The sequence below is a fragment of the Molothrus aeneus genome, chromosome 3, assembly GCF_037042795.1.
Source record: "Molothrus aeneus isolate 106 chromosome 3, BPBGC_Maene_1.0, whole genome shotgun sequence".
Taxonomy (NCBI): Eukaryota; Metazoa; Chordata; class Aves; order Passeriformes; family Icteridae; genus Molothrus; species Molothrus aeneus.
Window position 1 is genome coordinate 10,506,419 of NC_089648.1, and position 70,012 is coordinate 10,576,430.

General features: G+C 43.5%; 3 protein-coding genes across 4 annotated transcripts; all 3 read left to right on the forward strand.

The window, feature by feature from the left end:
- Positions 1 to 3,925: 3,925 nt before the first annotated feature.
- On the forward strand, positions 3,926 to 19,195 carry SEC23B (SEC23 homolog B, COPII coat complex component). 2 transcript variants are annotated; one of them, XM_066546260.1, is made up of 20 exons: positions 3,926 to 4,044; positions 6,085 to 6,320; positions 7,354 to 7,411; positions 7,995 to 8,081; positions 8,262 to 8,498; positions 8,871 to 8,956; positions 9,406 to 9,550; positions 10,157 to 10,315; positions 10,990 to 11,105; positions 12,053 to 12,176; positions 12,593 to 12,673; positions 12,990 to 13,079; positions 13,322 to 13,428; positions 13,564 to 13,717; positions 15,095 to 15,172; positions 15,470 to 15,631; positions 15,868 to 15,954; positions 17,396 to 17,551; positions 18,368 to 18,433; positions 18,941 to 19,195. In XM_066546260.1, the coding sequence occupies exons 2-20, from the start codon at positions 6,100 to 6,102 to the stop codon at positions 19,028 to 19,030; spliced, it is 2,304 nt and encodes a 767-aa protein (XP_066402357.1). In that variant the 5' UTR covers positions 3,926 to 4,044; positions 6,085 to 6,099; the 3' UTR covers positions 19,031 to 19,195. The 2 variants fall into 2 exon arrangements, with proteins under 2 accessions (XP_066402357.1, XP_066402356.1); XM_066546259.1 differs by lacking the exon at positions 3,926 to 4,044 and adding an exon at positions 4,161 to 4,246.
- A 298-nt stretch (positions 19,196 to 19,493) lies between these two features.
- SMIM26 (small integral membrane protein 26) lies at positions 19,494 to 20,937 on the forward strand. Its single transcript, XM_066547795.1, has 2 exons — positions 19,494 to 19,644; positions 20,453 to 20,937. The coding sequence occupies exons 1-2, from the start codon at positions 19,527 to 19,529 to the stop codon at positions 20,632 to 20,634; spliced, it is 300 nt and encodes a 99-aa protein (XP_066403892.1). The 5' UTR covers positions 19,494 to 19,526; the 3' UTR covers positions 20,635 to 20,937.
- Positions 20,938 to 21,923: 986 nt separating this feature from the next.
- On the forward strand, positions 21,924 to 35,810 carry DTD1 (D-aminoacyl-tRNA deacylase 1). The gene is made up of 6 exons (XM_066547796.1): positions 21,924 to 22,030; positions 23,937 to 24,027; positions 25,955 to 26,190; positions 31,218 to 31,315; positions 33,702 to 33,878; positions 35,198 to 35,810. Exons 1-5 carry the CDS (start codon positions 21,988 to 21,990, stop codon positions 33,855 to 33,857), a joined length of 624 nt encoding a protein of 207 aa, XP_066403893.1. The 5' UTR covers positions 21,924 to 21,987; the 3' UTR covers positions 33,858 to 33,878; positions 35,198 to 35,810.
- The last annotated feature ends 34,202 nt before the right edge of the window (positions 35,811 to 70,012 follow it).

Genomic DNA, 70,012 nt, shown 5'->3' on the forward strand with positions numbered 1-70,012 from the left:
TATTCCACCCAAGGTAATTTCATTGAGATGTGGGGCTGGGGTTGTCTTTGTCTTCCTGTCTTCAAAGGGGACCTGACACAATGGGGTCCTGAGCCTGCTGCTGCAGAGATAACACAATGTTTGTGCTCCACTGCAGCTAGAAGATAACTTCCAGGGAAACAACAGGGCTTTATCATGCAGGTATGTCACTTTATGCTCTATAATCACATTCATTGGCAATAAGAAAAAGGAGAGAAAGCTTCTCCTCAGTGAACAGCTTTAGGAAGTAGATAGATGGTTTATTAAGCTCTTTATTTTTGTCATTGGGTTTATCTGGCTTAGATGACCTTTGTGGTATCTGAAAGTTCTTAGAGTTGAAGTTGTAACAAGACTTCTCAGATTTGGGGAAAAGTGCCTATAAGGGAAAAGTAATTTCAATTTAGTTTCTTACAGATAGCAATCTGTCTGATCTATTTCTATATGAATCAGAGGAATGATCTTTCTGTCACTCTGGTTCTTCATGAACCTGGGTGGTCTATCAGCCTGACATTCTTATCTGAAAAGACAGTAAATGCTAAAAGGTAGCATTAATAGTGTCCTGAGTTTTGTTAGTCTTCTCCTTGGCAAAGCTGTCCCTATTCCAAACTGGTATGAAATGTAATGTTTTGAGGAAGCTACTACAGTAGCTCCAGTACTCAATATGAAAACACTTATGTGTAGAAAGCTGAATTATCCCTTAAAACATGGATGACAAATAGGAGGCATGATCTGCTCATTTATTTTCACAAGCCTCATGCACGAGGTCAGAGTTCAGCTGCTGCAGGACCATGAGATCCCTCCTGAGCTGGAGGGAGCTCATCCTTGTTTTCATGAGCCCTGATCCTGCTGTCAGCCCTTGAGCCTCTTTTGAGTGGTTGCCTCACTAGTAGTTGCCAGATGTCCAAAGGCAAGTTGGAGGGTGGGCACACCCAAATGCCACACGGGATCGAATGCAAAATTGTGTTTTAATGCCAAGACAAACACTGACTACGGTAGCTGGCTGCATTGAGAACTGACAGTGGGCAGCTGGCAGCTATTGCCTGGCATGTGTAGCCTTAAACTCCAAAGTTTAAAACATGAGGATGAATGGCAAACTTGAAACTTTGGTCGTGAAAACATTTTCCCCGTGGTTGAGTGGCTGTTCAGTTTTTTCCTGGGTTTGGCTGTTTGGCCGCGGGTTTTGTATTTTTACTTTGATGGTAACTGAGCCGCTGGAGGTGTGATGGGTAATTGCTGTTCCTCTGGTGCTGTTAGAGCACCATCTCCTGTCTCTTCCTGGGATGGCTCCCCCAGGGCTCCAACAGGGAAAAGGCTCGGTCTTAAGCCATACTGATTTCTTTTTTGTCTCCACACGCAGAGCAGATTTTGGGAAGAAACTGTAGTGAGTGGAGACAACTGGGTCTCCTATTGCTGCTAAACACTTGATGCTTTGAAACAGGGTACAGACACCTCAAACAGAGCTGTCCTCTGCGACACACAGACCAGCTTTCTCTCCTCTTGCTCTGCTTGGCTGGGACTTTCTGTCATTTCACCTGTGAGAAATGCATGGCTGGACCCTCCTCAGCCACACTGAGCCCAGCTTAGCTTGCAGCCTGGAGGAGACTAAAAGGTATTATGACAAGCTCCACAGGTGGTGTCCAAGTTCTCGTTGGAAATATTCACTTCCACCATGAGAAAGTTGGTCATTGCACTTTGCTCACGCTTCAGGAGGAATGGGGAGGACAGGAACCAGAGCTCAAAGCTCTCTTTCAGCTGTTAAACACAAACCAAGTTGGGGCTTGTATAGGCAGCCTGTGGTGTTTTCCTTTCTCCCACTTTTTGAGCAAGCTTGTGCTTCTTTCAGGAAATGCTTTTGGGAAAGCTTTTATTTGGGTTATTTGTTCCACAGACATAGAGCTTTAAGATTGTGCTCTTCTTCCAAACTGCTTTGGTTCAACCCAGCAGACGGATAAACAGCACACAGGTGTTCCCTTACTTCCTCCCCAGTGGGATGGGAGAGATGATTGTAAAAAAAAAAAAAAAAAGGAAAGCTTGTAGATTCAGATGAAGACAGTTTAACAGGGCAGAAAAGGAAGGGAAAATAATGGTGAGAGATTATAGAAATCATGTGATGAACAATACAGTTGTTCCCCCTCTGCTGACCATTGCCCAAGGAGTGCCAGAGCAGTGGGCTGGAAACCAGCAGCCAACTCCCCCCAATTTTATCATTCAGCATGACACCATATGCTATAAGGAATAAGGAATATCCCTTGAGCCACTGGGGATCAGCTGTCCTGCCTTTGCCCCCTTCCAAATTATTGTGCAGCCCCAGCTTCCTGGCAGGCAGGAAGAACCTGAAAAGTCCTTGACTTAGCATAAGAATTGCTCAGCAAGCACTGAATTATCAGTGTGTTATCAACATCTTCCTAATCCTGAATTAAAAAATGCAGCACTAAACCAGCTCCGAGGGAGGAAAATTAACTCTGAAAGTTGAAAGCAGGACACAAACTCAAAATAGTTGCTCAATATTTTACTTAATCTAATGTTTGCAGGGGGGTGCCCTTTGCACCTCAAATATGTGTGAAAGTCTGTGGGATTCAGGAATGGATTTGCATCCATGTGTTCAGATAGGACAAGTACCACTTGCAAGGCATCACACAAAGCTGTGGGGGAGGATTCCTGTCTTGGGCTCACTGACCTAAGGAAGGCCTTACCTCCTTCCCTTTGGAAAGAGTCTGGGAAGCAACACAAGATGGAAGCAATGAAAGAAGGACACATATTTGCCTAATTTCAAGGCAGAGACAAATTCCTGGGGTGAGTCAGATGTGCCAAACCTCTACCTCATATCCACAGGCTCCCTGAAAATTGTGTCCAACCCTGGATGTCTCCTCTCAGAGGGTTTGGGCACTGCAGGGGTCTCCCCAGTAGGCTGGGGTACAGATTTCCTGGCAGAATGGTGAACCACTGTGGCCTCGAGCAGATGTGGGGGTAAAGCTTGGCCAGGGAACAGAGGTGGAGGAAAATCCGATGGATTGTCCCTGCCTTGCTGCTGGAATGGAATGGACTCATGACTTTGCCCAGTGTGCCCAGGGACAGAACCCTCGGTCCAAGAGAGGAACTGGGAACTGAGACAAAGGTGAGACTGTGTGGGGCTCGCAGTTTATGTCTTTAAAAAGTGTCTGGGTGTTATTGGTGCAGCACTACCCATAACCCCTTCCCAGTGTGAAAAACGCCAATCACTTGTTATTAAAATTTTAAAAGTCTAATAGGAATAAAATGGTTATAAAAATAGAAATATAATTAGAGTAATAATAATGAGGACAAATATGAGACAACAGAAACAAAGAGTTACGGACGTCTGGGTACCTCTTTCTGGGCAAAATAAGCCCAAGAAAGGACACACGTTAACAAAGGATTAACCCTTAAAAGCAGCAGCCTGTTGCATATTCATACACCTCATACAGGATGCATAAATTCCATTCAAACACAGGATTCTGTCTGGTCAGTGTCAGCTTCTTCCTCTGAATCCTGACAGCGTCTTCATGGCTGAGCAAGGCAGGAAGAAGTTCATTTCTTCTGATAAGGGAGCAATAAATTCTCTTTCTCTGAAAGATTTTGGTGTCCTGTGGCTGCTATCTCAGTGCAAGTCCTCTCTTTGAAAAAAGTATCTTACACAGCATAGTTTCTATTTTAATATTATGTTATAACCTAAAACTGTATTTAGCACACTACTTAAGAAAAATAATACAGCATAACTTTTTAACTTAACAGATAAAATACTCATTTTAATATTTGCCAAAAGCCAATCACAAACACGCATTTTTCACACCAGGAAGTTCTATGCTCCCTGCTGAACACGACAGCGCTCTCCCAAGCAGCCGAGCCCCGTGAGGGCAGAGCTGCTTCACTCATGCCGTGCCAGGGGACGAACGCGGCACCGCATCCCACACTTGGCAGGGACACCCTGTCCGTCGCCATTCCAAGGCGGAACCGGCTGCCGTTAGCCAAGACGAGCTCCCTGCCGTCGCCGCCGCCCCGCTAAGTTTGGTAGGGGCACGTCTCTCCTCTATTTCTGAAGGGCGGTGTGGCGTGCCCTCAGCCAAGATGGCGGCGGCGGAGCCTCAGCGGGCGCGGGGTCGGGCGTGCCGCCGCCGCCGCCATGTTGGCGGTGGGCAGCGCGTACCGCTGAGCTGGCCTTGCCGGGCGCGCGGGGCGTGCCGGGAGGGAGCGGCGCGAGCGGCGCGGGCAGGTGGGAGCGGCGGGGCTCCGAGGGGATGGGAATGGGAATGGGAATGGGGGGGGGATCTGCGTCCCATGAGCGACACAGGCGGTGTCAGGCGGTCAGTGACGGCCCCTGTGAGGGGGAAGGGGTCGTCCCTTGAGAGGGGAGCCAGTGGTGTCCCCTGCGGGCGAGTGTGGAGGGGGCGGTCAGCGGTGTCCCGTGAAGGGGTGTGGAGCGTGGTCAGCGGTGTCCCCTGGCTCGGTACTTTCATGGGGTCAGCAGTGTCCCACAGAGCAGCACGGGCTTGGCGCTGCTCGCTTCGGCCGGGCTGGGCATCAGCAGCGACCCCCAGGGCAGGGCTGGGGTCAGGCGTGTCCCCTGTGGAGGGTCCCCTATGGTCGTGCCGGGGATCAGTGGTCTGGGGGGCGGAGGTGGCACCTATGGCTGCACTGGGGTCTGTCATGTCCCCTATGCCATGCCAAGCACACCAGCTGGGCCATTACACCTCTCCTGACCCCAAAGTAGGGCCACAGCTCATGTCAAACCCAGCATGGCAGTCAGGGCTCTGCCTGGGGCAGGGAAGTGATGCTGGGCTGCAGCTGGAGAAACATGGAATAAATTTGCCCTGTGGCTGTACTGCGTGCCTGAGATGTCAAATGTTTGTATTGCTGTTCTGATGTGCGGGATCTTTTACAGGCAGACTTGGCTCTGAGTTTCACTTTGACAGACCTGTTTCTGATGGGGATGTGCTGTGAACCTGTCTGTTTGTCCATCCAGTGACAGGGGTGGAAACATGGGGCAATTCTGCCTAAGCTTGATTTACATCCTTAATAGCATAGAGGAAAATGTCAGTGAATTTGGAGTTCTGTAGGAAAATGTCACACCAAAACTTCCCCTCCTCTGAGGGGAGGTGTTGCTTCTGATTTCTCATGTGTGTGGCCCTCCTGAATATTCCACCTGCAGTGAGGACCAGGAGTAAGGTAGTCCTGGAGCATCTGCAGCTGTAGGTGAACCTCTGAGTTTCTTTGTCTGAAGCAGGTTGTGGAGCTGCTGCTTTTGGCTCTGTGAGTTGCTGCTAGTGCTGTGTGGTGTTTTTGTGGTCTGGATTTGACAAGTAAGTTTTTTGGTAAGCTTGTCCTTGCCTTTCTCAGAGAAATCAAAAGTAGTGATGGCCTGGAAGCTCTTGTTTATGCCTTATTTTGAAGAGTTAAGTAAGACAACACAGAGAATGACTCCTCTGTTGTGTTGGAGATATTCCTCCTTGATGTTTTCTGAAGTCTTCTGGACTCTCAGTTCCTTCCTTACAGTGGGCCAATGATGCCATGCAGAGTGGGTGTTTTTTGATATTTTGTCATGTACTTGCTTCCCTTTGTAAGCAGGTCAGGCTGGCAGCTTGGTGACACTTGTGACTGGTTTGGTGTCAGACTTGGCCTCCTTTTCTCCCTGCAACGTTTCAGCTGAAGGCTTCAGGACGTGTTGCAAATCTGGCCTGTTTTCCTTTACTGACCCAGTCAGGAAGGATTGCCTTGAGGCCAGCATGAGGCTGATTGGATTTTGAGATGTTAAAAGTGAATCATAAGAAAAAAACCCAAACAACCTCTTGCATTTTGCCTTTGAGTGTCGGCTTTCCTTGTTTCTTTGTTGGATTTGACAGTGTTTTAATTGGCTGTAATGTTGATGAGAGCACTGGACAGAAGAGATTAATGGAGTCACGTGGTTTATTTGATAATGGGATTAATGCATTGTGCTGTGTTGGCTTTGTCCTGCAGCGCCTTGTGCCCCCACCTGTAGTTGATCTGCTGAGCTCCTTTGCAGGCCCTGTTGCCCACAGCAGTGGCCTGAAGGTGCCTTTTTCTGTCCTTCAGGAGCTTCTGGGGGCCATGGCGACGTACCTGGAGTTCATCCAGCAGAATGAGGAGCGCGACGGAGTGCGCTTCAGCTGGAACGTGTGGCCCTCCAGCCGGCTGGAGGCCACCAGGATGGTTGTGCCCCTGGCCTGTCTCCTGACCCCGCTGAAGGAGCGCCTGGACCTGCCCCCCGTGCAGTATGAACCAGTGCTTTGCAGCAGGCCCACCTGCAAAGCTGTGCTCAACCCTCTCTGGTAGGAGTTGCTCGGATGGGGATGTTGGAAGGGGCTGGATAGGACCTAATTTGCATCTGAGATTCACTGCTTCCTTATTCCCCTTTTTCTCTGCCCTGTGCCTGGCAGCCTCTTTCATTTAGATGTGGTGGGCTTGTTAAAATCCATACATCAACATGCCTGTTACTAGAGCTGACAGGAGCAGAGGGCACAGGAGGATCTCTGGGGAGGCTGTTAAGGCAGAGAGTCCTCTCAGCATCCCAGAGAATTTAATGGTGAATGAGGAAACTCATAATAGACAAAAATGCCCATTATACTGGTATACTCAAATCTGTTGATTTGAGTGGTCTGGACTGTGATGTTAACTTGTTTTCCTCTGGACTCTGCTGCTCACTTGCTTTCCAGCTTCCTACACATTCTGCTGCTTGTAGGTCAGCTCCAGTATGAGCATAATGAAGTAATTTTAGAGAAATATCTTCGTCCCAAGATCATGTGATGATCATGCATACTCAGAGCGTGGTGTTGGGCTGAGAAAAAGCAGGGAATGCCAATAAGAGGAAGTGAAATGAGATCAAAGCCAGGGAATGAGAACGTGGCATCCTGCACTAGCAGGATGTTGTGCTGGGCTGAGGAGAGTAAACTGTGGGACAGGGAACAGCCTGTTTGTTCTGTGTTTGCACAAGATCTGGGTGGATGGCTCCTGCTGCTCTGAGACTGGAGCATTTGTGTGCTACAGCTGCACAAACAATAAGACATGAGACGAGCCTAAGTGTAGTGAAAGAATTATTAGACCCAAGTCTGTGTCTGCCAAGGGCTGAGCTTCAGAGAGCTGTCAGTGGTCCCTCATGCTGACAAGCCTGAAAGTGGCAGGGCTGGATTAGCTAATGAACTTCCTGGGTATAGAATCAGAGTCTGAGTCCCTGAAACACTTGCTGTTCAAGCTGGAGTGTCTGTTTCTTAGTGCTGTGAACCAGCATGGATTCATGAATTAATTGTGAAGCTTTGCTGTGAAACTGTTCCTAAGTCACACCAATGCCTCATCTTTCCCTTGCAGCCAAGTTGACTATCGGGCCAAGCTTTGGGCTTGTAACTTCTGTTTTCAGAGAAACCAGGTAGGTTGGAAAAAGCACTTCCACCTTTTCAATGAACACTTTATTGATGGCCTTCCCTGGACATTAAACATAAATTGTGCTTCTCTAGATCCCTTCCCTTGGCCTTCTTTTCTTGCTGAACCCAGGCTAGAGTACAGTCTGCTTTATCTGACATACTGTCAGTGATTTTACTGGCATGCAGAGCATAGCAAGGAGATAAAAATGCTATTTTGTTCCGTGTGTCCCAGTGTGTTTTTTGCATCTGATATTTACTATTCCTGAAGATTATGGAATTCATTAGATTTGAGTAGACTTTTGCCATCAGAAAAGAATGGCTAAAAGAATTTCAGCTACTGCATCATTGATGTTGTAGCCTTACCTTTTATTTACACTGGATTGAGTCCATCCTGCTGGCCACTTGTTGTCTGTGCTTAGGAAAAGCACTGTGGGTTTCTTGCAATGAATTAATCAGGTTGGTGCAGTGGCAGTAAATAAAAAGTTGAATAACCACATCCATCAGCAGGGCAGGCTCTGTGCTGAAGAAGAGAGCCCTACATTTTTGCCCTGCAGCTTCTTTGTCCTAATTTTTTGTTCTCTTTTTCAGTTCCCCCCAGCATATGCTGGCATTTCTGAAGTCAATCAGCCAGCAGAGCTTATGCCTCAGTTTTCAACAATTGAATACATAGTGCAGGTAAATGAACCACAGGCGAGTTTGGAGCTCCCAGAATTGTCTTGTTTGTGACAAATGATATATGTGTAAAATATTCTTAGGATAATGCAAATAAACACCATGTCTGCAAGGTGCTTAAAAAGTGGTTAATTTTATTCCTTGGCTGGAGGCTTTATAAAATGTCATTTCTTCCCACGTCAGCGAGGTCCGCAGACGCCGTTGATCTTCCTGTATGTTGTGGACACGTGCTTGGAGGAGGAGGATTTGCAGGCCCTGAAGGAGTCCCTGCAGATGTCCCTGAGCCTGCTGCCCCCCGATGCCCTGGTGGGGCTCATCACTTTTGGCCGGATGGTCCAGGTTCACGAGCTGAGCTGTGAAGGGATTTCCAAGAGCTACGTGTTCCGAGGCACCAAGGACCTGACAGCCAAGCAAATCCAGGTGTGCTCTGCTATCCCTCAGGCCAGGGGCTTGTACTCTCAGCTCTGTTGGGCTTTCAAGCACAGGGCTCTCTGGGAGAAAGGAGGGCTTGGTGCTCTCAGCTGTGAGCCTGTTGCCCTCCCAGTATCTGTCCTGTCTTTTTGCCTTTGTAAATGTCTTGGAAGCTTGTTCAGGGTTGAGTTTGTGTATCTGACATAATGGACCCATGATCCATTCCTAATGGCAGTGCAAAGATGAATAATTTTACAGATTTAAGTATATTTAATGCTGCAGTATTGCAGGCCTCAGGGTATATTCAATAATAATACAAGTAATATGTAATATGTTTAGTGTTTGAATAGTACATCTCTGCCTCCTCTTTACTGTTCTTAGGATATGCTTGGACTTTCAAGGCCAGCTGTCCCCATGCAACAGGGAAGACCTCTTCAAACTCCAGAGCAGCCTGTAATTTCCAGCAGGTAAGCTTCACCAGCAGGGCAGATGTTTTATGCCCCTTTATACCTGTAGGTCATGCTTCTAACCCTGGGTTTCCCAGGAGAGGAAAGAGGATTTAAATGGTATTGTCTTGTCACAGTAATTTACCTTCATTGAACACAGTTTTCTCTTTCTCAGCTTCTCTTTTTCAGTGGTAGCTCTCATGCCTTTCAGCAAACTCACCTTTGAACTTCTTTCCTGTTCTTTATGTGATTTGCCTTCTTGCCAGTTCCTGATGTCTTGCTTTGATCAAATTTTTTATTTTGCACAGGCTTGTTATCTTGGAAAGTTTGCATGTAAGAAGACAACCTGCTGCATGTCTCTTTACTTCTGATTATTGTCTCAGTGCAATTTATGTGTGCCAGGAACAAAGAGGCAGTTTTTTCTTCTCCAGACTTAGAAGCAGGAAAACACTCTATTTATATTTTTGCAGGTTCCTACAGCCTGTGCATAAGATTGACATGAATTTAACAGATCTGCTTGGAGAGCTGCAGAGGGACCCATGGCCAGTGACCCAAGGAAAGAGACCCTTGCGTTCTACTGGAGTGGCTCTTTCCATTGCAGTTGGCTTATTGGAGGTACTTCTAGTGCTGTTGTTTGATATGAGCAGGCCAAAGTAAGCACATGAGATGAGATGAGGTGAGATGAGATGAGGTGAGATGAGATGAGATGAGATGAGATGAGATGAGATGAGATGAGATGAGATGAATGCAGCTGGGTTACAGTGGGGTGCAGAGCTGCAATTTGTCTCTACTGAGACATTTGAGCTGTCCTAGCACCAGCTGATGTAGGTGGGCTGGAAGGTTCCATCTAAATGGTAAAATTTGCAGATGTTGAAAGGTCTCTGATTCTTGTGTGTGTTGCTACACAAGAGGTGATACTAAGCACTGGATTTATCTAAGTATTATCTAAGATATAAGTAAAGAGAACAGAAACTGCCTGCTTCCTGTTTTGGAGACATGAAACTTGATATGGTTTGAGTTTAAACTTTATCTGAGGGCTGTGACTGTCAGGAAGTGCATCACTATTTATCGAGGTGGCCTCCAGCAGGGACAGATCCCCACTGACATTGCAGGAGCATGTGCAGACCCTTCTCTAAAGAAAGCATTGTTGCTATTTAATCAATTTCCCTTTTTTTTTTCCCTCCTCCCCCTCTCTGATATAAGTCTTTGTTTTTATTTTAGGGCACATTTCCAAACACAGGGGCCAGAATAATGCTGTTCACAGGCGGGCCACCAACACAAGGGCCAGGCATGGTGGTGGGAGATGAACTGAAAACACCCATCCGTTCCTGGCATGACATAGAGAAGGACAATGCAAGGTTCATGAAGAAGGCCACCAAAGTAGGTACTAGGGCTTGATGGGTGTGTTTAAAAGCTGAAACTGAGTGTTGTGTCAGAACACTACATGGGTTGCATGGTTGTCCTTGAAGTAATGAGTCTTTGTGTATGCTAAATTATGAGGATGGTTAAGGGAAGTGTAAAGAAGCTTCCTCCTAGTTAGTTCTCCATCATGGTCTCGTGCCTTCTCAGAGAAGAAAGTATTTCAGTGTTGTTTCTTAGCTGGTGGTGGGTGGAGAGTTTGTTCATCGGCATCATTGTATCTCCTCCTGGAGAGGAACAAATCTCCCAAGAACTGGTTATTTCCAGAAAGCCTCCTTTGTCTTCTTGATATATAAAACAACCATTAAAATAGAAAAAAATGTCAGATATGAAATGTGCCTGTCAGCTTAGAGAAAGTTAAGAGAACAGGTGTCATCCTGCTATCTTTGGGTTCCCAGCAAGTCATCACAGACTAGATGATTCCTTGTCATTTATGCACTGTTTATATTTGAGACAATAAACTCAGGCTCATCCAAATGCATCCCTCATCCTAGAAGGGAGCAGTGTGCTGCGGCCAACATCTCCTTAGCTACCATAGCAGTGGTGATTGTCCCATTGTACCTTGTGTTGGCCTGAGGTGGGGAGCAGCACAAGTTGCACTTTGCAGCCTCCTAACCCCCTGTGTGTGTTGCCAGCACTACGAGACTCTGGCCAACCGCTCTGCGGCCAACGGGCACTGCATCGACATCTACGCCTGTGCCCTGGACCAGACAGGGCTGCTGGAGATGAAGTGCTGTGCAAACCTCACCGGGTATGTTCACTGCAGGGCACCACACAGCTGGCACCTGCTTTTTGGGGTTGGTTTTTTGTTTTTGGAGGGGGAGAATAGTTCAGGAAGCAATTAGGTGTGCTGGCAGGGCAGAAGGGTTTTTAAAGTTCTGTTCTAAACTGTGGTTTGAATTTGCCAGGAATTATATGGCAAGCCTCACCTGATCCCAGTCCACATTTCTGGAGTCTCAAAGCAGCATGTGAATTAGCACTGCTGTTAGAAAACTCAATGGTGGGTAGAAGCTTTCCTTGTGTGGGCCAGATTTTCTTTGCTTAACAGCTCGCTTGTGCTTTCTCCAGGGATTCTTGACTTCCCTGGGCCCAGTTTTAAGTGACATGTCTTAAAGGATAAATGTCTCTGTCCCATATCGCTAGAAATGATCTCTGTGAGGAAGGCTGTGTGCTAACCCAGGCCTTTTGGGGACTTGGCATGTTTTACTGCAAGTGCAAGGTGTTTGTAAATAACCCTTCAGTGCAAGGAGAAGAGAGACTGTTTGACCCTGTGTATGTGTTACTGAGCTGCATCTGGTCAGGCCTGAGCTTGCCAGGGCACTTAGGGGAGGCCCAGCACGTTCTCTGTGCTGCAGTGGTGCAGCCACCCCTGGTGTGGTGTGGGTGGTTCCAGCTCTGCTCAGGGAAAGCAGGCTGAGCAAAGAGCTTTCCAGGGTTGAAACACAAACATTTTGAAGGCAGCTGAAGCAATGGCAAGGAACAGGGTTGAGAAAGGAAACTGACAAAGGTGGAGCACTAACCTGTGTGGCTTTGTAGGAGGCACCCATGAATCTGCACTCCCTGGTATGAATCCTGCCTATGCAAAGGCATGCTCTAAAGCAGTAACTGCATGTGTTTGCATGTGTCAGAGGTTCAGGGATGTAACCTTTGTACTTCTAGTTCCCAACTGCTTCAGTTCCTTTGTTTTTTCTTTCCCAGAGGACACATGGTGATGGGAGACTCCTTCAACACTTCTCTCTTCAAGCAGACCTTCCAGAGGGTATTTAGCAAAGGCTACAATGGGGAATTTCGGATGGCTTTTGGTGCAAATCTGGATGTGAAGGTGAGAGATGAGTTTGATTGCAGTTTCTGGCATGTTTGGGGTGTAGGAATGTCTACATGTTTGAGGTCAGATGTAGTGCTTCTTTGGGAGAAGAAGCACTGTACTGGAGGGATATTTATTTGGAAGCTTAGTAATTTTGTTGTTGTGTGGGTTTTTTGTTTAGTTTGTTTATGTTTTATTTAAAGCAGCCTCTCCTCACTCAACAAGGAACATTCATACAGTTTCATCCCTATAAACATGTCTTCATTATTAAAATGTGGTTCTGCAAATTTTCTTACCTCCACTAATTGTAGCAGTGGATGGTCTGGGAAAATACCATCTCATTAAAGCTGAGCAACACATTTAGACTGTGTGGATTCTATTTGACTGACTTAATGAAAAAAACAAACTTTTTTTTTTTTTTTACCTTGTTCAAGACCTCCAGGGAGCTGAAAATTGCAGGAGCCATTGGACCATGCATATCCCTGAATGCTAAAGGGCCATGTGTGTCTGAAAATGTAAGTTTCTGACATGGAAAAATCTTTAATAAAGAAGTAAATATACAATGGAAAGTTTCTATCTAGACCTACAGTTGAACCAGAATGTCACAGTTTTCCAGGAAGCATCCCTAGGAAATTACAACCTTTCTTAGACTAAATTCTTGCTTCCTAAGGCTTTCTTTTAACTGTATGGCCTTCAGTAACTTCATTCACACCCAAAAGATAAGCAGTCTAGAAGGCCTGCCATTACTTGTACTTCTGATCAGAATTTAACAAAAGCTTACCTCTCCTGCTGCTAGAGGAAAATTGCTGATTTCTTTCTGATTCTGTGCAGGAACTTGGAATTGGAGGGACATCTCAGTGGAAAATCTGTAGTCTGGATCCCAGTACAACTCTGGCCATTTACTTTGAAGTGGTAAATCAGGTAAGCCCTGGCTTTTTTTTTTTTTAATCATCTTTTTTACTTCTTACAGGTCTAGATAATGCCATGGCACCCCCTGTGTAGCAGGTGGATGGTTGCAAAGCAGCCAAGTGTTCTGCGATGACAAAATAGTTTGGGAAATTTTTTGCATGTGTCTATTTCTTTTATGTGCTGTGGGGGCTTGTTACAGCTGGGAAGAGTTCTGGAAATCATGTTTTGAAGTGTGCCTTTGTTTTCGTTTTCAGCACAATGCACCTATTCCTCAGGGAGGCAGAGGGGCAGTGCAGTTTGTCACCCACTATCAACACTCCAGCACCCAGAAGCGCATTCGTGTCACCACCATAGCCAGAAAGTGAGTACCCCGTGCCAGTGCTCTGCCAGAGTAGCAGCAACTTCAGCTCCAGTCTGTGCTGGGATTCCTGGCTTTTTGCTGCATGCACTGGCACACGTGGATGCACGTGGCATTTACCCTTTGCTCACCTTGCAGCTGGGCAGATGCACAGACTCAGCTCCAGCACATCGAGGCCGCGTTTGACCAGGAGGCGGCTGCCGTGCTCATGGCACGGCTGGGAGTGTACAGGGCTGAGTCTGAGGAGGGACCTGATGTTCTGCGTTGGCTGGACAGGCAGCTCATCAGGCTGGTAAGACCAACACACTGAGCTTGGGGGCATTCTTGATTGCAGTAAAAATGGAAGAGACAACAGCAATCTTTTTTCAGATTGCCTTGCTTTGTTTGTGCTCAGATCATGGTGACGTAGCTGTAACATGGAATAACTCAGAACCCAGTGTGATCAGCAAATTTGGGATGGGATAGGTGAACATCCCATTATGCTGAAAGGGATTGAATAAGGGATAGTGAAACATGGAATAATGCAGGTGGGATTGTCACTGGTTCAACCCTCCTGCTTAAAGTAGGACCAGCTCTGAAGTTAGAGCAGCTTGCTCCAAGTCTTGTTCAGTGGCATTTTGAAGATCTCCAAAGGTGGGATTTCTTACACTTCTCTTGACAGCCTGTTCCAGTGTCTGGTCACAGTCACAGTTTGGGGTTTTTTTCCCTCTTCCCTGCCTCTGTCTCTCAGTCAGAGCTTCCATTTCCCCAGTTACCAGTCAGGTAGACAGCAAGTTGACTCCCTAATCTCACTTTTCACCAGGCTGAACAAACCCAGCTTTTTCAGCTTCATTTTCTTCATAAGATGCTCCAACCCCTGACTAACTTGGTAGCCTCTGCTAGACCAGTTTGTTTGTATATGCTAGAGCATATCCATGTTTGTCTTGCACTGGAGAGCCCACAGCAGACACAGCATTCAGATGTGGGCAAGTTTAGGATAGTAATCTGAATTAATTCTGCAACCTCCTACTGTCTCTTGCTTTGAATTTCACAAGCTCAAATTGTCAAAATCAGTGCTGGTCTTGTCCAAACACCCATGTGGGGTTGCTACTAACAAAATATGGCACATCAGACCCCAAAAAAACAGGGCCAGTCAAATAGAGATTGGAGCACAAGCACAAACAGGGGCAAACTGTTTGCTGCAATGACTGTGGGATCATTTAGAGTTTAATTTCTAAAACCACTGATACTTATTTTCAGTGAAATGGTGAAATACTTATCTGCTGTTCTGCAAGAAGTGTTTCATAGGGTACAGAACAGTTTAGGTGTAATAGCCCTGAATTAATGGGAAAAAAAGGGTAGTACTGTAGAGGCACCATTTCTTTAATTCTTGGATAATTTCAAATCTAGACTTTATGAATATATGTATATTTATATAAGTAGATTAAATCTTCATTCTCATTCTAGTAAGACAGAAAAAAACACTGACTTAAAGAAAAAGAGCCTGTAACTGCTGTAGTACTTGTTTGGTTCGTGCCTTGATTGTTTAAAAATTAGCAGAAGAACACCCTCTAGAAAAAGAGATCTAAATTCTATTTAAAAAAAGAAAAAAAAAAGAAAAAAAAGAAAAAAAAAGAAAAAAAAAAAAAGAAGAGAGAGATAACCAAAGTACCCATTTTGCTTCCAACAGTGTCAGAAATTTGGACAATACAACAAAGATGATCCCAACTCCTTTAGGCTGTCAGAATCATTTTCTTTGTATCCTCAGGTAAGAATGTCACTTCCCACAGCTGTGGGAAAAGTGTGCAGGGGTGAGTGGGAATGATGATAAAACATCTTGCACTATTTATCAGATTCAGGAGGGGAGGAACAGGTGCTTTTTTAATGTAATGGACTGGTCCTGTAGTTCAGCACTGCAAGAGACTGATAAGGGAAGAAGTCTGAGGAGTTACTAAGGGGCAGACTTTTCCCCAAAGAATTTGCTGTTCAAAAATACTGGAATTGGGTTGAGATGTTTTGGTAACTTTGGCTGACATTTCTTGTCTCACTCCTCTTTCTGGTGCAGTTCATCTTCCACCTGCGGCGCTCCCCATTCCTGCAGGTCTTCAATAACAGCCCGGATGAATCTTCCTACTACCGGCACCACTTTGCCAGGCAGGACCTGACCCAGTCCCTCATTATGATCCAGCCCATCCTTTATGCTTATTCTTTCCATGGGCCTCCTGAGGTGAGTCTGTGTTTTCCAGGAAGAGGTCAATCAACTCAAAATAATGAGTGTTCAGTTGAAGTAACACTATTTCAGCCAAAAGGCCCTTGTAGATTTAAAAAAAAAATTATTACAGGACACGATACTTTTAGTCAAGATCATATCAAATTACACTTGGATGGACATAGAAATTGCTCTCTGGCATCCTGAGATCTGAGAGCTTAGGGGTGCCTGACTTTGTTCTTTATTTTCCCCAGCCAGTGCTTTTGGACAGCAGCAGTATTCTTCCTGACAGAATCCTACTGATGGATACTTTCTTCCAGATAGTTATCTACCTTGGTGAGGTATGGTGAAGCACATTCTCTTTCACTTTTTGTGCTCCTTCCCTCCTGCCATGCATGCAGCCAGCTTTGCTGCTAGTATGAAATATTAACAAACTAACTTCTTGCAAAGCTCACACAGCATAGTGACCATGTCGTGTACATGCTGCTTGTTGGAATGCAATTCCCACCACTGTCAGAATAAAAATAATACTGGAACCACTAAGGATATGTTCTGCACCGAGTAGCAGTATAGGAACGTGCTCTCTGTGGATGGAGTGACAAAACTATCTTTTGTCTCCTTAAAAAGGAAAAAAACCTAGAAGTTTCTTTCCTCAATCAGGTAAAAAGACACCTCATAGGACTTGGGGGACTTCACCTCAAACTTAAGGATAGCCAATTGGACAGAAGCCAAAAAGTCCCACCTAAGCTATTTACTAGAAGAAGTCGACAACAAAGGAACCAATCACTTTTGTGAGGTGTTTTACCAGGAGCAGGAACCTCTTGCACCTGGCTCAATTTGTCTCTGTGAAGAGTTTTGTTATTTTGCCTTTTATAAATCTTTTCTCTTTCCAACACTACCACAGAAGCCATCCTGATTTTCTGCCTTCTAAGGTCGCTGAGCTATCTTGGTGTGATATAAATCTCCAAGAGCTTATGAGACCTAGCTCGAAGAGACCAGATATCATAGCAGCTGTTGTGTTAGCTTGGCCACGAAGGTGGTCCCTTACCATGCCTGGAAAAGGCCAGAGAAACTGGAAATGAAGCAAGGCAGAGTTACAAGATGATACATACTTTAACAGAGTTGCAAGTATTTTCAGAGGAGTGACAGACTTTGTTTGCAGGGTTTTCATACATACTTAAGTACTGTAGCTCTTCAAGAAATCAGGCAGTTTTCCAGTTTTTGCTTTTAAATACTGGATGTTTTTGAAAGCTGCTGCTATATTCCTTCTCTCATGACTGAGGGAAATGCTTAGATACTGTCCCTTTCTAAAAATCTTCTGCAGTTACCTTAAGGAGTTCCTGTCTTCTGTTGCAGAGCAAGACACTCAGCAGGTGGGTAAAATTCAGACAAGGGAAGAGCTGAGTGTCTGACCTGTGTACAGAGGAATTGCTGCAGACATACAGTGCATGCAATGGATGCCTTGAAAATACTGTAAGGCCAAGTCAGATTCAAAAAGTCAGTGGTTTATAAATGTTTCATTTCTGTGTTGGCACAGGCTGAAGCATATTGAAGATTTTCAACAAACAGCTCTGGCACTGCACAAATTGCTGCCAGGTTTTGTGTTGGGTGCCTTAAATTCAGGGACAGAAAGTAATGTTGTAGGCACAGTAGTGAATGTGTGTGTTTGCCCCTAAGCAGAAGCACATGTAGCATTCTGCTGCCTTAAGACATGCAGGGTGAAAAGGGGAGGCTTGTAGACATCTCTGCTCCATTTTCATTTCCTCCCTATGCCATCAATAGACTATTGCCCAGTGGCAGAAAGCTGGATACCAGGACATGCCCGAATATGAAAACTTTAAGCACCTCCTGCAAGCCCCACTGGATGATGCCCAGGAAATCCTGCAGACCAGATTCCCAATGCCACGTTACATCCACACTGAGCACGGGGGCAGTCAGGTAAGGAAGTTTCTGGAGGAACTCTTTCTGTTGTTGCCTAGAGAAAATGGCTCATTCTGCTTTTCTGAAAGGATGGTTCTGGTAGTCAAACACAGTTTAGCTCTTCAAAGTACAGAGCTTGCATATTTTCTTATCAGCTTTTACTACAACTCTGTCTTTTAATAGGCTGATCACTTGCTGGATATGGTTATGAAATATGAGGGTGGAAAAAAAAGGGAAAAGCCAACTTAAATATGTGTTTATTCCCAAGTAAAAAGGTGAGAAATAAATTATTTGGCTCTGTGTCTATAGTTAGCTTGCTAGGACAGTAATGCTGAATGGTTGACCATCTGTATCTTCACTCTCAGACACTGAATGAGGATATAAAACTGTTCTTATTTTCACTCTTCCTGGAATTGCAGTATACTGTAACTTGTGTACAGTGTACTGTACCTGTAGCAGTGAAGGGGCAGGAACTGATGCTCCGAACCAAAGATTTGGTGTTGATTTTTGATGTGACCCTTTTACACTGGTCTTGCACTGAGCCCTTTTTGGAAGAGCAGATGTGGCAGGGGAAGAAGAGCAGTGCTGGTGTTTCCTGTGCCATGGAATCAGAGCTGCCAGCTGGGCACAGCCTGCTGGAGCAGGGCACTCAGTGCCCCTGAGAGACAAGCTCTCTGTGGAGCAGGGATTTCTGGACTTGAAACCTGCTTAAATTAACCTAGAACCTTGCAAAAGCAGAGGAACATTGCTGGTCATGCATCTAGAGTGAGATGAAGCCTGAGGGAGCAGACAGGGCTCTCATTTTACCAAACTCCCCCTCTTCTGTCTTTATAGGCCCGGTTCCTCCTGTCTAAAGTGAATCCTTCTCAGACCCACAATAACCTCTATGCCTGGGGCCAGGTAAGCAATGGAGGAGCTGCTCATGTTTGGGAATGCTGTAAAATACACATGGACACATTTGTGTGTGCAGTGGCCATCCTGTCTCACCAAGTGGCCACAAATAGCATTACACTTGTCTTTGGTTCCTTATCATGGTAGCACTGGATGATCAGAATGGAGTTTTCAAGCCTGGATGTCATGCTTTTTCAGTATTCTGGAAAAAGCAACTAGCATATGGATACATGTAGATCTAATTTAGTTGAGAATATTAGACTTTTTTATCCTGTTTGTGTAGAGCTTTGGGCAGCAAAATTCCCAGTGCTTTAGGAAGAAACTTCCCTGCAGCAGTTCAGATTGTAGGAGAGGATAACGTCAGTGATGTTGCCAAAGAGTGGCATCTGGCTTTTGCAGGAGAAAATGGTTTTAGCCGGCAATGAATTCAGAGTGCTGACATTTGATTCACTTTTAGTTTGTCCCCTGTGTTAGCAACAGTATTTTAGGCTTGTTATTTCTTTGTTTTTTCTGCAGGAATCAGGAGCTCCAATCCTGACAGATGATGTGAGTCTCCAGGTATTCATGGACCACCTGAAAAAGCTGGCAGTCTCTAGTGCATCGTGACTGATCAGACTGAGCAGCAGCGGCAGACGATTTACATGGATCGTGTTGATGACAGAAGTGGACCAATTCATTTACATTTCCTTTCCTCTCTTTTAAACTAGGGATTTTAACTGTTACACGAAATAAACATTCAGGGAGAGTTTTTTACTTCTCCCTTCTAATTTATTTGTATTGCTGTTTGTCTATATTCTGTTCACTCTGCGTTTTCCACGCATCCTAATTAGAGTTGAAAAGTGTTTTAGCCAACAGAGATTTTGACAGCCTTTAGCTTAACTTTTAAGAATTCTCTTTTAATGCTCTTAAGAGGTCTCCCAGCCAGCAGGGGCCTGTATTAATGAAAAACACAAAGGGGTAGGAGCACTGCTCCTTAGTGTTGTCCCCGAATCCCGCTGTCGGTGCCATGGGCGGCTCTTGGCTCCTTTTGCCCCGCCCCCTGCGCATGCCCCGCCCTCCGGCGCGTGCCCCTCTTGGGGGCGGGGCTTGCGCGCGGGCAGCCATGAAGTCGGTGCGCGCCGCCGTGTGGAACGCCAGGGCCGCGCTGATCTACTCGCTGGGCGCCTGGACCACGCTGGGCGCCCTTATCTACTACGGCCGCCTGGAGAAAGGCAGCACCGGTACCGGCAGCGGGGCCTGCGGTCACCTTCGGGGGCTCGGGAGGTTTCGCTGAGGGAGAGCCCGCTCGGCGCGCGTCGTGTCCGGGGCGGGGCTTGCTCAGGGGGCGGGGCTTGCGTGAGGGAGAGCTCGGCCGCGGGCGGCTCCTGGGCTCTCCTGGCTGCCCAGGGTAGGGCCGGGATCCCCCCAGTCCCGCTCCCACCGCTTCCCGACCCGGGAAGGTAACGCTGGGTGCTGCCCGCCCGCCCCTCGGGGCACTTCGGGCTGTGCGGCTGCCGCTGAGTGAGCCGGGTGTCCGCCCGGCCCGCCCTCGGCTGTCCCTCCTGAAGAGAGTTAATCCCGTGTTGATGGGAGAAGGTCGTGCTTTATCTCAAGGCACGGGAACAGGCACTGTACTCTTCCCAACCTGTTGCTTTTATTTGCGCTCTGGGAATGGTTCGAAGCTGTGCTGCGGGAGGGTTAGGCTGGACATTAGGAAGCGTTTCTTTACTGAGAGGGTGGTCAGTGGAATTAATGGAGGTTGCGCTGGGCTGCTTGGGCTAGCTTTGATGTGGATAGCTGGGGAAACCTGTTGTTACTGCTACTGTAGTACTGGTAATTGTCCAGTACCAGTGTAGGTGTCTGATCTACCCCATTAAATCCGTTTTTCTGGCTATGGTTAACAGATCTTTGCTATCTGAGCCTCAGAATGGAAGGAAAAGCAAAAAGAATACTGAATACCCACATGGCTGCCATGATAGAGGGATAAAACGTTTTTATTGTTGTGCTCTTTTTTGTCTTCCCTCCCTTACCATCCTTTCTATTCCTTAGAGAATGAAAATGATCCCGAGGCAAACCAACCCCGCAAGGAAGTACACACTAAGGAATATCCTTTTGGATTGACAGTGAGAACAGAAATAACATACAAAGAGGTTCAGCCTCCTCTTACCCGGCTGCTCAGGCGTGTGGTATCATTCTTTGTTCCTGATGACGGCCCTCCTTCTGAGAAGTGAGCTGTTCAGGAGCTCAGAACGTTGTGCTGGACCTCTGAGAACATTATCCCAGTGCCTGGCACCAGAGCACTGCTGGAAAACTGTCCCTTGCATCGCTGGAACAGCAGCTCTGCCCCGCTGGTGTGAAAGTGCTTTCTCAGTGGGACAAACCCAGGTGATCCAGGCTGTAGCTGGGGTGGCTCCTCAGCTGGGCAGCTCTGAAATGGATACTTAGGAATGATGAGTAAATGGGAAGGAATGTATTTTAATGTCTTGGTTACCGGAGTTCTTAATGGTCCTTCAAATAAAAGCTCAGAGAGATGAGTTACAAGTGTGGAAATGTTTTTGTAAGCTAAAAACTTACTGAATGTTCTGCTCCAGGCTCTTGTTCTTTAGGGGTTTTCCTGATCCTTGCACATGCTGTCCCCTTGTGGGGACAGCTCTGTGGCCAGAACTAATGTTTGCTCTGTAGGATTTTCCCTAGTCCTTATGGACATCACCTGCCCTGTTTCTCTGTACAGCCCTTTTAGGACACACCTTGCCCTGCCCCACGAGGGGATCTGAGGTTTCCCATCTTGCTGTTTGGAAAGCTGTCTCCATCTCCTCTGCTCACACACCTCAGCTTCCAGATCCTTCCCATTGCTGAAGGGGGCCCCGCATGGATGCTGCAGGGAGGGGGAGTCTTCGTCAGGAGCTGTGGTGATACAACAAGGCAGAGTTGGTACAAATAAAAAGAGGGGAAATTTAGGTTTGATATTAGGATGAAATTCTTGACTGTGAGAGTGGTGAGGCACTGGAACAGGCTGCCTGGAGAGGGTGTGGATTCCCCAGCTGTGGAAGTGCTCCAGGCCAGGTTTTGGATAACCTTGAGCAACCTGGCCTGGTGCAAAGTGTCCCTGCCCTTCCAGCCCACACCTTGATTCTATAGGAGCTTTTACAACCCAAGCTCCACCCAGCCCATGCACCTACGGACCCACCTTTCCACATGGGCTCCTTAGGTCCTTACAGCCACCACCTCCTTTTCCCAGCCACTCATTTTTACGGGCACCCCGCTGTCTCTCTGTAGCTGTTCCTATAGTGGATGCCAGTCTGCTTACGTGCATGTTCCTTTTTTGGAAGGCACCCCCAAATTCCTACAGGGAGGGGAATTAGGAGGAATAAGAGGAAGAGGGGATTAAGGGAATAAGAGGAAGGCCAAGCACCTGGACACGCCCCTGTCCCTGTCCCATGGAATCCCCCAGCGCGGCGCTGCCGGGGTTGCGGCAGCACCTCCCGTACGCCGGGGGGCGCTGTGCGCGGGGAGCGGCCGCCGCTGCTGCTGCTGCCGGGCGCCGCCGCTGTCCCCGCTCGGCGCCGGCCGCGCTGCGCTGCGCCATGAAGGCGATCGTGCAGCGGGTGGCCCAGGCCAGCGTCACAGGTCAGTGTGTCCCGAGCGCGGAGCTGCGGGGGCCGGGGCGGCCGGGCGGCTGTCTGTGTACGGGGCTGGCTGTGGGGGTGTGCGGGCGCTCCCCTCGCCTTGTCCCCCCGCGTGGGTTTGGCGTGGGTCCGCTCGCTCGCGGCTCTCCCAGGGGCCCGGCCCCGCGGGTGCGTGTGTGTTCGGGGTGTGTGCGTGGAGCTCTGTGTGCAGCCTTGCCTGGCGGGCGTGGGCTGGCACACACGCTGCCATCGCCTCCTCCAGCGCCTTTGTGTCGGCAGCACAGTCGCAGTCGTCTTGCTTCGCTTGTGTTCACGGAATCGCACAGTATTCCGAGTTGGAAGGGACCCACAGGGATCGTGGAGTCCAACTCTTAGCCCTGCACAGGACATCCCCGAGAATCATAGCACTGTCCAAACTCTTCCTGGGCTCCGGCAGGCTCGGTGCCGTGACACGGCCTGGGTGCCGTGACACGGCCTGGGTGCCGTGACGCCGCCTGGGTGCCGTGACACGGCCTGGGTGCCGTGACACGGCCTGGGTGCTCTGTTAGCGGGGCTGCCCTGGCACGGCCGTGCATTGCTGTGCGTGTGGTGGCAGTGTCACCCCGGTGTCCCTGTCCCTGGCACTGCAGTCACAGTCACCTCGGTGCACGGCAGGCATGTTGGCAGTGCAGCCCGGGTCATCTTTTTGCTCTGCCTGTGTGTGTGTGTCAGTGGTGCTGTCCCAGCTGCCCCGCCGGGCGCTGCTCGCCTGGGTTCCTTCAGGAATGGTGTGTCCTGATGGAATGTCCCTGCTATTGCACTGGTTTGCACCTTCTGTGCTCAGGGTGCTTCAAATCTCCAAGAAGTTTACCCGTGAGGCAATGAGTGCCTGCTGTGGGAGTCTCTGGTGTGCAGCAGGGTGGCTTTGGAGTCATTGAGGGGCTTCTGGCTGTGTGTCACTGTGTGTCAGCACGGGCACAGCGTGGCTGCGAGGGCACAGCTCTTGGGCACACCTGTCAGCACGGGGGTTCTTGCTGCCTTGGGTCCACTTTTCTGGGGAGAATTTCAGCTGTTGTTTCTGGCTGTTGAAGAGTTTGGTGGACACTGCTGTACTTAGCAGGATAAATTTCTGGACTGGAGAATTCATACCCTGATCCAGCCACTGGTGCACAGACACTTTCAGCTTTCACTGGAGGCCTGATCTCCTTTCATTTTGTGGGATGTTTGGAGCTTTTTGTCCCAGTCATGAGCCTGGATGCAGTTTTAGTAGTTGGGTAACTAGTGCTTATCTCAGTTTTAAGACCACATTTATTCTTACCACAATCATCTCAGGATGAACCACGTTAAGATAATTTAATTAAATTAAGATATTGAAGGCATTTCTTAGGAAAACACTACAGATCTATGATAATTTGTGTTTTATTGTAAATGTCATTAAAGGGGTTAATTTCCCAATTAGAAGGATCTAATTTGCAAGTTGTTGGGAGTCATGTTTCAAAAAACCCATGAGGACTCAGGTAGAAATAACCTGCTCAAAATAATGGCAAAGTATGAAGGGAATAGTGGAGTAAAGAAATTGAGTGCACTTAGTGGCATCAACCAGGTGGATAATTTTTCAGGGATTGGGGAGAGTTTTGCCACCTTTCTGTTTAGGACAACTGATGCAATTGCAGTATAAAAATCTTCATACAGTGTTTTTAAATGCTGGAGTAAGTAACCCAATCTGATAAGGAAGTGCTGGCATTGGAAAACTTTTGAAAGAATGCTTCTGTGTGATCTTTCAAATCTACAAACTTAAGACAGAGGAAACAGGGTTTAGAATGCTGTTTTCTTTAGTGGTTGGAGTGCTGAAACCAGTCCTAACTTGTGCCATAGAACAAGACAGTGCATTTAGCCTTATTTTTCTTTTCCCTCTCTGCTTTCTCCAGTGGGTGGTGAACAAATCAGTTCAATAGGACGAGGCCTCTGTGTGCTGCTGGGCATTTCTTTGGAAGATACACAAAGAGAGCTGGAGCACATGTAAGTCACTCCCTTCCTTTTGCCTTGTACTCTTCTGTTTGTGCATTGCTGATACCTGTGCAGTAGCCAAACAAATCAGTTCTTCCTATTGGGAAATTCAGGTTTGCCTGTTCCTCTTCAGATTTTACCTTGAATACAAGTTTTCTCTTCATGTTCCATTGAGAAAAATCTGGTCCCATTTTCTGCTATGTGTTTTTTATCAAGAGCAGACTCTTAAATCCTTTTTGAGTCCAAAAGAAATCCATCCTTAATGATGGGATTTATGAGCATCCTCAAACTCTCCTTTTAGCTTGCACATGAGTTTTGTTCTTCCTAAAGGCAGGATAGTCTTGTCAGCTGCTTGTCTGCAAACAGGAATCAGTTTTGGCAGCCTGGAGGACTGGCTCTGGCCATCTGCTCCATGGCCACAGAATATTGGGATTCAGCCAGCAAACACATGCAAGGGAGAGCTCTCCAGGGGCTTCTTCTGTCTCTTTTGGACTGGTTATTGCTCTAGGGCTGACCTCAGTCCTTGCAAAGGCAGAAAAGAAACAGGTAATGGAGCTGACTGATGTCAAGAAGAAGGGGTTTTTATTCTCACATGCTCCATTGTTTGCCCTCCTGTTTGCCTCCCTCAGTGTGTAACATCTGCTCTGCCATCACTTCCCATTCCTGCCTTGGTGGATGTAGAAGCTGCTCCTGAATTTTGCAGGCAGGAGATCTGTGGCTGCCATGCTCTCAGCACCAGGTTGTGGGGATGGCTGACACAGGAAGGGCAGGAAGCCAGCATCTGGGCAAAGGGAGTGAGAGAAAGCAGCTTAACCAGGCTTCTCAGGTCCTATTAAAGGAAACTTTAGTAATCCTGTAAATGAAACAACAAACATCTCTGTGAAGAAAACAGAGCAGTGGTGATGATTTAAGTCTCCTGCTGGGGCCTTCCAGTGGATGCTTTCAACAATCCACTTCATTCAGGAGTTAATTCTGTTTGCTGTTGACACACACAGATTGGCAAGGATGTTCTTGTGCTGTGCCTTAGTGATGGCAAAACCCTGAAGCTAGACCACCACAAAGTCTCAGCTCTGTCTTGCACTGACTGCTTCACCTCTGGTGCAGTGCAAAATGCCTGGCTGATGGCTGCAGCTGAAACCCATTGTACTGGATAGGCTCCCTTGGTATGCTGCAGGTGTGGAGAAGCCAGAAGAAGAAACCAAAGACAGGAGAGTGGCTTGGATGCAGTCCTGACATGGACTGGGTTGCCTTCTGCTTTTCAGGATCCACTTGTGAAAGTCCCCTTGTTGTGTTGAGCCAGTCAGTTCTGTCCCCTATCTCTAGAAAATCAGCCCAAAATTCAAACTGCTTTGCTGCCAGCTGCAGTTCTGCCCTGTTCCTTGGATTCCTCCTCTCATCCTGATGAGAAAGTGTTGTCATCATCTGGCTTATGGGGCCTGGTCTGGAAATAGTGCTAGGAAGTGACAAAGCAGGAGGAATACATCATGAATCATGATTGGAATCATGATTGGAAACAAAAACCCACAGTTTTAAACACAGTTTAGGATGATGTCATTTCCTACTGAGTGTGATTTCCTGGTGTGGTGGGAGGATTCAAATTCCCAAAGCTGTTCACACGTTCAGTAATGTTGTGACACATAAAAGCAGATAGTAAAGAGTGAGCTTTCTTTCTTCCTGTGCCATCTTTGTGTTGCTGTGGAACATGCAGTTATTCTGTCCTGGTGCCACACTGTGAAATGATTGTGTGGATTAATGACCTGACACTGTTGTGTAAGGGCTCTCTTGGTTAATGTGATGAGATTCCCATGGCTGGGATTCAAGGGGCAGAGGGATATCTTATTATCTGGAGGCAGACTGAATATGCATCTGTTATTGTGTATGGTACCTGTTGATCCTACAGGGGACAACTTAGGAATTAATTATCTTCTCCTCGTCCCAGGGTTCGAAAGATCTTGAACTTGCGAGTCTTTGAAGATGAAAGTGGGAAGCACTGGTCCAAAAGTGTGATGGATAAACAGTATGAAGTGTTGTGTGTGAGCCAGTTCACTCTCCAGTGCATCCTGAAGGGAAACAAGCCTGACTATCACATGGCAATGCCCACGGAGCAGGCAGAGTCTTTTTATAACAACTTCCTAGAGCAGCTAAGAAAAGCCTACAAACCAGAGCTTATTAAAGGTAAGGACAGAAGGTTGGTAAGGTCCTTGCTGTGACCAGTGGACACTCCTTGTGTGTGTCCTTTCCTGATTGTTGCTTTCTTTATTCTGTGATTTTCTGTAGCTGAAGGGATGTTAACAATATTTTCACTAGAGCCTGTCAGGGTGATTGCTCCAGTCTTCCTCTATCCAAGCCTTTCTCTGGGTGGCATGTAGATGTTGTATTCCATGGCATGTAGATGTTGTATTCCATGGCATGTAGGTGTTGTATTCCATGGCATGTAGGTGTTGTATTCCATGGCATGTAGATGTTGTATTCCATGGCATGCACATGTTGTATTCCATGGCATGTAGATGTTGTATTCCATGGCATGTAGATGTTGTATTCCATGACATGTAGCTGTTGTATTCCATGGCATGTAGCTGTTGTATTCCATGGCATGTAGGTGTTGTATTCCATGGCATGTAGCTGTTGTATTCCATGGCATGTAGATGTTGTATTCCATGACATGTAGGTGTTGTATTCCATGGCATGTAGATGTTGTATTCCATGGCATGTAGATGTTGTATTCCATGGCATGTAGGTGTTGTATTCCATGGCATGTAGATGTACTCCATGGCATGTAGGTGTTGTATTCCATGGCATGTAGATGTTGTATTCCATGACATGTAGGTGTTGTATTCCATGGCATGTAGATGTTGTATTCCATGGCATGTAGGTGTTGTATTCCATGACATGTAGCTGTTGTATTCCATGGCATGTAGCTGTTGTATTCCATGGCATGTAGGTGTTGTATTCCATGGCATGTAGCTGTTGTATTCCATGGCATGTAGATGTTGTATTCCATGACATGTAGGTGTTGTATTCCATGGCATGTAGATGTTGTATTCCATGGCATGTAGATGTTGTATTCCATGGCATGTAGGTGTTGTATTCCATGGCATGTAGATGTACTCCATGGCATGTAGGTGTTGTATTCCATGGCATGTAGATGTTGTATTCCATGACATGTAGGTGTTGTATTCCATGGCATGTAGATGTTGTATTCCATGGCATGTAGGTGTTGTATTCCATGACATGTAGGTGTTGTATTCCATGGCATGTAGATGTTGTATTCCATGGCATGTAGATGTTGTATTCCATGGCATGCACATGTTGTATTCCATGGCGTGTAGGTGTTGTATTCCATGGCATGTAGGTGTTGTATTCCATGGCATGTAGGTGTTGTATTCCATGGCATGTAGATGTTGTATTCCATGACATGTAGATGTTGTATTCCATGGCATGTAGGTGTTGTATTCCTTTTGGCTGCACAACATGAGCAGCCCAGAGAGGCTGCAGCCATGAGAACAAGCTGTGTGGTCAGGCTCCCTCAAAGGCTGGATGTTTTGTGCTGTATAAATAGATTAACCCAAGAGAAGCATTTTTTCTGAGAACTGTGTTTAGTGGGGCTCTAAGGTGTCACCAGTGTGTGATGGACAGCACAGTTCCATCTGTCACTTCCACATCCTGTTAAATGGAATTGTGACAGTGGGAGGTGTAATGTGCTACTTGAGAACAGGTTTTGATTTAGACTCTCTTTCCTCAACTCTGTGTCATGTGTGGAACAGTTTTCTCTTTATCAGAAAATACCTGGCTTTCCTGTTCATTTGTGCTCTGTCCACACTCAATCTTTTCTGTTTGGTTTTCTGAGTACTTTCTGTCCATTTTCATATTCAGAATTGACTTTTTGCTACACTTGACAGAAGACAAGTTTCTAGAAAAGACTATTTTTTAAATGGTGTCTGCTAATAGGTAGTGGTTGGCCTTACTTTCCTGATGAGGAAAAAAAGTAAAAAAAGCTGAGGAAAGATTTAGAGGCTAATTTTCACATTGACTATAGTATTCCAGTTCTTTCCAAGGAGGCACAGTGAAATGCACACATGTCCACATGTCCAAAAATGTCAAATTTTCAAGCTTTTTTAGCTTGATATGTTCTTCCAACATATGTTCCTGATAAGGAATGCATTTCTGATACCCCTTCAATCACTTTATATTTTGAAAGCAGCTTTTTGAATTCATTCTCTCAGTGAATAGCAGTTGTGTATCTGAAATGAATATTAAGTGCCCTTATTTTGGCACTTCTTTTGCCAGTGCTTTCTGCAAAATGAGCTTTCACTTCTGCATTTTTCTTTCAGTGTTAAAAGCATAGATTTGGAAACCCAAGAGTGCTATTGTGTCAGATAACACATGAATTTAAAACTGCTGGCAGCACTGGAGCTACCTGTCAGTTTATGATTTTGCTTTCTTATTAAGCTGTGCCAGTTATAGTGTGTTGCACCCAAGTCTGTTAAGATTCTCTTAGGTTGAAGTTTCTGCTGTGCCAATTGCTTTGCCAGTGTTTTTTTTTTTTTTTTTTTTTTTTGCTTCCTTGCTGTCTGGAAAATCTGTACTCACATTGCCCCTACATACACACAGGCACACACACAACAGTTGTGGTCATTGGGAGATTAGAGTTTGATTCCCTGGATTGCTGTAGGTGCCCTTCCCTTTTGATCCTACAAGATGCTTAATGCATTTTTAGAGGAGTAATTTAATCACTGAAAGTGGAATTTGTGTAGCAGACAGATCAATAAAGGTCTTGTCCTATCTCCTGAGAGCCTTGTGTTTTCTGGTTCCTGCTTCCAGGAGAGAATTGGGCTGTTGGGAGTTGTTGGTGCTGGGCAGGCAGCTCCTCTCTGCTCTCTGGTGTGCCTGGAGCTTGCCAGCCAGGAGCTCAGAGTGGGAAGTGTTCCCAAAGAGAGGCACAAACCATTCTTCCACACCAAGACCAGTGGGACACTTGGCAAATGAAATCTTGGAGAAGCTTCAGAGCCATGGTTCCTAGGTCAGCTCATGGGCACCCACATCTAGGAAATAAAAGGCTGCATCAGAAGTCCTTGCCTGTTGTGCTTCAGTGATTTCTTGTGTTCTTAAACATCCCACTCCCCTCTAGGGAGCAGAGCTGGTGTCTGCAGGCCTGAGCACTCTTGTGCAAGCTAATATCCAAATATCAGACCTCCCAAGGCTCCTCCTTCTGTTTCAGGGCCTTTGCTCCCTGTCTTGAATGTGGATTTATTCTTCTGAGGTAGTAAAGATTAACATGGCAAGGAGTGTGAAATGTCTTACTCCCTTAGTAGTAATATCTAAGTAAATATGAGAGGATTGTTCCACAAGGAAGAGTTTAACTCAGATTTAAGGTTTGGTACAAGTTGAAAGCACAATTATTCTCCCTGATTAATTTCCTTTGTGAGTGTTGTCATTTCAGAATAAGTGCTCTTATCTGGAGCAACAGTATTCACATGAGGTTAATTAAGAATAACTTTCCAAGTAGACAAGCTTAGAAGTATAAAACCAATGTGAAATTTCTAGGTCATAAGGCTTGAAATATGTACAAAAATATTCTGGAAGTAAATGATGCCTCTTTTTCAAGTCTTTATGGCTCAGATGTGGCTTCTCTGACTCATGTCAGGTGCAGATATTCCATCTGAGGAAGGCATGCATGCTGGGCTTTTAGAGGCAAGGCAAGGAATTTGGAGAGCTGGGTGTCCAGCAGAATGAACTTGTCACTTCAATAATACTTCTAGGATCCTGTTTTATTGCAGAAGATGTTGCAAGATGAATTGATCAGTCCAGAAGTCTTACAGTGGGGAAAGATGAAGAGCAGTAACTAGAAATTTAAATGTGTGAGGAGAATGGGAGGGAACTGTTACAGAAAGATGTTCCTTGACAGTAGTGCCAAAACAAGACAGAAAATGCTTATGACATGGGAGTACTTTGAGTGTTCTGGTAAAGTTGGGGGTTTATTTGACCACTTTATCAGCCTCTGGAAAAAAAGGGCTTGTGGAGTTTACCTTTTTTTTAGGTCTATACACATGAATGGGAAATGGAAAAGACCAACCCTTTTTGTAAGTGAAGTACAGCAGAGGGATGGGATGAATAGGATGATTGTAGAGAGCGATTTGCAAAGTTGTGCTCCCACTAATAAAGTTTAAAATAATATTCTTTGTTTATTATTTTTTTAAAGAAAGATGCATTAGTTGTGACCTGGTTTTGTGGCCACAGGGTGTAGTTTACCTCTGTGTAACTCTCAAAGACCAGCCTAGGTTATCAGCAGGAATGTGGAAATGGCTGTGGCAGATTGGGACTTAATTGTATTTGTGGGGTGCCCCAGTGAAGGAAGGAATGATGAATCTGACTCCATCTGTTCTCAGAAGGCTAATTTATTATTTTATGATACTATATTAAAGAATACTAAACTAAACTATACTAAAGAATACAGAAAGGATACTTACAGAATGCTAAAAGGATAATAATGAAAACTCGTGACTCTCTCCAGAGTCCTGACACAGCTTGGCCCTGATTGACCAATGAGTGAAAACAACTCACACCAGAATCCAATGGAACAATCACCTGTGGGTAAACAATCTCCAAACACATTCCACATGAGCAAAACAGAGGAGAAGCAAATGAGATAAGATTTGTTTTCCTTTTTCTCTGAGGCTTCTCAGCTTCCCAGGAGAAAAATCCTGGGCAAAGGGTTTTTTCCAGAGAATGTGAATGCCACAGGAACTGAGCTGCACCCTGGTGTCCCCTGCTCTATAGTATTCAATTATCAAATGCTTCAGACTAGGCTCCAGGTTTTCTTACTTTTTGCCTAAATATAAAATTTCTTCAAAGCATCAAGTGGTCAGTTGGACTGGATCCCTAGGCTGAGCTGTTACAGCCTTTGAAATGTTGTCTCCTGGCAGTGAGAACCATTCTGCCTATGCTGAACTGTGGACACCCTGATTACCTGTAGACTTGGTTTGTTTTGTGCATGTTTCTCTACTTAGCTGTGTATTTATCCTCTCTGAATGTCAAGCTACATACCTGGGTGCACATACACTGTTTTTTTTCTTAGGAACTTTCTGCAGTTGGCTGCCCTTTTATGTATTTTTTATTTCTTTTTGTTATCCCTTTTGCTAAAAACTTTGGTGTGTGTTATCCTCTCAAGGGCTCTGAGCACTTGTTGTCTTTTCCCTTTTCAGATGGCAAGTTTGGTGCCTACATGCAGGTCCACATCCAGAATGATGGTCCTGTAACAATAGAACTGGAGTCCCCAGCAGCCACTGTTGATCCTAAACAAGTAAGTGACTTGCAAGGTGTGTCTGGAAAGGATGATGTGTATCCTCTGCAAATTTGTAGCATTCCTGTTATGAAGCAGTACAGCTTCCATCAGGTACAAGGACCTTGTCCTTCCTGTGCAGCCTCTGAACAGAAAAATAATTGCATTGTTTTGTTCAGTTCCCTGGCCTCTTGAAACGCTGTGTGTGTGTAATGCAGAACAGCTTTTCACATTTATTCTTCCTCCTCATTAAAGCTGTTTTTTCATCATGACTCATTAACAATGTTTTTAATAAGTCTGGATCACCCCCCGTGCCTTTAGTGAAGTTTTTTGCTATGTGGGTGACTGGGTGGAGGTGAAGAGCAGCCTCTCTGTCAGAAACAAGGGAATAGGGAATTTCAATCCCAAATTTAAGTCTGGAGTGGACAGGAGAGTGAGCTAGCTCTGCTGAGGAACAGCACAAGCTGTGCTGAAAACCAAATGCAGTGCTGAGGCTTCCTCATCCTCTAAACACAACAGTGGCCAGATTTTCCAGGCTGAGAGAAAAGGGGGAAGGATTCTTGTGCCTCAGCAAGGCCACACCAAGTTTATTTGTAAAATGTTTCACTTAACCTTGGTGAAATTGTTACTGCAGTTTATAAAAAGAGCATGAGGGAAGAATGAGGAAACTACAGGCCTGTTAATCTAACCTCAGTGCCTGGAAAAATTGTGGAGAAGATCATGCTGGGTGCTCCTGAAAGGCATTTAAAGGACAGTGCACAGTCAGCATGGATTCAAAAGAGAAAGTCCTGTCTAACTGATGTAATGCTCTTCCAAAATAAGGAAGGGAAGGTGGTGGATTTAGTTTTTCTAGATTTTAGTAAAGCTTTTGACACTGTCCCTCACATTCTCAACAAGTCCTCCAACTATGAATGAGCAGATACAAGTGCCCTGTGTTGCCTTAAGAAGCTTGGTTTGAAGTTGGTTTCATTTTTACCTTCAAATTTTGATTCTGGATTCTTGTGACATGTTTTAGCCCCTGAAAAAATCTGCTTCTGTCTCTAGTCTTTCTGTAATCTCACAGTTTTAGAGTTCTCAGGCCAAACCATGCATAATTAGCAGCAGCTCTTGTTTTTGGAGTGAGAACTGCTGCCCAGTGTGTAGGTGTAAAATAACCAAGGAATTACCAAGGTGTGCAGGATTCTGCAAGGATCCATTTCTTTCTTGGGGAATATTGACTTGTTTAAGGGTTTTGCCTTCCCAGTTCAAGGCTGCCTGCTTTACCCATCTGACATCTTCCTGGTGGCCACAGCTTGGGCTGAAGACAGGGATGGATGCTGGTTTTTAAACTTTCTCTGGCAGTGTAAGGGCCAAAACTCCCTTGACAAGCCTCTGAAAAGGGCTTAGGGTTTTTTCATGTTCCCTGAGTTAGACACAAGGGAGAAATTCCAACAGGATATTATCAAGTAGTCAAAACAACAAAACCTTCACTGGCAATCAGACAGCTTTGGCAAAAATTTGGAGCAACATCCAGTTAACAGAAAACATTTCACAAAGCATTGGCTTAACCCATTCAGCTTCACAAACTGCAAAGCTGTCCAATTTTCAGTTGCTCAGAACTCAGAGGAGAGGGAATTAGAAGAAGAAAGAGACAGAAAAGATACAGAAAAGAATGAATATAGCTCCCACTCCTGGTCCCAGCAGTGTTCAGCTGATAGAAATTCCAAGAGGAGGTGGGGTCAAGACATCCATCCTGCAAAGTGCGATGAGGGAGAGCCAATTTAAATTGTTGTTCTCTTTCCTCCTCCCTGCCCCATGCATTCTTTTTTTTGTTGACAAAAATCTGTTGATTTGTTTGTAGCATGGGAAGTAAGGCTTAGGGATGGTGTGGTTTTTATATTTGAGCTTTCAGCTTTAGCAAGAAGAGATAACTGAGCCATCCTGCAGTGTTTAATGTGATGTTAGCAGGAAGAGATTAGACAAATAAATGCTGATGAATAGCTCTTTTATGTCATTGGATGACAGTGAAATATCTCATTTTATCTGAGCAATTGTCTGTGTTTGTAATTGGTAATCAGAACTTTGTAAGTCATTTGCAATGTAATTAGTAAAAATACATTTGGATTAGTCAATCCAAATGTATTTTTTGTATTACTTGTGCTGAGGGATATAAATAAATCATTTCTCTTTTATACTTGGGGTGATCATGTTATCTTATGTTGATAATTCACTGTCTTTTCTAAATTTCTGAAGATCTCAACCTTCAGGTTTTTTTTTCCTTTCTTTTTTGTTTTGTTGATACATGTATTGGTGTTGTGAATCTTAAGTTGCAAGTTTTATACAAATGCTCACATTTACAATGTTTTAGAAATGGACTTCTGAAATGGTTTTATTACATGATGTATTTTTTCCCTTACTTTGTGAATAGCTGACAAAACTTGAAAAACAGCAACAAAGAAAAGAGAAGACCAGAACCAAGGTGCCCTCTGAGTCAAGTAGAGAAAGAAATGTCCCCAGAAACAAGGATGACCCCAGTGCCAGCAGCGGAGCAGAAGGAGATGTGTCCTCGGAAAGAGAGCCTTAGCTCATCCAAGGCAGGCCTCAGGTTTGGCTTCTCCTCTCCTCTGGAATGCTTGGCCCCCTTGCCCCCCATGCAGAGAGTGGCATTAGAAGTGCTGGAAGGTGAAATTTTATAATCTTGCTGGTTTTATAAATTTTACAACCTCTGCTCCCATCTGCAGTCGCACACCAGAGCGTTGGGGTGGGTGAAAAGCTCTTCCCAGCTTGGCTGGAGTTGTGGGTCTGGCCCAGTTGTGATTGTTTCCATGTTGACTCAGGAAATCTGAATGTTTGATCTGATAATACAGCAGTGACTTAACTCAGAATCCTGCCTTGTGTTCTTCAGATTCTACACAGGGTTGTATTTCTGTCTGTCCTCACCCAGCAGGGAGCTCGCTCTGGAACAGCATAGTCCCCAGCAAGGGAGGTGGAAAACAGCTCAGAACCTGGAGACAGGGCAGAACTGCAGCTTCCTTTCATGGTTCTTACCTGCCCCTGCTCAGTTTTGTACTTTCCCAGGATGAATTAGTCACAGGCTGTTTCATAGACCTCCACCATCTAATAAGGACATTAGGGCAGGCATTGAGAGCCAAACTTGCCTCAGCAGCAGGAGATCTTCTCTCCCTTCAGGCACTCGACCTGCAGGACATGCCCAGACATCAGTGAATAGAATTAGGCTGAATACAGACCTGAATCCTTTGTCATGGATTATCTGCCTATGTAGATAAGTGTTTATCATACTCTTCCAGTCAGCTTTAAGCCTTCCGGACACAGCTTTCATTACCTTCCCTCCCCCAAAAAGTTACATTGCTGATTTTGACTTTTCAAACCAAGCTCTCAAGAAAGTGTTATTATCCTCATCTGCACACTGAAGCCTGAGCTGGCTGTGCAGTTTAATTATTAACAGCTTTGCAAAGTTAAGGTTTAACCTTTCTCTCATTTTCCTATCCCCAGAGTGTAGTCTGGCTGTGATTTATACAATTCAGCATCGTTCTTTGCTCAAAAAGTTCCTTACCTTTTTTTTTTCTTTTTTAAATCCATGAATTTCTCAGGTGGTCAGACATTGGGTGATGATTTCTGTTCTATACAGGGTTTCCCCCCCACTGTTTCTGGGTTGTGTGTTGAAACAAGGACATTTTAGAGGGTTTGCAATGTTATTGGAATGATTGGGTCAGTCCAATCTTTCCAATAACATTTGGATTTCTAAGGAGCTGAACATCTCTAAAATGTGGTACACAGTTAACCTAGCATTAGTTTTCATGCTGTGACAATAAGTACAGATTCTTTTCTCTTTGGGATTTGAAGGAATCCTGCAGTAGTTTTGCTTTGCCTACAGTAATGTTCCTGTTTGTTTGCCTTCCACAGTTTCTTACACAAAAGCTACACCGAATTCTAGAAGAAAGACCCAACATTGGCCTCAGCAACACTCTTCAACCACTTTGGAGAAGGATGGAAAATGGGAAAGCAGAGCTGAGACATTAGAAACCTTTCATTCTGTATTGAACCAACCAAAGCAATGCTATCAGATTCAGTTGTTAATGTGTAGTGTCAGTAGTGAAAAGGACTTGTGACATTTCTGTGTTTGCGTTCTCACACGACTGCTGAGCAAAGGGTGACTGTAGGCAGGTTGTAGCAGAGCATTTCACTCTCAGTACATAAGCTCCATTTAAAGAATAAATCAGGGTTTTTCCTTAAACTTACACTTGAATTCTGAAAATTCTCTGAGCAGGCTTGTGTATTGATTCTCACTCCGTGGTGTCATGTGCTACCTGTTTCCATTGCAGTGTGCAGATCTGTGCATATTTTGGTAAATTGTTAGCTGCTGCCTAGCATCAGGTTAGGCAGTCCAGTCTTTCTGCATGGATTAAGTTATTACAAGAGAAGATCAGCCTCTAGTTGTTTATCATGTGGAACACATCTGTCTTGTAAACTTTTTTAAAACCAGAAAAAACTTTATTAAACAAATGATGCCAGCTGAGTGCCTGTTGGTGTTTGTGTATTGCACTCCCTGAGTCACTCCTGGGTGTAACAAAGTTGGGGACACAGAGATAAAGTTGTAGGCCAAGAAACACCTATTGCTTCAACTCACCCACCTTTCCCATGGAAGGTTGGAAATCAGGCTGCTGACCTGAAATCTTTGCTGTTTCTAACACATCTAAGTCATTTATTTTGTGGTGGCTATCAAAATGCCACACAGCTGCTCCACCTACTGCATCCAGGGCTGCTGACAGACACTTCTGTCACATCCAGGGGAGCATTTGGAAGCTGCCAGCGAACAACAAGATCTGAGAAGATGCTGCAAAACTGCCAAGGAAGCTTCAGGGGAAATGGAAGACTGCAGGTTGTTACACTTTGACTTCTTTCACAGGTGATGGCACCTTTTATATTTGCTGTTCCTCAGGCCTTGCCCTTCCAGTCTGCCCTGGGCACCTGCTGTGACTGCCATCAGAGCCAGGGTGCAGAGCTCTCTCCCTGATTGTAGAAATAACTCACTGGTGAGAGCTTTTAATCCAAATGCACATCACAGTTACAATGCTGCACATCATGTAACCACTGTGGTTTTTATTATTTAACTTGTAGGCTGCTTGTATTGTAAAATATCAGTCAACCAAGACAGAAGATTTAGAGCTGCACCCTGACATGGTTTTTTAAAAACCATGAAGCTCAAGTAAAGATTTGGCAAGCTACACAGCTGGCATTTGAACAGGAATGGTGAGTGGGCAGGAAAGGTGGAAGTGTTACACTTAGCCTTGTCTTTAAGAATGACATAATTTTCCATCTGACCATTTATCGAATCCAGGGTGCCCCCAACACAGGAAATGATTGGCATCTGATTCCATTGATCCAGAATGCTGAATAATTGCTTTATTAGGACTCTATTCTATTACATTATACCATATTAAAGAGTTACTATACTATACTAAAAGGATACTAGAGGAAAAACCTGTGAGTGTCTCCAGACAGCCGGGACACAGCTCTGAGCCAATTGCCCAAAGAAACAAAACAATCCTCAGCAGAGTCCAACTGACAAATCACTTCAGGTAAACAATCTTCCTAACACGTTCCACATGCAAAAACAGCATAAGCAGCAAGTAAAGAATTGTTTTCTCTTCTCCCTGTGCTTCTCCAGGAAAATCCTGTGAGAGAGAATTATGTCTCTCTCTGTTCACAGAATGTGAATGCCACATCCATTATATGTGATATAAGGAAAAGCTGTGTGTTTGGGACACATGCTTCCTGTTGTCCTGTGCCCAGAGTATTTTTAAGCATCACAATAAGTTTCAAAAAACCCACCAACCAGCCAAGCCCATTTCATTTAAAAGTACTGTTTACTTTAACAAAAGTTATTATCTTACTCTGCTGGCAGCCAAACTTGGGCAAGGCCACTTTTCCAAGTGCAGTCACATGGCTTTGAAATTGGATATTTTTCCATGGATTTTTCTGCTTGTAGAGAGCTGCAAGCAAAAATCAGGACACATGAATTCCTGTGCCTTGTTCTTCTGCTTGATATTAGGAAAAAATGTTTTCTCAACAGAAGACACCTCCAATGGAAATGTGCTGCTAATTGTCACGGACTGCTAAAAACCAGAAAATACAATTATTATAACACTAAAAAACTTCTGCAGGTGTTTTTCCAACATCTCCATTCAGATACTGGCCCTAGGGGCTATGATAGTTTGAAAAATAGGATTTTAAGAATGGAACAGTCAGAATAAGTGATATTTCTACAAAGCTGGAAAAATGATCAGAGTATTTTATCTTGGGATGTAAATGCAGTAATCAAAGTCCAAATAGCATGACTGTTGATGTAAGTACCCAGTGGCCAAGCTCACAGTTTAGAAACTAGAGATGCTCACTCATGGAGCACCCCCACTCTAGTGGAGTTTCTTCCTTTCAGTACCTGCCCAGCAAAGGACACACAGACCTCCCCAGGCAGCTTTTGAGCTGGTGTGAAGTGTCTGCTCTCCTCTGGCTGCCAGTCCATCCTGAGCAGTGCCACAGTGTTCTCTGTGAGAAATGCCTTTCTGAGAGCTCCTCTGATTTAATAAACAGTTTAGTATTTGCAGCCAGCAGTATCTGAATATGTTTTTGTTCTTTGTGAGTTTAACCTAATACCCACCATATTTTAGAGCTGCTCCTTGTATTTCCAGGCCCAAAAATCATTATTGATTTAATAAATATGTTGCCAACACATAGGTGTGTGGGGAATGTGCCTCAGTTGTGACCTAAGGAGAGGAGATTTACACTTTGTGTAAGACAGTACCTTGCTGTTCGTGGAAAAGTGTTTCTTCCTCTTGTGTTTAGCTTATCTGGGTGATGTTGACCAGTGCCAGATGAGGTATGATGGTGAATTTTTTTCCTCTTAAGAACTGGGACTCATTTTATGAGGGTGGTTGAAAAGCCTCTGGCTGTATAGAGCATATGTATGTCTTTTTAATAACCCTTCTGCACTAACACAACTGTATGCAAAAGCTTGGAGCACTTGGGGGTGGACAGTTCATTGGGCAGATGTTATTAACCTGTAAAAGCCTTCCAAGGCATCTCTTACAGAACTTTGAGTGTTTTGGTTTTGTAGTAATAGAAATGGCAAATCTTGACTCAGAGAGGGTGAGATGAGATCAGCAGCAGGACCAGAGATATTTATTGCTTTGAGACTATTTCCCTTTGTGCCACCTGGTGTCAGCAGAACCTAAGAAACTGAAAACCATTACTCAGTGGATTAAGGTGGTTTTCATTAAAGCTTCCTTCCCTAAAGAAAAATTACCATTCCAGTGATAATTGACACCGCTGTTTGTTCAGAGTGTATTTGATATAAGTATGAATGAATCTGTCTTTCATTCTGGCATGAGTTTGTTTCTTTGAGGTGCTCTTGCTCCTCAGAATCCACACACTGTTTGTTTTACCATGGATTTTTATTTCTATCTCGTGATAGCTCCAAAGAAGTTCTCTCTAATAGCTTTCCTTTGTTTGTTTGGTGTGGTGGTGTTCACAGGGGTCCCAGGACAAGGGAAGAGATGAGAATCTTGGCTCCATGTTTCAGAAGGCTGATTTATTATTTTATGATATATATTATATTAAAAGAAAATGATATATTAAAACTATATACTAAAAGAATAGCAGAAAGGATTTCATCAGAAGGCTAGCAAGGAAAGAAGTGGAATCATAACAAAAGCTCGTGACTCTCAGAGAGTCTGAGACAGCTGGACTGCGATTGGCCATTAATTAAAATTAACCAACATGTACCAATCAAAGATGCACCTGTTGCATTCCACAGCAGCAGGTAATTATTGTTTTTCTTTTCCTCTGAGGCCTCTCAGCTTCTCAGGAGAAAAAATCCTAAGGAAAGGATTTTTCATAAAAGATGTCTGTGACAGTTTGGAGTTAGGGGGACACAAGACAGGAATGTAAAGAGCAAACACAGTGGTTGTCAATCCTGGAATATTCACATTGGAAAAGCTACAGTTTCAGGGGGAAGTTTCAGTTTCAAAAGGGCAGCCAGCTGGAATATTTCTCCCTCTGGAGAGTTGGTGGTTGTGTCAGGGTCTCACAGTGCTGAGTTTGCTGTCCCTGAAGCAGGCACAAGTAGCAATCAGCCAGGCAGCATTCACTGGTGTGCTTTAGGAAGAGGAACAGCGTGGGCAACGAGTTTGTGGTGCCCAGCCAAGGAACTCCTGGCCAGCATGGAAATTCCAAGAGGCTGATAAACATCCTTAGAAAAGAAACCTGAACAAACCCCCTGTACCTGCTAGAATAGTTTATGACATGCTAATACATAGTGAGGACTTGATGAAATGGGAGGGAGGGTGGAGTAATGCAGATGTTTCTTATGGATTAAAAGGAATACCAATGAAAACTTTTAAGTTTTTGGAAATTTATTGGAATATAGCCATTGGGCTTCATAAGTTGAAATATCCACTACAACCATGAAGTTGTTGTGTGCCTGCTGCAAAACTGTCTCTGTGTTTCAGTGGAGAAGAGGGAGGTGAAAAACACTTTTATTCCAATTAGTTTAACATCCATATATTTTTAACACATCTAACAAAACATTTTATGAATAAATTTCCATTTCCCCACCTGTGTTTTGGGGAAATCCGTGTTGTTCTTCTATAAAACTGAGTAGAAATATTTCTGATGGTAGGACAAATTCTATTTTTTCCATTATGCTCCAGTGGTGAAAGTATACTGAGCTAGTCAGAATGTTCCTGCAAATAATTACAATGAAATATAATGTATTATGGATTAAAATCCATAAAGAAAGTTGAGCAGAGTATTTAGATTCAGGCTAATATCTCTTTCTAATAGGAGGTATTGTTGAGAACTCCATGGAGTCATATGCAGCCACATGCTGATAAGAAAACCATCTTGAAGAGCAGCATAATGCATTCTTGCAAGGATAAAAGTGCTGACATGAAAACTGAAACTGTGTCATTTGTATTCAACGTGTTTTAGGAAAAATTCAACATGTTTTAGGAAAAAGGATTTCAAAATAGCCCAGAAATTCCGGCTACAACCCCCTAACTTCAAATCTTGTTTGGTGTTGGAACTGTTCTCTGTGTTGATGTGTTTTCACTTGTATTTTACCTGTGCCAGCTCCAGGAATCTCTCAGGGTGAGCAGGATCTCAGGCTGGGAGAAGCTGTGCTGCTCCTGATGTGGGTACTGGTGTTGATGATCCTCCAATCTGCACCAGACAAGGCAGAAATGTTTTTTGCATATCAATGCCAGGTCACTCACCATTTTTTCCCCTGTTATTTCCTACCTGAAATACATGTGTTTGTAGAGATAAACTGCTTTTGAGCACATTTTCCCCATCATGAAGCTGATCAGCTCCTGCTCCTCTGTCCATTGTAACCCCATGTTGAAAAATGGACTCATCCCCCTGGGGTTCCTCCGTAAGTCCAATTTCCAGCACAGCTGGCAAAGTGGGCTTTGTTTTGGTTTTGGAAATGTTTAGAAGGATGTAAAAATAAAATAAAAGATGCTGAGAAGGAAAAAAACTTGTTTGCCTCTGCAGGCATAAATCCCTTTGAGATCCCAGTGGGGAAATGGGGAGTAAGGGAGAAGAGGAACAGCTGGAAGCTTGAGTGGTATCTGTGAGGTTTTTTCCTTGGAGTAAACCAAGTAAAAGATGTTTCAGGTATGAACTGGATGTTTCTGCACTGATGGCAGCATGCCCAGCATTACCAAGTGCAAATGCCATGGGAGATTAATGAAATGCACCAGAATGGTGTTGCCACGCTGTTGTAAATAAAATATAAAATACATTGGCCTGTAATCTGTGGAGCTCTGAAGTGGAGCCCATAGGCTGGTTCTCTGTTCATCTCTAAGTTTACAGATGATATCTGTGATATCATCAGTGATATTATTGGTGATATTTTTGCCCAGTGTCCGGGAGAAATGACAAGGAGGACTCCATCTTATCAGAAGGCTAATTAATTACTTTGTTATACTCTATTATTCTATATTATATTACACTTCATTACATTATATCTAAACTGAATCTGCCAAGCACTCAACTGCACTCCTTGCACAGCATCTCGTGACTGTCAGCCAACAGTCCCAACACACACACCTGGATTCCATTGGTCAGTGAATCAAAACACTCACATCAGAATCCAATCACCAATTCCCTTCAGGTAAACAATCTTCCACATTGCATTCCACTTGTGAACAACACAGAAGAGTAAATGAGATAAGAATTGTTTTTTCTTTCTCTGAGGTTCAGAGAATGTGAAACCCAGAAATATTCTTGGGAAGTTGTGCCTTGCTTTTCTCTCTGAAGAGAAATGCAGGAATTTGGGCCATCACTTGTTTGCATCTTTCTGGCCTGCTCCATTGGTGCAGGACAATATTTCCCAGCCATCTCCAGGATCTGTACATCTCTGAAGTGTGATGTGTGAGCTCTGAGGTCCATCCACTGTCCCCTCTCTGCTGCTCCTGCTAACTCTGTTTTACACCAAACCACAGTTCTGCTACAGGATGCTTCCTACAGAGGCCAAAAATCAGGGGGCTGCTGGCTCCTGGAAACAGGAGCGATGAGGAAGAGCCCAAACATCCTGACCTTGGTGCCACACAGTCCCAGACAGATTCTGCTCCTGGTCCCCCATCCAGAATGTGCAGAAGATCCTGAGGAAGACCTTTTGGGCCATGGCATTATTTGTATGATGATGGTTTTCACCTCTAGCTTGCCAGTGTGGTCATCAGATTCACTTTTCTTACATCAACAGCAGCTGGGTGAAGTGAGGTTTAGTTCATGATGATTCATTTAAATAAGTTGAAAATTATGTTTCTGATGGGGAAATCCAGAGATACTGGAGAAACTGCAGCAGCTCTTTGCATTCAGGAATTTTGTCAAACCAGCTTGGATTACTGAATGTAGGTATTTTGTGTCCTCAAAGCAACAGGGTTTCATAGAGCATTTGTCCTTCTGATTGGTTTGAGATTTGCCAGCTTTTCTCCTTCAAGCCAGATCTTGCTAGAAAATGCATATATACATATATAAATATACAAATAAATATATATATATAATATACATATGTATGTATGCATGTATATAAACTAAATAAAATTTGTCAAGTGGCACTATAAAAGTGCCACTTTAAAATTTATATATATGCATATGTCATCTATATAAATATATGTAATATATAACATATATAACATATAAATATAAATATGAATGAATGAATGAATGAATGAATGAATAAATAAATAAATAAATAAATAAATAAATAAATAAATATACATGCATCTGTGTCCTGCAGGGTCTTGAGGAGACAGTAACAATTTTGGACACAAAGAACTATAGAACACAGTAACATTTTGGGTTACCCTCAACAGTCTGTCATGTCCAACCAGGGATATTTAATATTTTCTTATTAAGATCAACCTTGAAGTTACCTTAAACTTTAGGCATGAGCAGGCCCAGCAGGTTTCGCTTCACAGGGTGTGCTAAATTCTGTGTGCTTCTGTTTTTCCAGACTGATTTGATTGTCAAAATCCTCACTCAGAGACAATTTACTTCTGCCCTTGCTGGAGTCTCCTGTGATGTGATGCTTAGCATGGGTATTTTCCTGAAGTGATAATGCTCATTTCTTGGGACCACTGGCTTCAGTTCACCTCATCTTATCCAGTTCTCAAAAAGAATAAAAATTTTTACTGTATAATAAAACACAGTGTAATAATACCTCATGAGATTTTTGTCTAGACCTGTGTTCTCAGCCATAAAAATCCTGTTTGCAGAAATCTTGCACAGCCTTTTCAGTAACAAAGTGGAATGTACAGAATATATTTAGGCCCTTTAGGTGTTGCTCTACAAGCTTCTCAGTAAGTGAAGAGAGAGAGCCTGCAGGGGCAGTTTTACTTCTTCCTTCACCCCAAATTTCTCTCCTTGAGGGCTGCAGGGCACATTGAGGTTTGCAGCATCTCATTTCATGATGTTGCCATGTGATAACTCTTTATTGGTCTCTCTGGGAAAGCCTGCAGTGGGTCACCATGATATTTTCTGAAAAATCCTCTTTGCCCCGGATTTTCTCCTGGGAAGCTGAGAAGCCTCAGAGAGGAATGAAAACAATAATTGTTGTTTTCATATTTAATAAATATTGTTTTCAAGGATTGCTGCTCCTCTCTTTGCTGCTTTGGAATGTGGCTTGGACATTGCTTACCAACAGGTGAATGTTTGATTGGTTCCATGTGAATTGTTTTTTCTTAGTGGCCAATCATTTGTGTTGGACTCTGAGGAGTCAGTCATGAGATTTTATTATCATTCTTGCTAGGCTTTCTCATGTATCCTTTCTCTTTCTTTAGTATAGTTCTAGTATAGTATTCTTTAATATAATATAATATAAAATAATAAATCAGCCTTCTGAGAACATGGAGTCAAATTCTCATCTCTCACCTCGTCCTGGGGACCTCACAAGCAGTGTCTAGAAGTCTTATCAGATGAGAATAACCCCTTGCCTCAGCTGCAAGATTTTGCCTTTTTAATTTCTCCTAGTAGGTCCATGAGAGCTTAAATGGATGTGGGAAGAGGGGAATCTTCAACCATCCTCAGCTGATAATGCTCCTTGTGTTATACAAGGCACATGTTTGGACAAAAAATGGGAAAGATTACATGGGTTATTATTATTTTCATTTTTTCTCCCCCTTTTATTTGCTCCTTGAATTTAGAAATGTTTGACAAGAGCCTGTGATGCCAGAACCCCTGCAGCAACTCCAGCTGGCAGCAGGAGATGCTCCTGGAAGCAAAAACTGAAGGAGGAGAAATGCTGCACCAGGAGAACTTCACTTCAGCTGATTTCTGGACAGTTCTGCATACACTTGTATTTTCTTTTAATTCTTCATTGATCTTGCAGTGAAACCTAAGCCTTCTTGGGTACCTTAGAGACTCCTTGGAGTTACAAGACTTCTTCCAACAGATGCTTCTTAACTTCCCTCCCAGACTATTTCTGGTGAACTCCTTGCTTTGGCTGCCAGTACTTTGAATTTTACTTTTAAACACTTCTAGCAGTAGCTTGGTTTTTTTGTTTGTTTGTTTATTTGTTTTTTCCCCCCAGACATGTGCTTATATAAACTCCAGAAATGCAGCCCACCAAACCAAAACTGTAGTTAGATTTCTGCTATTTTAGCAGGATTTTGAGACACTGGAGCATGTCCAGAGAAGGACAACAAAGCTGGTGAAGCATCTAGAGAGTAAATCCTATGAGGAGAGGCTGAGGGAGCTGGGGGTGTTCAGCCTGGACAAAAGGAGGCTCAAATCCCTGGAAGGAGGGTGCAGCCAGGTGTTGTTGGCTGTCCTCTTCTTCCAGACAACCAGGACAAGGGGACACAGCCTCAAGATACACCAGGGGAGGTTCAGGTTAAACATCAGGGAATATTTCCTCATGGAAAGGGCTGTCAGGGAGGTTCTGGAGTCACCATTCCTGGAAGTGTTCAATAAATGGCTGGATGTGACATTCAGTGCTGTGGTTTAATTGCCAGGGTGGTGTTTGGTCAAAGGTTGGGCTTGGTGGTCTTGGAGATTTTCTCCAACCTTTATGATTCTGTGATCCTAAGGGTTTTTCCTTCTTTTCAGTGACTGCTTTTTGGGGACCTGGCAATTTGCAGGTGTTTTTTATATATTGATTTATATCTTGATTTGTACCAGCAAGAATGTTTTAATATCCTCTTTAAGGTGAAGGTAAATAAGGAATCTTTTCTATGATTCCGTGCTCACCACCTATGGTGTAAATCAGAACTAAACCCCCTTGTTAATCTGGAGTTTTTATTGGCAAGATCTGTGTGACCTAAATTGTTACTCCCCACATACTCAGACCATTCCATCCCATGCCTAGGCCTAAAAAGTTCCTACAGCTTCAAATTACCATTTATACCCATCCGATGAAATTCTAATTAATAAGAAAAACCAGCATTTTCTCATGAACACACAGAGAGAATGATGTTCTAAGTGCTCCTTAAACATCATCAGATGGTAAATTTAACATTAATCCTGGCTGCTTTGCACAAGTGATTGCCTCTTCTTATTTGCAGGAACTTCCACATTTCAGTGTGAGTGGGTGTAGTGAGTGCATTTAAAATCAAGTGCCTTAATTCTGGGGGTAAGAAATCAGGTACTGATAAGTTTAGCTGTGATTTCTACTGCTGTGCCTCCTGAAGGGAGTGGCATGTGCTTGTCTTTTGTCTCATCACTGGCTACACCTTTATTTTCATCTCTGAAATATTTTGTCCTGTCCCTAATAGCAGTGTTGCAAAGAATTTGTTTGCCGTGAAACCCAGCAGAATTCAGGGAGGGGGTTTGAGTTTGGTTTTTAGACCAGACCACAGAGTTGGAAACCAGCACTGTGTGATCCTTTAGGACAAATTAGTTTTGCCTTGGGGGATAAAGTGGTGGAAAAACCCAAAAATTTATGATTATTGCAGTAAAAATTTAGTGAAAAAAAATAACAGAGTTGTGCACTGAATCTTTTAGTTATATTTTCTTTATGAGAATGCCTTCTTTTTCCTGTTGGCCTTGAAGGTGCTGAAAATGGGCACACAGGCAATGCACACAGGCATTTTGGCCTGTTCCAATATGGATGTTGGATGAAATTCCATGCCCCAAGCCTTGTGTCAGGTAACCTTGGAGTCTCCCATCCCATTTTCATGTAATTTTGAATGACATTTTGTATAGTTTTTCCATTGTTAGGTGATTTTTTTCCTGCCCTATCCTGCCAGCTGTAAGGCAGTCTGGATGCTAATGGAGTTGGAATGCACTAAAAGAATGCATTGAGACTACAACAGCAATAATTCTTTAGGTATTATGAATATTGTGCCGATTTATGAGTTCATTTGTCATGTTTGGGAACCTGTTAAGAGATTTTTTTGAGAAAGGTTTCTATTTAATAACTCTTCATAAGTGAGACACATGACCTATTTCCAGAACAGAAATGTATTGGCTTAGTGGTTCTAATAAGCTAATTTGAGTTCCATTTCTGCTTATTGGCTAAATGAGCAAATGTGGAAAATGAAATTAAATTTGTCTCATTTGTTCCACCACCAATTTTTGAGGTTATATTTACAGTACTGAATATACTGCATTTTTTTTTCTGATTTCTGTTTGTAATGTTTGGGGAAAAAAATGGGCTGTGTCAGTTCTCCATCATTTTTAAGGGAAAAAACCCCTTATTTTAGGGATCATTTTTTTTCTCCATCATTTTTAAGGGAAAAAAACCCCTATTTTAGGGATACACAAGACCCTGAAATAAAATAAGAACAATCCAGGATAAAGGAGCAGCTCAGGAATGTGAGGGTAATTTTGCATTACACATTTGTTTGTTGCTGCTCAGTGTGCAAAGCTGGAGAAGTTAAGAAAGTTTCTACCCCTTGGTGATGGTCATCATTGCTTTAGTGTGGGTTTTTAGACTTTCACTGATTTATCATCAGATACAGTTCTACAGGTTTAGTGGTACATTTGGACATTGCAATGTCCAATTTCAGAGTTTACAATCTAATTATAGTTGCAAGCAGGTGTCCAAAACTGTTTGGAGTAGGAGTAGAAAACCACAGTGTAACACTTAAGTGGGACTGTAGATAGTAATGAGCCATGAATATGATTTACAGCTCCACTTCTCACATTTTTTTTTTTATTATTAGCAGGCAATATGCCTCTAATAATATGTGTCTATATGAAGCCAACAGTCTGTCAGTTGAGGAAGATTTTTGGCATGTGAATTAAACCACTGAGTCCTCTACATGGAGGAGGTGATTCTCCTCTATATTATGTTATTTTGGTGCAGTTTTAATAGTGCAGCAGAAGTAACTAATACCAAAGGATTACATTTTTAATATTTTATTATTAACTTAATAACAAGGTGAGCACATTGGGCTGGTCTGGAGAACTATGCAGCCCCAAATCTTGAAAATGCTATTCCTTGAAGATAGGGTAATTCTTCACTAGACAGAAAAGAGTTAGTCACATGTCTCAGGTGTAGATTTCAGGAAGGTTGGGTGGGATGTTACTGCAGGGTAATTCACCCTGGAATCCCATGGCTTGCACCTGACTGCCAGCATTTAGGAGGAAAGATATTTAATGCAGATGAAAAATGTTTAAAACTGCAAAATAATGAGGAGATGCTTGATCTGATCTCAACCCTTAGAAAAAGGGGATCTTTGGCTGAAGCTGTGTGTCAGACTGAGGGCTCTTACCAGGATGATGAGGGTTTCCTTGAACCCTTCAGGAGTGAAAGATGGGCTGGTAAAGTTGTCAGTGCCAGAAACGGTTTTGATTTCTTTAAATCAAAACCAGCCTTTGCAACTTCTGCAACAATATGAAGTTTGGAATCTCTGAGCAGCATCAATAAATGAGTAGCAGAGTGTCTCTCCCCCAGCCCTTGTTAGCTGGGGAGGATGCAGGTCAGAGGGGTGAGTCATGGAATAAGATTATTTTTCTGCTTCAATATCAGTGTTCAGAAGGAGGAAATATTAATTTTAGCTGCAGCTCACATGCTCACCTCTACACTCCAGGGAAGCCTGGATCTAAATGCAAACCATGGGCACCCAGTATCACTGCAAAAGGGACTGCTGGTCATATCAAGTATGTGATTCTGGTTCCAATTAAAACACATTTATTGCTTGGCTACTCAGAATAATGGAAAACTTCCACTGGGTGTTAGGGGCACCTGAGCCTCTGTGTGCAGTGTAATTTACACAGCCAGTCAGAGATGTAAATCAGTGCTGAAGCACACGTTGTTAGGACAGTGTTACTGAATAAGAAATGCTCTTCTTCAATGCAATCCCAGTCATTAGAAAAAAAAAAAATTAAAATGCCATTGTTCCATAATGTCTCCCAGATAATTAGTGGCTGCAGATATTTGAAGCTCCCTGGAGTTGCTAATACTGGGGACAGAGCTACACCTTTAACACCTGGGTGTTGTGTGGGGCTGGGGCCCCCTGCAAGAGCCAAGCACCCTTGCAGAGACCTCCTCTGGGAAGCTCAGCTCTTTGAAGAGCAGCCTTGTAAAACATAATTGCAGTCTAGATTTGGTGCTTTCAAAAGGCCTTATCAGCCTCATCTCTGTCTTCTGGGAACTTGGCTTGCTGCTGTAATTGAATCAAATTGACTCTTAATGAGTTGGGTTCCATTCAGGAAGGGTAGGGCAGTGAGAAATCCTGACTGGCTTTCTGTGTGCACGAAGCCAAGGCTGCTCAGCTGGATGCAAACCCTAAACCAGCTCCCAGTATCAGCACACTCCCTGTATTTGGGATCCAGGGCTTTATTTCACGTGGCACAGCTTGAAGGTGGAATCTAAGCAGGTGTTGTATGTCCCTAGGCTTAATAAAAACCCTCCTGAAGCATGCAACCCCCCTGCTCTGGAGTCATTCAGGATACTCCTTGGAACAACAGAAGTTTATTTGGATGATTCTTCAGTAATGCAGCAGAAGCCCGTGAGCAGCACGAGGATCAGCTGCCTTATCTGCTGTCAGGTGGCTTTAATTCAGTGAATTTACTGTGTGGGGCACCTGGTAAGCAGATAAAGCTGTGTTGCTTATTTAAATAAGGGCTGCTAATCTCCAAACCTCTTGCCTGGCTAGTCCAATGTGTGCTTTCAAAGGATGGTATGTGGTAATTAATTTCTGGGATCAGGTTTAGTGAGGGTTATGGAAAATCTGAGCTAAAGAAGTGAGTGTGTGAAGGCTAAATTCAGTAAAATTCAATTTCAAAAAATTCAATTGCTTCCCTCTCTATAGGAAGAAAACCATATAGAAAAGTTACTTATTACCCTGGAGAAAAGCATCTTTACTCTATTCCTATGCATTAGACCCCAGATTTGATTGAGCAACGAGAATAACTTCAGATGCATAGAAAGAGGTGTGAAAATACAGGAGATGAAAGCAAAGGTCAGGAGAGAAGGAAATGGGTTCAGTTAGACATTGTGTGAGACAAAACAACAGGGCAAAAATACCAGTCTGATTTTGGTATTTTATCACATAGAAATAATTGTGTGGTAATGTGTAGCTCTTAACTAGGCCCTATAGAATTAAGCTTCTGTTTAAAATTATGACATATTTGTATTTTCTTCTGATTTTTATTATCTATGAAAAGATGCTTAGACTTCCATATTTATAAGCTTTTACCAAAATAATTTAAGCATTGTAATGTCATTAAAATTATTACTCAGTTCCAGGAAAAGTGCAGGATTTTAAGATTTACTTAGTTTAAAATATTGATTTATATTTCAGATACCATTGAGATGTCAAATGTATTGCAGTAAATTTTTTTTTAGCTGAATGCAACTTTTAAAAGTGTTTATGAGACTTTGATGTTGTGTTCTTTGCAGTTTACCAGTTAACAGAGACAAAACAAAATCTCACCATTTTCTTAAAGAGAGCTGGGCTTTTGGGATTCTCTCCTGTATATTTTTTGGCCATGGCTTAAAAAATTATTTTCTTCTGGTTGAAGTCAAACCTGAAATCCCTTAATGTGGAAAGAGGAAAGCATTTCAAAAAACTACACTAGAGTGTGTACAAGAGAACCTTTGACACAAATCTATTGGAAAAGAGAAAATTATTAAAGATTTTTGGTTTGATATTTTAATTTTTTTTCTTCACTTAGCACATTTCATTTCCCATTCAGGAGGAAATTCAGGAATGTTTGTAGATCTAGGCAGGAATGACATGGCTCTTTATCCTACATAGCATCATAACAGTTGCTCATACCCACACTGCTCCCCAATTAAGCCATCATTAAAAGTTCTTCACACACTCTAAAGATCTGAAATGTAAGTTTTAGACCAATTCCTGACTATGTACAAATGCAATCTCTGGTGGTAGGAGACTTTGAAATGCTTATTAATTCTGTATTAAAAAAAAATAGCAAAACCCCAGAAGCTAAATATGCTTAATCTGAGGTTTTTTTTTCTCTCTATGTCTCCAAAAGTGCCTCCCTGGTAGCAGGAGAGCCTGGAATTAGAAGTGGGAGAGCAAAATTCTGCAGAGGAAGGTGCTGCCTGAGGCTGAGGCATTCCCCTTGGAAAGCAGGTACACTTTCTTCCAGCCTAACTCCCTTCCAAAAAGAAACAGAGGGGTATCTGATTGCATTAGCAAGGGTGATGCTGTCAAATTGACTTTAGAATTGCTTTTGATGGTTTACTGTCCTTAGGATAGAAGTCGGGTAAGGATTTGTTAAAAAATAGCACAGCTGTCTGTGCATTGTTTCCTTTCTTATTTTCGTGCTGCTGTGTGCAAAATTTTGTGTCAAAATTTTAGAGGAGTGTTTGTCTGTGTGGGATTTACCCTGTGGATAAGGATGCCCTTAATTTCATTTTGGAGGTAAAGAGCTGGGAGGGACTCCCCCCAGCTGTGGAGCAAAACCTTCCAGGCTCTGTAGAGGCTGCCAGCAGTCCCTTTGGTGAGAGGTACAGTTGGCAAAAACCCCTCTGCATGCCCCAATTTCCAGAACCTCAGTGGGAAACAGCTCTTTGTGCTCCTACCCAACAGCAACAGAACATCCAATAACCAACAGGAATTGCCCAGAACCCGGGGAGGGGCAGAAATTGTTACCTTTGCAGAAAAAAATGGGATTTGAATGCACTTTGCTGGTTGTGGTGTTTATTTCATACGTGTCATGTTTAAAGGAGGTATTTTTGATGTGTGTGCCTCATGCTGAGTGCTCTGAGATGCTGTCACACGAGCCCCAGCACGTGTGACAAGGTGATGCTGAGAGCACACCCATCAACCTGTGCTCCCAGTACAGCTCCAGGCTGAAATGAGGGGAAAAACTGGGAGATGGTGCCATGGTCTTGCTTTTTAGAGACCACCTTTGGTACCCAAAAGGAGCTGGGACTCACTCTGGGAACTGGGGAGAGGAGTTCAAGTGGGAAAACCCAGGGAATGTCAATGAGAACTGCACCTGTCAATGAGAACTGCACCTTCCTAATGTGATTTGTTCAGCCTCTTGGAAAATTTGGGAGATGATAATGAGTATTATTTGATTACATTTTCTAGACACTATCCCACTGACTTTGTTTATTAGTTTTGGAATTTGATTTGTATTTATAGCAGAGTGTCTACCCTGCAATCTTAGCACTTGATGGCAGCTAAAATGCAAACAGCAGAAATTATCATAATAAATATTTGCAGCTTATTGTCAAGTCTATAATCAAAACCAGGTCAGCCAAAAGGAAAAAATTCAATGGCTCTTTGTCTTCAAATGCCACCCTCCAGAAAGGCAGATTTAGTACATAGAATTTATGATACAATATATATATTGTTCTTGAAAACTTGTGCTCAAATGCCTTCAGTACTGCCTCACATCTAACAAAATTCTTCTTTGAAGGGTGATAAAATTGTGTTAATGTCATTAGAATTTCTTTGGAATATTATATCTAGTATTAATTGGCATAAGATTTTTGGAATGACAAAAGGGGTTGCCTGTGGAAATTTAATTACAGTTCTTTCTTTGTTTTCACTTCCATTTAAAACTTTACATAGGAAAAGCATGATTGCCTCCTTTCATTGTTTTTGTGTGTATGCAAGTTGCCTGCCTCTGCACAAAAGCTGTGACAGTGAGCCTGTCACTCACATTTTTTAAGGAAGGTCTTTGAGGAGAAGCAGGGATGTATGGATGTGATGGGCAGCTGAATTGCCCAGGCTTTTGGGAAGCATCCTTGGTAGTTTTACTGAAATTACAGCAGGTGAGCAGCTCTGCCCCCTGCACAGCAGGCTCAGCTTCCAGTCACCAAACACAAAGAGAGGGAGGGGAAGAAAAAGCCACAATTTTCCCCTTTTTCATTTGCTGAACCAGCAGCAGGTAGGGAGGGCAGCTGCTCTGCTGAGATTGAGCCTTTCCCACCCCAACAGGACTCAGAGCTTGGGCTGAGCTGAGCTCATCACTTGGCTGAGCATGGGAAATTAAAAGTGGAGTATTCATGCTGGCAAGTTCAAGAACTGGTGTTCACACCTCCAGCTGACATCTGCCCCTGGCACACTGAATTTACTGCTCATTTTGTCTCCTTTATAACAGAAATCAGATTTTTTTCTCCACCTATATGGGAGTAAAAGGTGACATAGTGATTTTTTTTTTTTTTTTTAGAAAAGCTATTTCTTTGGAACACTGCAATATTGTAAAATTAAAAAGTTTTGCTTCAAGAAGGTGCTGTGTTCTGGCAGCTGTTACTTTGCTCACCATCATCCTTGTAAGAATGAGTTAATTTTCTTCTCAGCTTGGAGCTTTTTTAGGAAGAGAAGGCTGTGTTTTTAAAGGAAAGACAAAAGGGTCTCTCTCTTACCTTTGTATTTAATATCACTTTTGAGTTGCACAACACTTTAAAGTTTGATAACAAATCTAAAAGTCTCTGTGCAACCCCCAGCTTCTTTTGTGCCTTAAAAGAACTGTTTAGGGACTTGATGTGTATGCAGTTGTCTTCAAAGACACATTTCATATTATGATAGGAAATAGCAAATGTGCCATGGAAGAGTTTGTTTCCCAAGAAGCTGAATTCTGCTGCAGTCCAAAGTAAGACTTTCATTTTAGAACACCAAAGATTCTGTAAAACATCTGAGTATTAGGATTGAACTGAGTGAAACAAACATCACTTTAAAAACTTTTTTTTCATGTTTTTTGACTGCTGGTGTGACTGAATGATGTTGTTTTGTAGAATCAATAGATAAAGCTGAATGCAGATCATTATGGGGGGGGAGTAGGCTGGAGCCAAGGCTTACATTTGGGAAGCTGCTGCCTTTTTTGTTTGAAAACAGCATCAAAACTACCAAAGTGCAATAGGTTTTAGTGCTTTTTAGAGACCACCATAAGAAATCCCACTTTTATTGGTAAGAATATGCCAAAACATTTGATCTCACTGCCTCAGTCATTAAGGAAGATACTATAATTGAAGATTAGGATAATCTTGTCCTAATGTCTCCAGTGAATGACTCTAAAGCTTCCCCTTATACTCTTCCCCAGACCCTGATTGCTATTACACCACTGGTGACAGGAGCAGTTTTATTTCCAGTTTTGTTCATATTTTGCCCACGTGGTTTTGCTGGCTCACAACACCCCCCTTAAGATATTTAAATTCACCTTAAGACAGGGGCAAATTCTACATTGTTCCACTGCATGTTGTGGCTCTGTGTCTCCTGGATTGACCTTCTCAGGTTGTTTTGCTTTCAGAAGCTGAGTTTCCAACCAAATGCTTCCAGGCAGTGGCACTGCAGAAAAGAAGTGACATCAATAAGACACCCTACTACAGGCAACCCAAACTAAAGTGCATAACAGGAATTGGCAGGAGGTGTGAATAAACCTCCCAGCCCAATGTCACAAAGAATGCTATCAGGCTTATGGAGCCAACAAAAAGCAAAATCTGTTTCTACTGAAGCCCCTTTGAGCACCTCCACCGCTCCAGCTGAGTCTGTTGTGAGCATCCTGAGGGTTTTTTTTCAGTTTCTAGCCCTCTTCCTACAAAAGGTGGTTTGTGTCAGCGAATTTGGGGCTGGACCAGGTTTCTGAACTGAAGCAGTCTTCACTTTGTTCTTGTTTGCCATCTCCAGTGTCTTCAAAGCTGAGTCCTGACAAGTGCCAATATGATACTCTCCAAATTGAAAGGCTGGCAGGGCCCTCACTTGTGGTGTTCAAACTGCATTGTGCAAAACAAAGTGAGATCCCATGGAAGAGATCTGTGTAGATAGGGAGGGGCTGAAGCAACGAGTGTGTCCATGTCACTGCCATATCTTCTGAAAAATCCCTTTGCCAGGATTTCTTCTCCTGGGAAGCTGAGAAACCTCAGAGAAAAAATGAAAACAATAATTATCTGATTGCTTCTCCTGTGTTTTGCTGCTTTGGAATGTGGTCTGGAGATTGTTTATCCAACGTGTGAATTGTTTTTACTTCATGACCAATCACTGCCAGCTGTGTCAGGACTCTGGAAGCAGTCACAAGTTTTCATTATTATCTTGTTAAGCCTTCTGTCTGTATCCTTTCTCTATTCTTTAGTATAGTTTTAGTATAAGTCAGCCTTCTGAGAATATGGAGTCAGATTCACTCACCTCTCACCTTGTCCTGGGGACCCCTGCAAATACCACATGTCCAGTTCTGGGGCTGAAGGCTCTGAATTCTGCAGGATTGTTTGCCATACAGAAAGGTCCTTCTGAAGAGCCTGGGTGAACTCAGCCCTGTTAAAATCCAGGGATTGCCATTCATGGGAGGATCTCAGGGTTCATTCCAGGGGAAATACAACAAAAGTGAACTCAGAGCTCGAGTGACTTTCATAGCACCACAACCAGGGGTGATCAGAGGGGATTAAAAACCAGCAGCATTAACTCCAGGTGACTTCAGTGAGCTCTGCTAATTCTGGAGACAGTGAGGAGCTCAGCATTGCTCACAGAATAGCAGTGTTTGCAGAAAAAAATAGCAGCTGCTCAGAGGGGAAGGCACAAAACTGAGCAGAATTGCTCTGAGTCCCTTTCACTCCTCTTATCCCTTTTCTTCCTAAATGCCAGGTTAATTTTTTAAAAATTTTATTTATTTATTTTTTCATCTCTTTCTTGACTTTTCATATTTTTAGAGAGGGTAGGCTTTTTCAGGCTCAGGGTGAAAACTGTGCTCACCTGCAGCCCCCACACCTGCAGGAGGCTTTTGGAAAACAGGGCAGCTGTGCTGTGCCTGCATGGGAGGAGAGAGCAGCTCAGAGCATTTGGCCCAGGGAACACATCTGCTGGGGAAATAACTTCTCTCTTTTCTTTGCTCAGGCAGCTCTGTTGTGAAGGATCACTCCCAGGAAGGTAATCTGTCTTCCAGGCCCTGAGCTAAACACGGGCAGGATCCTATTGATTTTTGTGGCCTCATAAAGGCACATTTTTTAGACATAATTTTCTACTCTCAGCTCTGGTCAGTCCTTTCAAATACTTGAATTTCATCAATCAGGAGTGTTTCTGAAGAGGAGATGGTCTTTGCTAGTTCTGGCTGCATAATCTTGAACAAATCATGGAGTCAGGAGCCTCCTATTTTATATTTTTTGGTCCTTTTTCAGGTGACATCAATAAACTGACTTTTCAAGGTGTCAAATGCCCCCAGGGTAACAATCCCATGCTTTAAAACCAGGAGAGGATTTCTTCACTAACCAGACACTGAGTTTGAAGGACTCTGCCCTGTGCTCCTTGTTGTACATATTTTAAGGTTGTAGTGGTAAGGATATGACAAAACCAGAGCATCCTCTGCACAGGGAGCTTGAAGGAGCAGGGCAGCTGCTCACAGAAGAAAACTGCCCCTAAAAGGTGGCAACAAATGTCTCTGTTTTAGCTTTTCTTAGCAGAAAAAGCTAATTGAAAGATCTCAGAGGTACTGCTCCTCCAGAACATGCGAGCAGCACCTAGGAGGGTCCCCGGCTTGTAGGTGGTTTTTAGCCTTTCTTGTCATGGGGTGGTTAACAGACTTTATGCTCTTTGCCATCAAAATGTGTGAAATTTTCATTTATCATGTGTGTTACATGCACTGAACAATAATACACCTTGGGATTTGGAATAAGGAAGGAATGGGAATGAGACGCCAAGTAAATGGAGAGTGGTTTTGAACAGATAAATTTGAAAATTCAAATTTTCCCATGTGTGTGGAAAGCCAGGGCACTGGGAATATTTCTCTGTCTGCTCTGGGGTGCCCTGACTCCCAGGGGAGCACTGACTTTGACCCTCACTCATGGAGAAAGTTTCCTAGACTTCAAGATAGACTGGAATCCACAAAAGTGTGAAATAAATTATAGAGAGCAGTGCAGGTGTATCACTTAGTGGGAAATTCAGGTTTTGGGATTTTGAGTATGTTGTGGATGGAAGCAAGATGGAGGGCACAGGGTGTCATCCTGGGTTTCTTCTTCATGCTTCTTCTTCCTCCTTCTTCATGGGTTTGGGTGCCATTTTGTAATTGGGTGGAAAAGTCCACATTGCAGCTCTTTGGGATCAGTTATTGGGGTAAAAGGGAAAATAATCCAGGTGTCAGTTCTTAGTTGGATAGTTTAGTCTTAAAAGACCTTGTACCAAGAGATTGTTGGCCATTTTGTGCCTTGCTGATGAAAAGCTGCTGAACTCATGGTTGTGAGACTGTTTTATTTCTGATAAGAAATAATAAACACCTGAGTCAGAACATGAAATACCATCTCAGGTGCCTTCAATCCAGACCCAGAGAAACTGATAAATGTGGAAACAAACTGATCTGCTTTCAGTAAGAAAAAAGCAAACCCCAAACCAGAGTGAAACTCTTGCTCTGCTCCACGTTCTGGCTCCAATCATACAATTGCTCTGCAGGTGCCTTTCTTGCCTCCCCCTGATGTCAGCAGGGAAAAGCTGCAGCTCCCCACAGTTTGGGAGAGCCATCCCTGCCCATTGCTGGCCCTGTCTCAGTTCAGCCAGGCCTGTTATGCATTCAGCATCAAGCACATTTTAAGTCCCACTGTTTGAAGTCCCACTGCAGCTTCATTTTGGCACGAATATAAGACCACTGGGATTTTAGCTTGTGCTAAATTTGTTGCTGGAGTGCCTGGCTAAATGTGTGTTTGAGTTGTGGCCTCTGAAAGAGCATGTTTGTATAATGCAATATCCTGATTTGTGAAAGGAGGGAACATAACATTTACTGGGGTACTGCAGAATCAGGGTAATCTTTGTGCATCCTGAAATCCTCCTGTGGATCCCTGCAAGACTCTGGGCTCAAAGACCCCTGGGCTCAGGGTGCTGCTATGTGAAAGAAATCATCCATAAAGTCTTTTTATCAGATGCAAGGAGCTCCCATAAGAAAATGATGCATTTGGAAAAGTAAAAGAAAACCTAAATTTATGCAGCATAGCAGTTTTGAAGTAAGCAGGCAGTCTAGACATCTACAGTTGTTACATAAGGATGCATTGAGGACTCATTAATATTTCACTAACCAATAAAATGTTGTGTATAAAAGTATTAAAATATAATGTTATCCATTTAGTTGCCTTGCAATGGGAAACAAACAAGAAGAAGGCATATCATAGGAAAAAAACCACCAGGGTAGACTTGAAAATGGCTTTAGATGCAAAGCCTTGTGGGCTTAAAAAAGATGCTGAGTAGGAGAAGAGGAGCAATTTTTGGGGTCTGTCCTGGTTTTGCAGCCACACACATTTAAACTGTACATTGCAGCCTGGGATAAACCCCCAACAGGTGATTTTTGTGTGTTCACACTGGTTGTGGCAGGTTCAGGGGGCTGCTGCTGGCTTTTTGCAGAGGCTTGGGAAGCCTTATCCTTTCTATGTCACCAAATGTTATGTTTGATTCCCAATCCAATGGGTTTTTCCAAGTGCAGGTGTAAATTTGGACTAAGGCAGCTGCAGGCTTTGCAGGGGAGGTACTTGAAGGAACTGGGTGCTGAGCTTGCTCTCCAGATCCTTTCAGTGTGCCTTGGAAAAGGCAAATATCCAGGGAGAGTCTCAGATTGTAGTGGGCTGACCCTGTCTGGATGCCAGACAGGGCACCCCTGTACCCACCCCACAGCCAAAACCTTCCTCCATCAGCCCAGTCCCCAGACACACAGGGTATTTCCATTTGCAAAAAACAGAGCAAAACAAAGCAAAAAAGCCAGGGAAATCAAACCACCAGGAAATACAAGTAAAAACCAACCTCTCTTTTTGGCCTGGGAATGACACACTTTAAAAGGCAGCCTTTTAAATAGGGCTGTTCTCAGTAGGGTTTGAAATACTGTAGGAAAAAAAAAAAAATCTGTGTCATCAGCTTTTAGGCAGGAGAAGTGAGGCAGTGCAAATTCTTCCCCTGCCAAGTCTCATCTCAGGCTGTGGGGGTGAGGGATAAGGTGACTGTGGCTGTATCTCCTTTTTGGCTGCCAAGGGAACCAGCCTGTGCATCAGGCCCTACAAACAAGAGAGCTTGCTGTCAGGAAATTTAGATTTGCATCAGCAGCCCCAGATAAAATAAACCCCCAAATTAGAGCTCTCAATACAGAGAAATGATGGGGTGGCTTAACTGGGATATAGTTCTAGTTTTACTGGGGAATGGCTACACCAAAATCTTCTGGGTTACACATGTGTATGATTTGGGATGTACCTGAGATGCAGGGGAGTGTCAGGCCTTAAAATAAAATTTGGTGGGGTGAAAACCTTGATTATATCTTGGGTTTTGACAATGAATTTCTTTGAAAGGGTGGAAGCATTATTATTATTATTATTATAGCTCTTGTAAGATGCTTTTCATCAGTGTTTCAGAGTAAAATTGTTCTGTAAAGTGCTTGCACAGACAACTAATGTTGATTACAATTAAAGTCTCCCTTTTGCATTTGAATTTAAGGCATGCCAAATATGGCAAGAAGCTGTGACTTTGTTATTGATATGTGTTTTTTGATGGCTGATATCAGCCTATGGCTGTTCAAGAAATTGATCTCCCATAGTATAAATATTGTATATGACTCACTCACAGCCACATTCTGGATAATGTAGTATTAATTTATTGTTGCTTTAATTTAGTAGTAATGGAGATAAAGGTGTGTTTGGTTTAATATACAAACAACTTAATTAAACATGCCTATTGTTTAGTTGTATGAGGTATTGGTATATTTTTAATGTAACTTTTAAACAAATTTTAATGTAACTTTTTAACTAATGCCATGTGTACGTGTGTTCATTTAAAGGCCAGTGTTATGTTTAAGGCTGCAACAAAGACAAACGAGGATTTCAACATTTAATTCTGTAGAAGATGTCCCTCAAATGTAATTAAATCTGATCTCACTTACCAGCAGACAAATGAATAATTCATGGGGTTTAGGCATAGTCAGGTTACGAACTTTCTTAAAATTTCCGATGATGTGCAAAGGTTAATCTTTATATTAAAAGAAGAAAACTGGGATAGTTGTATCTCCAATGTGATAATCCAGGTTGCCTAGGATACCATGTTAAAGAGACAGAAAGTTCAGGATATATATATATATATATATAGAGTCAAACACGACCTGGTATTTATTTAATCCAGAAGATGTATAGATTTTTGTGTGTGTCTGAATAACTCATTATTTCCTCTTGACAAACACAACAGGGAGAAAGGGCTGGGGGAGCTGAAGAGGGAAGGGAGAGCTGCAAACCAGAAATGGCAAACATCCAAGGAGGCAGAAGGAGAGAGGCGATTCTGAGCCTGGGAGGAGCAGCGGATGCCTGGCAGCTCGAAAGGAGCCTGATGAAGGTAAAAAGAAATTGTGAAAAACACCAGTCACTTGTTTTTAAAATTTTAAAAGTTTAACAGTAATAAAATGGTTATAAAAAGAGTAATAGAATTAGAGTAATAAACATTTGGACAATTTGGATTAGGACAATACAAGACAACAGAAACAAAGAGTTATGGACAGTCCAGGTACCTCTTTCTGGGCAAAATAAGCCTGAAAAAGGACCCACATTAACAGAGGATTAACCCTTAAAAGCAACAGCCTGTTGCATATTCATACACCTCATCCATGATGCATAAATTCCATTCAAACACAGGATTCTGTCTGGTCAGTGTCAGCTTCTTCCCCTGAATCCTGACAGCATCTTCAGTGCTGAGCGAGGCAGGAAGAAGTTCATTTCTTCTGATAATGGAGCAATAAATTCTTTTTCTCTGAAATGTTTAGGTGTCCTGTGGCTGCTATCTCGCTGTGAGTCTTCTCTTTAAAAAAGTATCTTACACAGCATAGTTTCTATTTTTACATTATAACTTAAAACTACATTTACCACACTACTTGAGAAAATTAATACAGCATAACTTCCTAACATAACACCTATAATTTTCATTTCAATATTTGCCAAAAGCCCATCATCAAAGACGCATTTTCCACAGAAATTAAAGCGATGCCTTCAGCCAGCAGCGAGGCTCCGAGGGCCAGCAGAGCTCTCCCTTTCCCCCGGGTGTTCCCAAGGCAGCGGCACCGCCCGCAGCCCGCGGCAGCCTGGGGGAGCTCTTCCCACGCTGGAAAATCCCCAGCCAGCCATGGGGGGATCCGTCAGCCTGCAGGAGAGAGGGGATGGGGCGGGGGGCTTCCCTGTCCTTACCAGCGCCGGGATGTCCGCAGGCAAAACCATTCTACCCCCAGGGCATCGTGTGAAAAATGTGTAGTTTATGATGGGCTTTTGGCAAATATTAAAATGAATACTATATGTGTTATGTTAGAAAGTTATGGTGTATTAATTTTCTTATGTAGAGTGTTAAATATAGTTTTAGGTTATAACATAATGTTGAAATAGAAACTATGCTGTGTAGGGTACTTTTTTTAAAGAGAGGATTCACACCAAGATAGCAGCCCCAGGACACCTAAACCTTTCAGAGAAAGAGAATTTATTGCTCCATTATCGAGTTCTTCCCACCTTGCTCAGCTCTGAAGATGCTGTCAGGATTCAGAGGAAGAAGCTGACACTGACCAGACAGAATCCTGTGATGGAATGGAATTGATGCATCATGTTTGAGGTGTATGAATATGCAACAGGCTGTTGTGTTGCTTTTAAGGGTTAATCCTCTGTTAATGGGTGTCCTTTTTCGGGCTTATTTTGCCCAGAAAGAGGCACCCAGACTGAGGAGTACAGAGCTACGGAGTTACCTGTCTGTAACTCTTTGTTTTTATTGTCTCATATTGTCCTAATCCTAATTGTCCAAATGTTTATTACTCTAATTATATTACTATTTTTATAACCATTTTATTACTGTTAAACTTTTAAAATTTTAAAAACAAGTGATTGGCGTTTTTCACAATCATGAGTGGGGTTCTGTGCTCTGTTTCACAGTTTCCTTTTGTTCTCCTCCTTGCTGCTCTTAGAAATCGTTGGCTTTGGGAACATCTTTCCACCATGGATTGGATTGAATATATCCAAGCAAGTCCCCAGTGAAAAAGATACCAGGGTTTGCTCAGCTAAGCAACGAACAGATCTTTCATTAGAAATGCAAAATAGACATGAGAGAAGTAATGCACACTGGAACAAAAAGTATTATCTTTGGCATGCTTGCCTGAAATAGCAGCATGCTCAGTGTCTTAACAGAGGGAGAAAATGGGTTTGCAGTAGTAAATCTCAGCTCTGACAGCTCTCACCCTGTGTGTTACAGCAATCCCACTTTTTCTTCACATGCTGTGTAAATTTGCAGGAGCTGTTCCACGAGAAACACCAGTGCAGCCCTGTCTGGAATCTCCCGTTGTGCTTGGAGGCCTTGGCCTGGAATTTCTCTGGCCCTGTTTGCTGTATTTTTGCAGGGATATGTGGACATTAATCCCTGAAGAGGAAGGTGCTCAGACTTCCCCACAAACCAGCTTTGGAGGGTTCCCTGTTCTGCATGCAGATGTTAGCAGTGCCAGCACATCCTCTCTTCCTCTGCCATCCCACAGCCCAGGAGCCCAGCTGGGAGTGATTTTAACCATCCAGTCACCAGTATGGTCATATAGAAACAATTTATTTTTGCTGACTTTGTTGATATGTTGGGTGTGTCCACCACCATATTTTTTTTTTTCTCCACCCCATATTTTTAGGCCAGCCATTATTTCTGCCTGCAGCCTGAGGCTGGCAGCACTCAGCCCTGGCTGCTCACAGTGCTCAAAGCTGCATTTGCACTGGACATACCCAAGTCAGCTGAGCTCCCCACTCTGAGGAGTGCTGGCACCCAATTTCCTCCAATTTCTCCCATTTCCCACTTACTGAAAGGGGCTTTGTTTGCACCTGTGTCAGCACCAGGGCCCTGTGAATTCAAGGCTCCTGGGTTATGTTGGCTGAGCTCTGCTGCCTCTGCAGACTGGGGCAAAGCTGATGTTTTTCAAGCAGGAGTGAGGTAGTTCTGATCCTCTGCTTGAAAAGCCTCAGCAACATCCAAGAGTCCTGCACCAGTGGACTGGAATTTCACTCCTGAACACTGCAAGATCCTGCTGCAGTGACAGAATGTTTGGAAATAATAACAAAAAAAAAAGGTGTTTCTACTCCAAAGAGACATAACTTAAAGCACTACGCTGGGCCTTGGCTGCTCCTCTGCAATTTCAGAGCAAAAGCCACTCATTTTCTGATGGAAGTAATAAAGAGAAGGTGCTCTGACACTGTAATGTTGGTCATTTGCTGCAGACTGTACTGGGCTAACTGCACTCTCCAGTTTCTTGCTGAGGTAGCTGAAAAAGCAGGTGATGCCAGTGAAATGTGCCCTGGATGCTGGGAAGGGAATTTGGGTGAAACACTTAAAGCCATTTATCTCTGAGCCCAGAAAGCTGAGGTTCTCAGGTCAGCTAAGCCACCAAGTGATGAGACAGTTTAGCACCAAATCCCTGTGCTCTAATTTAATGTGGAGCCTTATCTCAGTGTGAAGCCTGGTCCCCACTCCTTTCTCAAGGAGCACAGGGTTATTGCTCAGGATACCTCTGGGGAGGGCAGGGAGAGCAAATGAGCTCCTCTTGCTGTTCAGGTTACATGGATTAGTGATTGATTCATTAATTAGAAGCCTTATTGACAGTCCAGCAGGTCACCAAAAGCCACAATCCTGTCTCATCTGAAATACTTGCTCAAATACCAATTTAAGGGATAAGGTTTATTTTCTTAACAGTTTCTGCTAGAGAAGGCTGGGGGAGGAGGGGTGCAGGGAAGGAACCTCCCCAGAGTTTTAGGATGGAAACAGAATGAAGAATAATCTCTGCAGACCTTTTTATAGGGGAGTCATGGGACAAAACTACTCTGGCATGTTAGCAAATTCACTTGTGTCCTATACCTTGTACAGGGAAGATGTATTTTGGGGCCTGTAGCTTCTTCTTTCAGGTTTTTTATTTTTTTTAATTTTTTTTATTTTTTTTGCTTGGCCATCTTTGTTTTAGAAACTGCTGTGCAGTTGACCCTCACCCAGAGCAGCCTTAGCACAGGACAGACATCCTGTTGTTTATCTGGCTTTCAGAGGTAACAGCTTCTGTAAAAACTGCCTGTTGGGCATTTTATCCCCTGACTTCAGCACTCACAAGAAAATTTTAATGTGAATAATTTCTAAATCCCAAATAATAGGAAGGGAAAGCTGTATCAGGGCCGTGTTTGCTCTCTGAAGCTCACTGCTCAATGTCTTGGACTGAATTTTAAATATGTAGAAATCAGGGATGCTGGTGGTGCCTTACACTGACCATTTGTCTGAAGTGCAGGCTGTCTCTGAGGAACACAACTCCATGAGAGAGTGGCCAGGAGCAGCCATGAGTAAATGCTTGGATGCGTTTGTGGACACATCCCAGCAGTAAGAAAATACAGTTAAAAAAATACAGTAAAACATTTACTGTATAATGACAGATATATTCTATATAATGACATTCTACTATTCCATTCTAATGACATTCTGCACAGAAAAAGAAAATAATTTTCAAGTAACAAGTACTTCAAACCCATCTATTGTGCTGTTTCTTAAAAATACAAATTATGCTCTCTTGTTTGTGCTGGCTTATCTTCGAACCGTGGACATTTATGGAGTCACCATCTGTGGCAAGAAACATGTTTCTCATCTTGTCAATTCTTTTCTTCCTGGCCTCTCAGAGCTAGGATTTCAGAACCCTTCTGCTTGGCAGGTTCTTGAATTTGTGATGCTTCTTTCTGTGCCTGGAATTGCATTTTTAATATCTTGGCAGATGGTGTCCAAACAAGTTTTACACTCGTGGTTCCCGTGTTAGGGCATTTATTCTGAGGAGCACTTTTGTCCCCAATTACACCACAGTGCAGGGGTCTTTTTCCCTCTTTTCCCAGCAGCAGTGAATTTTGCAGTTTTAGGTACATTGCACAATTTGGAGCAAGGTAGAAAGAACTTCCACTGACCTTCAGAATTGTGCCTGTCCATTTACATTTCTGTTTCTCCTCTGAGGAAGGAGCCCTTGTTCCTCATTGTTGGCAAGTTCAGGACTTAGAGGGTGATAGAATCTGACCAGTTTGTGTTTAGGAAGTAGTAGCAGCAAGAATAAGGTGCAACCTTATGTAATTGTATTACAACTTTCAGGATGGTGGAGGAAATAAAGGGAGGTCTGGATAAAGTCTGGTGTGGGTACAGCTGAGCTGTTGATCTCCATTGCCCACAGGAAAGGCCAGCTGGCCTAAAAAGCAGTGACCTCTATGAACCAGAGCCAGATTTGGCAATGCCTGGAAGTGAGCAGCATTCAAATGCAACTTTTGAATTGCTGGATTGTCACAAAAGGAGGTATTGATTGTTGGATGATTATGCTGAATCAGAACAATGTTGACTAATGTAAGAATCTGTTGGTTAGCTGTTAGGAAATGCTGGATTGTACTTGAAGTGAGCATTTATGTTGATTTAACACTTATTTTCTAGTATTTTGCCCCCACAGCAGCCAGAAATGTCTCAGCTTTTTTTTTTTCCTCCTTAAATTATGTCTGGCAAACCGTGTGGGGTATTACAGTATTAAATAGCATTTGCCTCTTCTCCATGAGTTATTCCAAGACTTGAAATATCTAGAGACCAAAAGATTAAAATATCTGGACCTGCCATTTCATTTGCAGGGCCCTCTCCAGTGGGTTTTGGGGGTCTGTTGGACCTGTCAGATCCCATCCATCCTGGCAGCTGCAGTGCAATAACTCCTGTTCCCAATGATGGTGGACACTGCCCTGGCAGTGCAGCAGCATTCTGTCCTCAGCTGCTGCTTTTCCTTGAGTATATTTACAGTGCCAGCATGGGGAGAATTAGCCTTTATAGCCATCTTTGCAGGCCCAAATTAATCTGCAAAATAAGTCAGGAAATTTGCAGAAAAACTCCAGTGCTCTGAAGGAGGGTGAGGAAAATCCATGATGCCATAATGTTAAAGCAAGTTGCAGTCCTTTCCAAGGGAAAAGGGATTTTTACAATGCCTATGTAGGCATGGTGTAAAATTCAGAGACAATTAGCAGAAAGTGGTCTTTAAAACCTTTAAAATCAGTATTTTAGTCTTCTGAATTACTTCTCTCCAACCTCTACTACCTTCAGTACTGGGATTAACTCCTTGGGGCTCTGAGCATTCAACAATGATCAGGAAGGTTACAGGGAGGCTTAGTTGATAGAAAAAGTTGGAGTATGGAATAAAATTCCCTTAATTCCTCAAAGAGATTGGAGTGTGCATAAATAGAAATTCAGAAGGCTTCATGCAGGCCAAGGAAATGGGAAGGAGCAAGAGCAGGTATGACTTGGGCTCTTTTGACAGCATGTTTGTTTTTATGAATTTGTGACATCCAGTTGCTCTGTGATTGCTGTGCTTGTGCTGTCCTTACCAGCCTCTGGCTCTGCAGCTCTGTCTTCTCCTCCTGGGTGAAAAGCTTGCTCCTATCATCCCTGACCACTCCCTGTGCTCACCTTGGAACATGGGGAGAAATTCACCCCATTTTCCTTTGCAGTATCCTTTGGAATACTGGGAGGCTCTTTCACAGCTCTCTTCTACCTTCCTGACATTAGACCCCAAGTCCATTAATCCTCTGATTAATCCCATGAGACCATGTTTCCTAAAACCTTGATCTCTCTTAGCTGGAGTCTCTGGATGCTTTCTCATTATTGTGTGTCTTTTGTGAAGGGTGTCCCTCAGAAACAGACACTATTTCAGCTGAGAATTAGCAGGAGACCCCAGGCTTGACTCTCAGAGCAGTTTTTCCATCAGCCATCAGAAATTTGGTGGAGACTCCCCTCTGTGAAGCTGTTGATGGGCAATCAGGTGAGAGACTGTGGGGACTCTCTTGGAGTGGGTATTGCAATGGAACCCTTCAGTTAGAATAATATTTCATTTTGAAATTAAATGAATTAATTTTTATTTATTTCAGTTTATTCTAAGTTTACTCCATGATCTTTTAGCTGAAGGGATGTTTTGATGTGTGTCTGCTGTGTGTACTGGAGAGGAAAAGATAAAATTGAGTGAGTAGTCAGAATTTCTGCAAATCTCTTCACCTGTGAAAAGCAATTGCTAAAAATGCTTTTCAGTGCTCCCTTTGTAATCTTGCAAAGAGCAGGCTGATACAGCAATATCTGCATCTCCAGGAGGCACGATGATTTTCTTATGAAAGAGTAAATCAGAAGAAATGCAATTTGTCAGCTTGCCCCCTGAAGCTGGAGTGGGGTAATTTATTATCAGGTGGTTTGGCACTCTGTGCTCTTGAAATGTACAGGGAACAGAGCTGCCTTGCCTCCAGTTTCCCCAGTTCTGGCTGTTTGCAGTGCTCCCCGTTTGTGTTAGGGCAGGAGCAGACCAGGTCCTTGTTGAAAGTGCAAGGTGAGCTCTGGTTGCCAGTGCCTCCATTCCTTGTTTTCATGGCAAGTCAAATGCCAGCCTCACTCTGGCAGGGAGGAGGAGGCTGCTGTTCCAAAAATGACATTTAATTGTGTGTCTCCATTCCCTTGGCAATAAAGACTGAAGTGCTCTATTTACCAGTGACTTTACCCAGCAGCCTGATGTGGAGCTGTCTGTGATTCTGTGGTGCTGTACTCTGTTCCCAGTGTGAAATCCATTATATCCATCTCATGTCAATGCACAGGGATTGCTGTGGCATTCAGCCTTGCACAGAATTAGCTCCTTTTTTTAGTTCAGAAATCACTTTTATCACAGAGTGTAAAGGTGCCTTGCACAGCTTTATCCACTGTATCTGAATAATAGCCCAGAGACTGCTGCACTTCAAATCTTCAGAAATTCTTGCTGAGCAGCCAAGTATCATTCTTGCACTTAGCATATTTTCCCACTGTCATTAGTTTATGTCCTATTGAAGTGAGATATCAGAATGCTGGAAGTTATTATGTGTCTGGCCTGACAGCTCCTGCAGGTTTCCAGCAGGATCTGGGAGGTTTCTTGGTTCTGCTTTGCTTTGTGTGCTTATTTCCATCTGTAAACAGAGAGCTGACTTTTCTGGCTGATCCATTCCAGGTTCAACTGGAAAACTTGATAGTAGTGTTCATAATAAAGGGTAGATATGCTTCCCAGATGGATTTTTGTAGTTCTCTTTTCACCTTTTCTTTCCTTACACAAAATGACTTAATGGGACCCCCCTCTATTACTGTTCAGCAGCCAAACCTTCAAGTGAGAGCTCTCAGATTCTCATTGTAGCAGTTTGTCTGCTTAGCCCAGCTCTGAGAATTCATGCAGTAAACAAATTCCTTCTTTTTCTCTTGCTGGTTTCCTTTTTTTCCCCTCCAGAGAGTGCACTTACTCAGCCTGTTTGCTGTCACTTTGAAATGTCAGAGATGCCATTTGGACATTACTTTGCAGGAAAACAATGACAGGTCAAGAAAAACCCACAGGTCTTAAAGAAGCAGAGCTCTGGTACAGTCCAATGTTTCTCAATATCTAAATGACATCAGGTACCAGCTGAGACAAGGATATAAATTTCACAGGAACAAAGAGGAAATGGGTGAGCCAGATTGTTCCGTGCCATCTCACCCATTTCAAGTTTTTTTTTTTTTTATGCTGCATTCAGATTGAAGGATAATTCATGGCATGAGTGTTAACTGCTGTCTGAATTCAGAATCTCTCTGAAAGTTATTACTGTAAATGTCTATTTCTGCTTTTTGTCTAGGATAGGCCCTCCCAAACCAGAATGGGCTAATGAATATATAATTGATGCAATTCTAACAGAGATTCATAGGGTTGGAAGGGATCTTAAAGATAATCTAATTCCAACCCCTCTGCCATGGGCAGGATGGGTGTTCCTGTCATTTCTTTTTAGCTCTATCAAATCCCTTTGAAAGTCTGAAGGACTTTGTGGGAATCCACAAAATTAGAGGGTTTTGGGAAAGCTGCAAAAGGCAGGCCTCAGAGACAGCAGAACTGTGATTAGAGCTAAGCAGCAGCCATGAGATAGGTCAGCAGAAAAAATATTTAAACTGTAGAAAAGCAAGGACAAATAGAACAATGGTCTGTGTATTAACACTTGTCTAGAATAACTCCCTAAGCTACAGAAAAGTTTATCTAGCAAGATATTAGGAAGGTTGAAGCTTAATAATGGAGCTCTGTGCATTGTGCTTTAAGGCTTACGAGCAGGTATTGTATTCAGAATAAGCAAGCCTTGTTTTAACCAAAGGTACCTGTGCTTATAGTGGTTGGATAGAACTACTGTCAATGAGCTTTTGCTTTGTGTGATTGGTCAAGAAACTTCTGAAGTGAGTTGTAACATTAAGTTCTTGGTCTGCTGCTTGGGATGTGAGCTGATGGCATCTTCCCATTGTCATACCCATGTAATGAGACTGATGCTGGAAAATAAAACAGCTCAAGGCACGTTCCCAGCAGCCCCATCCCGTTTGTGATTCGTACACAGCCCCCGGCTGGTGACACTTCAGTGTTTTAAACCCTTTTCTTTTTAACCAAATGCTAAAATAGGGAGTGAGTGCCACTAGGAGATGAGAGTCCAGATAGTTACATATAAGAGTTGAGCAATTACATGAGTTGTTTCAAGAAGTGTGTGGGTGTAACTTGAGCTGTGTGAAGAGTTTGAAGTCTGGTTTGTCTCTGGCCAGGTGTGAACAGGTCACTGTATGGTGCTGACAGCAAAGCACAGCCTGGGATTTAAAGAGAGGATATGTTTGCTTGCCTGGCCCCATGGCTTCTGCTTGCAAGAAAATTGCTTTTATTAGCTACAGAAAAGGAAAAAAAAATTAATTGCTTGAGAGCAGAAGAGAATTTTTACATGGGGTAAAGAAGGGAAGTGTGTTTGACAGCTTTTGATGTCCTAGTTTGATAGATGGTTATGTGTGACCTTTGTCTGCAGAGGCACTGAGAAGAAAGTGAGCCAGTAGCTAAAATCTCAGGAGAAACCAGTGGAAGAAGAGGGAGAGGAAGGAGCTTCAGTCCAGGGCTCTTGGCAGCCTCCCCAAGGCACGGCAGCCGTGCTGGTGTGCCAGGGGCACAGCTCCAGCCTGTCCCTGAGGCCATCACAGGCTTTCCCAGCCAGGGCAAGAGATCCAGAGTCAGTCAGCCCAGCCACTCTTTGAAGATTAAAAGGGAAGCTGGGGAAGAAACAAGAGAGAATTGCTGCAGAGCCTGCATGAGTGGGTGTCCCCATGGGAAGTTGTGCTGGAGTCTGGTGGCAGCCAGTGGCGGTGGGATGATTTCACTGGAACAAAGGACTGGGATGAGAGGATGCTGTAGGAAATCTTTGATTTGTGTGGGTAATGGAGAGGCAAACAGTGATTAAAAACTACTCCTCTAAGTCTGTCTGATCACTCCTGAGTGATTTGCCACAGCCCTTCTTTCCCTCAAGCATTGCTTTGTGTTTCCCAAAAGCCCCTTCAAAAGTGGGATGGACTCGGAAGTTTCTTTTAGTTAGCAGTGAGATCTAATATCTGATTCCCAAACTGCACTCCCTGAATTTTCATTCTCCTGTATTTTATGTTTCCAGGGGCTATATTAATGTAATGTAGCAGTAAACCTTTTGTCTGCACTAATTTGATCATCTAGTTTTCTTTACAGAAGTTCTGCAGTGACAATTATCTCTCCTATACTCTAGGAAATAGCTTTTGTTTTGAATGCTACAGCTGCTACATTATATTTTTTGCAATGGTGGAACAGGTTTTATGCAAACAGAACTCCTGATTCACCTCATTTACTCCTCACTTCTCTCTATTTCTTTCTGTTGCATCTGAAGCACAATAACTTCATTTAACTCAATTTGCCATTCAAAAAGCTACAACTCTCTGGTGCTGATCCTAATTTTGGCCCTTCCTTGGGACAAGCTTTTCCCAGTGGATAGTTAGGCTCCTTCTCACTTTTCCTAATGATACATGCAAAAAAATC

What these genes read in the sequence shown, in the direction of transcription:
- DTD1 (XM_066547796.1), top strand. Translation starts at nt 21,988, where the DNA reads ATGAAGGCGATCGTGCAGCGGGTGGCCCAGGCCAGCGTCACAG. An exon ending in GGCCCAGGCCAGCGTCACAG is followed by an intron (nt 22,031 to 23,936) that starts GTCAGTGTGTCC and finishes TGCTTTCTCCAG; the next exon opens with TGGGTGGTGAACAAATCAGT. An exon ending in CAAACCAGAGCTTATTAAAG is followed by an intron (nt 26,191 to 31,217) that starts GTAAGGACAGAA and finishes TTCCCTTTTCAG; the next exon opens with ATGGCAAGTTTGGTGCCTAC.
- SEC23B (XM_066546260.1), top strand. Translation starts at nt 6,100, where the DNA reads ATGGCGACGTACCTGGAGTTCATCCAGCAGAATGAGGAGCGCGACGGA. An exon ending in TCTGTTTTCAGAGAAACCAG is followed by an intron (nt 7,412 to 7,994) that starts GTAGGTTGGAAA and finishes TCTCTTTTTCAG; the next exon opens with TTCCCCCCAGCATATGCTGG. An exon ending in TGACAGCCAAGCAAATCCAG is followed by an intron (nt 8,499 to 8,870) that starts GTGTGCTCTGCT and finishes TACTGTTCTTAG; the next exon opens with GATATGCTTGGACTTTCAAG.
- SMIM26 (XM_066547795.1), top strand. Translation starts at nt 19,527, where the DNA reads ATGAAGTCGGTGCGCGCCGCCGTGTGGAACGCCAGGGCCGCGCTGATC. An exon ending in CCTGGAGAAAGGCAGCACCG is followed by an intron (nt 19,645 to 20,452) that starts GTACCGGCAGCG and finishes TCTATTCCTTAG; the next exon opens with AGAATGAAAATGATCCCGAG.